Genomic DNA, 71559 nt, shown 5'->3' on the forward strand with positions numbered 1-71559 from the left:
AGGAGATCGTTTTAGTCTCTGCACTTTAGCCTTTTCCTTACCGGTGAGTGGGCTTTTCTACTGGAACTGGCCTTGGGGTTTCATTAAGTGATGTATAGTGATTAGGGAAAATTAGAGAGACTGTGTTATGGAAAGCAACAGCCTAACACACTTACAGGAAGATGCAAGTGGAAGTGTCCCACTAATCTACTGTGAGGTGACGCGTACCAGCAATTCCACCTACTTACAAGAGCGCTGGTGAGGGAGCCTTAGGACCCATCTAGCATCAGCTAGTTGGTTTCAGCAGTGGATGTAGTTTCTGATCTTACATACATAGATGTAACTATTGACTTTCACGGAATTACTCATACTTCATCAGTACAAATGAGAGCAGACTCAGGCTCTGTGAGTTCCCTTGGGGTCCAGATACCACAAACAGGCAGAATTGTACTTATTAGGCTTAGGGCAATCTCTGACTATTAGAGAGCAGGATGAGGTGGTGGGTATATTATCTCACATCTGTCTTCCATGGAGTGCTCACATCTTCCTCTGAAGCATCTGACACAAGATTCTGGATTAGATAGACCTCAAGGCAGATCCTGTGGCAATACCTATATTCCTACTGTTTAGAGGATGGTCATGGCAGGAATTGTGCTTGGAATATGGAACTCTAGTTCAGTCCACAGCTCACAAGAGCAGGTCCATGATCTGACACTCAGCCTACGTGCTACTTAACTATACAGCATAACTGCTCTGTTCTATCACAAAAATGCAAGGCTGGATGACTTATTCCTACATAAAAACACTGAAATTTAATTTTTTCCCTTCAAAAAGGACATAACCAAGCAAATACATAGGAGACAGTGCTTGAGATTAAATGATATAAAATGTACTAGTCCACTTATATGAACATTAAAGTATAAAACAAATATATTAATCTGTCCTCACAAGACTATGTGTCTGGCTATCTGCCCCACTAAAACAATGTCAAGCTTTTGAACTGCATTATACCTCTGATATTCTTTTGAATGCTAATACTTTCTCTGGACTTCAAACAGCTGTTAAAAATACTTCTGAGGTTGTACTACAGATATTAATGACATACGCCATAATCAAACTGATACACAAATAGAAAGATGAGCTACATTAATTTTATTCAAAACCAATAAAGTATTACATCCTGAGATTATACAAAGAAATGAGATTTATCCTAGTATAGATATTTAGGAGGCCTTCCTGCTCATTCCTTTCTAGTATAATAAACCACAGGTGAGCAGTTTCTGGTATTGACCAAACAACAAGTGAAATCTCTTGGTAATGCCAGAAAGAGAAAGGCAGTGGAAACCTAAAAACATATTCTAAAGCAACAGCAAGGTTTTACTAAAAGAGTATGTATCTATTTTATTGTCCCCACCATCAGTGACAATGCTGTAGTCTGTTGGGCATTCCATTCCATTTACATTACACTTGTCTAATGTTCCTAACACCTTATTTGCACTTTAAAAATATATTTTACCGTGTTCAGCCAATTGAGTGAATGCTGCAATTAGCTGAACAGTCTCCAGCCCTATTCTTACAAACTCACACAAGTAACTTATTAAAAAAAAAAACAAAAAAAAAAACTTTACTCAGAAGAAAGTCCCACTGTTGGGCCTGCTCATGTGAATAAAATTATGCATATGCATAGGTGTTTCAACTATCTAGTGCTGTGTAATATATAGTATATTTTTTCATTATTTTTAATTCTTTGACACAATGGGACTTTCTGAAACAAATTTATTTGGCATGCTTTATGACTTTACTGCAAAGTCTTGAATACAGGCACTCAACATGGTTTATTAAAGTCACAAAACAAAAACAAAACAGTTGTGTTCTCCTTTATACATAGAATACTGATTAGCATGCAGCTCTGAGCTCTCTATGCAGAGGTTTCCTTCCATTGGTGACCCATCACAAACTAACTTCAGAGATCACTTATGTGTCTATTGTAAAATTTATATTAATTTAGTTTTTCACCTTAAGTCTTCCTTTTAGAAATTGTTGAAGGCTTGCACTTTGAACAATAAATAGCTCTCTTAGTAGTGACTTGCCATCTTGTTAGATGTTGGGGAAATGGTAGTTTAATTTTCTTGCGTTGCCATAGTACTTCTTGTTATCCAAAGCTGGTAAAATGTTACTGCTGGTTAACTGAGGCAGGTACTGTAACTAAAGCAGAAATCACAGTTTATACTTTCATAGGAATTTGAAGTAATTTTATGCATTTCATTTTCTAAATGATACTGTAAGCCATTCGAAAACATTTGCACTACATAAAACAGCTATGCACTTTGCACACTTAGCGACCCAGAGAAGATATGCATTTGTTCATGTGATTATACAACTTCCCTTGGAACAGCTCTTCAAAATTTTACTCAGCCCATTTATCTTGGGCAAATAATTTATTTGACAGGCAGGTAAAAGACTCGTGTTATCAGTCAGTCACATGGCAAAAGGCAAGGGAGTTGATTTGATCCATGAATTGTTTCCATTGGTCTTAACTTCAGCAGATCTGAGGGAGATTCCCACATCTGAGCCATTCTTTTTGAGGTGACAAATCTGAGGAACTATCCCAGATTGAAGTGTCAGTAGAAGAGGTTTTGGAACAAACAGATAAATTAAACAGTAATTAGTAGGGCTGTCAACAGGGCCGGTGCTTCCATTAGGCGACCCTAGGCAGTCGCCTAGGGCGCCAGGATTCGGGGGGCGGCATTTTGTGTGCTCCCCATGGGGCGCACGGGAGCTTCCGGTTCCACTCCCGTCACGCCGCCGAAGGAGAACCTTCTGCTGACGTGCCGCGGAAAACAGCGGCAGGCAATTGAGCAGCTCAATGACTGCCGCTGTCGCCTGCGGCATTTCAGTGGAGGGTCTTTCTTCGGCGGCGCGATGGGAGTGGAACCGGAAGCTCCCGCGCACCCCATGGGGAACGCACAAAATGCCGCCCCCCGAATTCTGCCTAGGGCACCAGAAACTCTGGTGCCGCTCCTGGCTGTCAAGTGATTAAAAAAATTAATTGTGATTAATCGCACTGTTAAACAATAATAGAATACCATTTATGTAAATGTTTTTGTAAGTTTTCTATGTTTTCAAATATATTGATTTCTATTACAACATGGAATACAAAGTGTACAGTGCTCACTTTATTTTTGATTTCAAGTATTTGCACGGTAAAAAAAACAAAAAATCGTATTTTTCAAGTCATCTAATAGAAGTACTGTAGTGCTCTCTCTTTATCATGAACGTTGAATTTACAAATGTAGAATAATGTACAAAAAAACAGCATTCAAAAATAAAAGAATGTAAAATTTTAGAGCCTTCAAGTCCACTCAGTCCTACTTCTTGTTCAGCCAATTGCTCAAACAAGTTTGTTTACATTTGCAGGAGATAATGCTGCCCGCTTCTTGTTTACAATGTCACCTGAAAGTGAGAACAGGCATTCTCATGGCACTGTTGTAGCCGGCTGCAGTGGGGGTGGCTGCCCCACTCCTGAGGAACAGGGGTTAAAAGCAGCCCTGGGGAGGTCTGTGGCTGGGAGAAAGCAGCTACTAAGCTGATTGGGGAAGCAGCTGCAGGTGGGACATGCCCTAATCAGGCCACAGCTGGCCCTATAAAAGGCCAGTGAACCAGGTGCTGGCACAGAGACTCTCTCTCACTCCCTACCCCCCCTTTAGAGGGAGAAGGGCCTGGCTGCTGGGGAATGTACCTGGGTACCTAAGGTGGAGCAGGGCTGGGGGAAGGCAGAAGGTGCTGGGGAGGTCTAGCCTGGAAACCCCCCAGGCTGCTGGCCTAGTGCAAGGCCAAAAGGGACTGGGGTTGCAGAGGGCAGCCCAAAACAGGTAGGCAGAGGCAGCAGGTCCAAACCCCCCCTTGCCTATGAGTGGCTGATACCGCAGTCTGCCCCAGGGCGTGGGGGCTAGATGGTGATTGGCAGTAGCCCATGACTGAGGCAAGGTGGGGATAGAGGGTTGGAGTTTTCCCCTGGGTGGGGAGACCCTGAGACTGTGGGGATATTGCCAGGGGACAGCACCCCAAAGACAAATGGCACAGGGTCCTGGGAGGGACACGGGGGCCAGTGGCACCAGGACACCGGCCTGCAGAGGGCGCTTCAGAGGCTGGAAGGGCTAATTCCTGAGACGACCAGAAGGAGGCGCTGCAGGGATGAGTCGTGCACTGCGACACTGACATCTAAAGATCTTTTTGTGCCAGATGTGCTGAAGATTCATATGTCCCTTTATGCTTCAACCCCATTCCAGGGGACATGCGTCCATGCTGATTACAGGTTCTGCTCGATAACAATCCAAAGCAGTACGAACCAAGGCATGTTCATTTTCATTATCTGAGTCAGATGCCACCAGCAGAAGGTTGATTTTCCTTTTTTGGTGATTTGGGTTCTGTAGTTTCCGCATCGGAGTGCTGCTCTTTTAAGACTTCTGAAGGCATTCTCCACACCTTGTCCCTCTTGGATTTTGGAAGGCACTTCAGATTCTTAAACCTTGGGTTGAGTGCTGTAGCCATCTTTAGAAATCTCACATTGGTACCTTCTTTGCATTTTGTCAAATCTGCAGTGACAGTGTTCTTAAAAACGAATGTGTGCTGGGTCACCATCCAAGACTGCTATAACATTAAGTACATGGCAGAATGCGGGTAAAACAGAGGAGGAGACATGCTATTCTCCCCCCATGGAGTTCAGTCACAAATTTAATTAATGCATTATTTTTTTAAACGACCATCATCAGCATGGAAGCATGTCCTCTGGAATGGTGGTCAAAGCATGAAGGGCATACAAATGTTTAGCATAGCTGGCATGTAAATACCTTGTAATGCTGGCTACAGAAGTGCCATGCAAATGCCTGTTCTCACTTTCTGGTAACATTGTAAATAAGGAGAGGGCAACATTATCTCCTATAAATGTAAAAAAAAAAAACCCACTTGTTTTTCTTAGTGATTGACTGAACAAGAAGTAGGACTGAGTGGACTTGTAGGCTCTAAAGTTTGTTGTTTTGTTACTGAGAGCAGTTATGAAACAGAAAAATCTACATTTGTAAGTTGCACTTTCACAACAAAGACTGCACTACAGTACTTGTATGAGGTGAACTGAAAAATACTATATAGCATTTTTACTGTGCAAATATCTGTAATAAAAAATATACACTTTGATTTCAATTACAACACAGAATACACTATATATGAAAATGTAGAAAAAAATCCAAAATATGTAATAAATTTCAATGGGTATTCTACTGTTTAACAGTGCAATTAAAACTGCAATGAATTGCGATAACAAAATTTTTAGTTAATCACGTGAGTTAACTGCAATTAATTGACAGCCCTAGTAATAAGTCACCAGGATTAGATGGTATTCACCCAAGAATTCTGAAGGACTCCAATATGAAATTGAAGAACTACTAAGAGTGATATATAACCTAGCACTTAAATCAGATTCTGTACCAGAGGACTGGAGGATAGCTAATATGACACCAGTTTTTAAAAAAATGCTCCAGAGGTGATCCTGCCAATTACAGGCCAGTAAGCCTGACTTTAGTACCAGACAAATGGGTTGAAACTGTAGTAAAGAACAGAACAATCAGACACATAGATGAACATGATTTGTTGGGGGAAGAGTCAACACGGTTTTGTAAAGGGAAATCATGCTTCACCAATCTACTAGAATTCTTTGAGGGAGTCAACAAACATGTCCACAAGAGTGATCCAGTGGATATAGCGTGTTTGGACTTTAAGAAGGTCCCTCACCAAATGCTCTAGACTTAAGCAAAGTAAGCAAGTCATGGGATAAGAGGGAGAATCCTCTTATGGATCAGTAACTGGTTAAAAGACAGGAAATAAAGGGTTGGAATAAATGGTCAGTTCTCAGAATGGAAAGAGGTAAATAGGGGTATCCCCCAGGGATCTGTACTGAGACCAGTGCTGTTCAACATATTCACAAGTGATCTGAAAAAGTGGTAAACAGTGAGGAAGAAAAATTTCCAGACTATACAAAAATAATCAAGATAGTTAATTCCAAAGAAGACTGAATAGTTACACCGGGATCTCACAAAACTGGGTGACTGGGCAACAAATTGTTGATAAATGCAAAATAATGCACATTAGAAAAAATAATCCCAACTATACATACAAAATGATGGGATCTAAGTTAGCCGTAACCACTCAAGAAAGATCTTAAAGTCACTGTGAATCGTTCTCTGAAAACATCTGCTCACTGGGCAGCCGCAGTCAAAAAAGCGACTAGAATGTTAGGCACCATAAGGAAAGGAATAGGTAACAAAACAGAAAATATCATAATGCCGTGCTATAAATCCATGGTACATCCACACCTTGAATAGCGCATGCAGATCTGGTTGCCCCATCTCAAAAAAATACAGTACAAATGGAAGAGATACTGAGAAGGGCAACAAAAATGTTTAAAGGTGTGGAACAGCTGTGATATGAGGAGAGATTAGGAAGACTGGGACTTTTCAATTTGGAAAAGAGGTGACTAAGGGGGGATATGACAGACGTCTACAAAATCATGACTGGTGTAGTGAAAGTAAATAAGGAAGTTTATTTACTCCTTCACATAACACAAGAATCAGGTGTCACCTAATGAAATGAATAGGCAGCAAGTTAAAAACAAACAAAAGCAGGTACTTCGTCACACAATTCACAGTCAACCTGTGACACTAGTTGCCAGGGGATGTTGTGAAGGCCAAAACTATAATGGAGTTCAAAAGAGAATTAGATACATAAATGAAGGATCGGTCTATCAATGGCTATTAGCCAAAATGGTCAGGGATGCAACCCTATGCTCTGAGTGTCCCTAGCCTCTGACTGCCAGAAGCTGGAAGTGGATGACAGAATTATTCGATGATTGCACTGTTCTGTTCATTCCTTCTGGATCATCTGGCATTGGCCACTGTCGGAAGACAGGCGACTGGGCCAGGTGGACCATTGGCGTGACCCAGTCTGGCTGTTTCAGTGTTCCAGTGGAATGCAGCTGTTGTGGAAGGTCAGAAGGAAAGATGAACTCACAGGTGGCTAGTGCAAATCCCTTGGAGGACTGAGAGCATCAATTTTAGAGACTTTGGGCTGGACTGTGTTTCAATAGGAAGCCAGTGTAGAGATCAGAACCCCTGGGTGATGTGTTCATGGCACCCTGTCTTGCCAAGCAGAGAGGTGGCTGCATTTGGTACATCAGAGCTTATTCAGGGTGTGCAGTTTTATTGGCCAAGTAAAGCAAAGATCCCGACATTTGGCGTGACAGCATTTCTCTTTGTGTGTGTCTATTGCAAGACCTTTTGAATTCCAAAATGTCAGCGAATGGTCTAGGCACCAAGGGGCAGAACACTAGTGATTTTGGTAAAAATCAGAAACTGGAAGGAGGAAAGGGAAGGGGGGTGGGTGGACGCAGAGCCCGGCACCTGGTTGGTAGAGCCAGCAGTTTCAATCATCTCTGCAATTGTCTATAGAGTGACAAGCCCAGCTGATGGCAGCTCTTACACCTACCAGCATTACCACCATCCCCATCTCAGCTCTGCCTGTCCTCCCAGTACAGTTTAAAATGCTGACACCGTGAATGACTTATCTCCCAGGCAGAAAGAAAAGAAATGAGTATGATGGTTGGGAGGGCACAGAGCCTCTGTTCCAGGGGTGGGAATAGTTTCAGGGAGTCCCTGAAATAGAGGGGGGTGGGAGGGTGGCACACAGGGAGCTTGTGGAGGAGGGATGCAAGGAGTCCCTGAGTTGTGCAAAGAGTGTAGCCTACAGAAGCAAGAGAGCATGAGCTAGTCCAAATCGAATAACTAATCATGACAGCGTTCTGTCAGGCATCTTCATTTCTAACTGGCTCTGGCTAATTACACTTGTCTCCTGGTCACCCCCAGTGTCTCAATGAAGATTTGGCCTAAAGTTCAGATTGCATTGGGCCGGCTTGTTAGCAAGGCAGTTAATTGTCGTCTTGGGTTACAAGTCAGCCACCCATTTCTGCAGCCCACTGCTGGTCTGATCTGGGGATCCTCATCTCCCTGAAAACTGCAGGTGTAAGAACTCCAACTCCCTGCGGGAAGCTACAAAAGGGAAACAGGCTCCTACACGAGGCTATGGGACATTGAAGTAAGTCTTACCCCTGGCACGTGCTTTCGAGTTGTCCGGGTTGGTTTCCGAGCGGCTTTTTCATGCTCCCTTCCCAAGTCTGCTTCTCTCATGCTGTCAAAGTATGGATGTTGCAGTAACTGTTCACATGTGAGCCTCTCAGCAGGGTCCATATGAAGGCAGCCCTAGGAAAACGTCATACAGTTAAGGATGACACAGGTAGTCTTTTTGTGTACAGTGGCATTAAAACATTACAGATGTTAAAAGCAGCTGGTTTTAATGAACATCTGTGGGCTCTGGGTTTTTTTAAATGGATCCTTGGAGTCTGGGTTTTCCAGAGTTAAGAGTCAACACAGAATTCCCCAAGCCATGTCACACACGCAGGTGACTAATAGTGAATTATCCTTCTCTTGGATAACCTACATAGAGTTTAAGTGTGAACTCTGTACTTCGCCACAGACAGTGCTTCGCTTACCTTCATTAGTCCTAGCGCAGTATATGAAGTGTTAGGGAATTTCAATTCTAGTGGCTCCTGGGGGAAAAAAAAGTATATTTATATTAGTAACTGTTTCAGTTATCAGGGTGTTATCACGAACATGCTGTCCACACCACATGATTAGGACCCTACCAAATCCATGGTCCATTTCAGTCAATTTCATGGTCATAGGATTTTAAAAATCATTAAATGTCATGATTTCAGCTATTTAAATCTGAAATTTCACAGTGTTGTAACTGTAGGGGTCCTGACCCACAAAGGAGTTGGGGGGTCATCACTGCTAACCTTACTTCTACACTGCTGCTGGTGATGGCGCTGCCTTCAGAGCTGGGCAGCTGGAGAGTGGCAGCGGTTGGCCCCGGGAGCCCAGCTCTGAAGGCAGAGCCGCGGCCAGCAGAAGTACGGAGGGCACAGTACGGTATTGTCACCCTTACTTTCGCATTGCTGCCTGCGGAGCTGGGCCCTTAGTCAGCAGCCACCCCTCTCCGGCCACCCAGCTCTGAAGGGAGACCAGATTTCATGGCCTGTAATGCATTTTTTATGGCCATGAATTCGGTAGGGCCCTACACGTGACGCATTCATCATCTCTTTTCACTTCCAACTCAGCCTATTTCACAATCAACAGCATTTTAAAGCTACTTGAGCACACAGTTACTGAATGAACACACAGTGATTGAATAATGATTTGCTTAGTGTTCTGTTTGCTCCCGGCACCCACATTTTTCTGCAGTCATGGCTCATGGTGATTTGAGTCCAGTATATCAAGTGTTAGATAAACCGAAAGGAATTTTATAGAGGATTAAAGACAAGGAACAACAAAATAACAAAGGACTGTGAGGTTTAAGCCATGAGGAAATATTAAAGTAATTCTACACGTATTGATCATACAACAATAACTAAGGTGGAATAAGAACCATCTGCAAGTATCAGATGCAAGTAAACACCAAGAAGAGGAATTGTTCAGAGGTCTGAGTGAGTCAGATTAGGGGTGAGAGGATAAAAATGATCAGAGGAAAGTTTAAACTGATCAACCAAACAAGCCATGACTGAGGTAAAGTCTCCCAGTGGATATGGCAAGAGGCTTCTTTGGGTCATTTAACACTGGACTGGACAGACTTTCAAGTACACACCACAGGGAATGATCCCAAACAAGCAGAGAGAGGGGCAAGCAGAGCTGGTAACAGGGGCTTTTCCATCTCTGGTTTCTGTTGGCCTGACCCTACAAAGTAGAGTTCTGCAACCCAACCCAACCCAACCCTGACGGGACCCGACTGCAAGCACCAGGTTGGGTTCGGGTTGTGTCAGAAAACAACCTGATGCTCTCAGGCTTGGGCCAGGTCAGCTTCCCTCCTCCTGCCCGTGGAGTCGGCAGAGTAGCGGCTGCATAGCCTGCTCCCGCCAGCCTCCGCCACCTCACCATACTGCGCACCCGGCAAGGTGAGCGTGCCAAGGAGTCGGGGCACCTCTTGCTTGGCAATGCGCACACAGCGCAGCAGCTGGCAGGAGCGGGGCACACAGCTAGGGGTGCCGCCAACCCCATGGGCAGGACGTGGCAGCAACACTGACTCAAGTTTGGGGGAAGAGCCAGAGCTGGGTCAGACAATGACTTGGCCCTCTTGGGCCCACGTGGTCCGGTCGGGCTTAAAAATTAAGCCCACGCCGACCTCTCCTACAAAGAGTCATGCTCAGGAGTTGAATGGCACTGCTCACATGCTTAAAGTGAAGCAAGTGCCTCAGTTTTTGCAGGATCGGGGCCTACGATGTGTCTGCGTTTGGCGTTTGCTGTGTCCAACAGCAATGACTGCCTCGGTGTAGCGCTTTTCATGCAGAATACCGACTGGCCAGGATGAATGGCTTTTAGCTGTGCCGCAGGCCAGCGATTCCTTCCATCAGGTCATTAATCCCTAGGAAATGCCTTGAATCTCAATCAGTTATCACTTAATTGTAGCCCTACACGCAGCTCTGTGAGCAACAGCCTAACTATACGCCCCAGGAGAGTCAAAGCAAGAACACTTCTCTGTCCAGAACACAACCACCTCATTTGCATAGCATACAAATTGCTGATTAGCGTTGGACTCAAGTAAGTTTGTAGGGCACTTACCTTGTTCTCTGGATCTGGAATTTGCACCCCACTGAAGAACTGATTAGTGCTGAATACTTGCTGATGCCTGGGAATAAGATCCCCTTTAATCAAAAATAAAAAGCCAAGTCAAGTGAATTAGATGTTTTACTAGCCCACGTCTTACAAGCTTATCCTGTAGCAAGGCTGAAACTACACTAGAGAAGATTTTTAAATAGATATCCTGGCATCAAGAGAACTAATACAATATTCACTTACAAAAACTAATCATCTTGACTTTACTTATTAAAAGTCCTGATCACTTTTAAAACGATCACTGTGTTGCAATAAATTGGCTAGTTCATGCTACTCTACTAGATGGAATTAGAACTGTTCAACTGTGTGTCCTTGGCCCTATACTACTAATAGCTAATGGTGATTCTCTTGTAGCAGAAGTAATAGGAGCCTGTACTTTTGGAGCAGGAGATCCAACTTCAATCTCCACTGCTACCACCAGGGTCTGAATTTCCATGCTTTGTGCCTAGCGACAATCATGCAATGGTTATATTTCTAATATTTATTTCTCAATATTAACGCCCAGTTAGTTTTCCTTCACTGTTTGGCAATTTACATCATGCTGGCAAATTGTGAGTCCCACCGCAGCCTAAAAGACACCTCACTACAGCAGCAAGGAGCATACCGTGTAAGAGCAAAGGCATGTCCACTTTTCACAGAAATAACACTGTTCCAGTTCAGCATCATTACTGGTATCACTGGCCTGGTAGTATTCTAAAGGACAATTCTTTGGTTGGTTGAATAGAAACACAGCTGCGTGTCCAAGTGTGAGAGCTAGAGGGTGCTGCATGAACAGCTGTGAGATCAGGCTGCAGGACTCGAAAGCCAAGCCATGCTATCCCGATGTGATTACGGTGTACGGGGCACTGTAACACAAGGGGACACCAGAGGTGCTGCATATACATTTATTAAGAAAACAAATCAACAAGTAGCTCCCCTGCTCAAATCTAAGCAGATGGAACAGCCCACTGCTGTAATGAATGACTGGCAAGAGCTACTGTTTGTTTTGGGCTTTACTGCAGCGTTGGCGTAGGCCTGGCTTTGTTCACCACGGGGGCTAGAAAGGTTCTGCCAGCCCAGTGCTCAGATGAATGCTGTGTTTCAACACTTTCAAAGACAGGGGCTTTGCTCATGCTGTTCCTGACAATGGGCCCTTCCTTTGTGAACATTGGAAGGGGGACAGGCTAGGGAAGATGGCCACTCTCTTATTCAGATTTGATTGTATATTTATAACCTTCCTCTTGGATAGCCCTGAGCAGACAGTCATTGGGCAAGAATGGGCTGAAATGCAGTAACAGGCATATGTTAAGGCCACGCTCTCCCCAAGCGGGTTTCATAAGCCCTGTCTGCAGCCCTTGGGCTTATGAAAGAGCAGCTGGGATTGATGACGTTCAAATCAAATCACTAACCCAGGGTTAACGTAGTAGTGAAACCACCGTGAGAACATAGCTTTGATCAAGTAGCTCTCACTGCAAATCATTCCTTACCCTGTCTTCTTTCCATAGCCTAGATCAAAAGGAAAATCTTTCCGAGCCGAAAGCCCATTCTTACAATACATTGTAACTTCCCTAAAGCTTAAGGGGGAGCGTTCCAGAGACTGTAGCAATCAAACCACGACCATGATTGGTTTCACCTATATTGCAGAACACATATTTTATCTATAAAAGGAATGAATGGACTTTTACATGATTTTCTAAGTTACTCATGAAGAAAATATGAATCTTGAGCTATCTAAGAATCACATATGAAAAAGCAGATTTGTTTTCCCCCGGAGCTGAGAATCTACTCCATCGATTACACACCAATGTGAAACAAAAGCAGTAAGAGCTGGTTAATTCCCACCTAAAAGTTTTAGATTCCCCCCATGACACACTCTGATCTAGTAAAATCCCCAATTCTAAATCCAAACCAGACTAACGATGCCTTTGTTGCTAAGCAATCGACAGCTGGGAGACTCTCAATCATCCACTGCTTGCAGTGTCTTCCGCTGGATATTCTGACCCCTCTAAAAATACGTTTTACTGAGACTTCTCCCTAACTGTAATTAGCCAAGTCCAATTAGTCCTTACACAGAGGCACAGAGCTTGCCATGGCTGCTGGGAAATACTGTAGCTGTTTCAGATCTTCATGCAGTCTGGACGGGATGATGAAAACAAGGGAGAGATTCACATTTTCCAGAAAATTTGTAGTGCAGAAGGAATACGTTTTTTTTTTAAATATAAATTTGAAAAGGCTTCTATAAAAAAGGCTGTCCCTGGATAAAAATAAAGAATCGGAAGGATGGCAAAGGTTATGGCTACCGCAGACGCAGCTCAAGGGGAGAGCAGGGGGGGTCCAGGGAACAGACACCAAAATAACTATGGCTCACATCAAACTGCAGCAACACCCACTTGTCACAGGGTCTGCACAGGTTTCAGCCTTCTCGCCCTGTGCTGATAAAATAAGAGTTCTCACGCCTTTTTCTGGTGTTTCACCCTTGTGGTTTACTTTACTGTGCAGTCCCCCACCAGTTATCCGCTTTCCAGGGTCTCCTGGCCCTTGAGGTGTCCTTCCTGTGGTGAGGAGACAGAGCCGTAGCCTCCCCTCCCCTCCCCTCCCAGGCTAGCCTCCTGACTGAGTTTGGTTCAAGGCTTTTATAGCCCTCCCAGCCTTCAGCCCAGCTGTCGCTGCTTAGCTCAGTCTATTGCAGTGAGCCAGCCCTCGTTAGGGCCCGCAGCCGGGCTCCCTGCTGCTGCTTTGCACCCCTGCCCCTGGCCTCTCTGCCTGAAAGCAGGGCTTAGCCAGCATTTTAGCAGGGCAGTCAAGGGGTTTCACCCCTGCCCTGCCCTGCCCCACCATCAAAGGAAATCCTCCCCGTGGACTCTCAGTCAGGTCCACGGTGCTCAGATACCATGGTGAAGGGCACGCTTACAAATCTACATGGACTAGAACAAAGGGAGTCTTCCCAGGGGCGCTGGACGAGACAAGACACAGTGGCATGAAGCCTGTTCTAAACTTGGGGGAATGGCAGTGTGAGGGGTCCTTGGAAGTCCAAGAGACTAGAGAGGAGAGAGGGAGATAAGGCCTTAAGCAAATAATTCACAACAAATAATCTGCCTCATTTCACCTTTTTATTCCTGTTTGGGAACAGATGGCGAAATTCTCAGCTCTACTCGTTCCAAGTCAGGCCCAAGTTTCGCCCGAAAATACGGTTCTGTGGATGGCTAGTGAAGCGCTCCCTGCAGGCTGCAGCACTAGTCATTTACATAAATCGCTCAGTACTGTTCCTGTCCCCAAAACCAGACCACGTAGCTAACTGAACGTCGCACTCTAAGGGGCAGATCCTGCAGCAGGCTCCACACAGGATGTTGAAGCCCTCTACACCAACATTCCACACAAAGATGGACTACGAGCCATCAGGAACAGTATCCCCGATAACGTCACGGCAAACCTGGAGGCTGGACTTTGTGACTTTGTCCTCACCCACAACTATTTCACATTTGGTGACAATATATGCCTTCAAGTCAGCGGCACTGCTACGGGTACCCGCATGGCCCCACAGTATGCCAACATTTTTATGGCTGACTTAGAACAATGCTTCCTTAGCTCTCGTCCCCCAACGCCCCTACTCTACTTGCACGACATTGACGACATCATCATCATCTGAACCCACGGAAAAGAAGCCCTTGAGGAATTCCACCATGATTTCAACAATTTCCATCCCACCATCAGCCTGGACCAGTCCACACAAGCGGTCCATTTCCTTGACACTACTGTGTAATAAGCTATGATCACATAAATACCACCCTATACCAGAAACCTACTGACCGCAATACTTACCTACATGCCTCCAGCTTCCATCCAGGACACATCACACGATCCATTGTCTACAGCCAAGCTCTAAGATACAACCGCATTTGCACCAATCCCTCAGACATAGACAAACGCCTACAAGATCTCTATCAAGTATTCTTAAAACTACAATACCCACCATCTGAAGTGAAAAACCAGATTGACAGAGCCAGATGAGTACCCAGAAGCCACCTACTATCGGACAGGCCCAACAAAGAAAATAACAGAATGCCACTAGCCATCACCTTCAGCTCCCAACTAAAACCTCTCTAGCGCATCAGAGATCTACAATCTATCCTGAAAAATTCTCTCTCCTCTCACAGATCTTGGGTGACAGACCAGTCCTCACTTACAGACAGCCCCCAACCTGAAGCAAATACGCACCAGCAACCACACATCACACAACAAAAACACTGACCCAGGATCCTATCCTTGCAACAAAGCCCAATGCCAACTCTGTCCACATATTGTGGCTACAAGAGAGTGGCTACAAGAGAGTGGTCGAAGGTAGATACATTAGCTCCAGGTTAAGCAGGTCCCTTTTCCTTGGGTAAGATAACAGGGACTATTCCAGAACACTCAGGAACTTTCTAGAATTAATTAAGGCTAATCAGGACACCTAAAATTAATTAAGGCTAATCAGGACACCTGGTATAAAAAGGCTCTCACTCCAGTTCGTGAAGTGTGCGTAAGGAGCTGGGAGTGAGAAGGTGTGCTGCTGGAGGACTGAGGAGTACAAGAGTTAGCAGACATCAGGAGAAAGGTCCTGTGGTGAGGACAAAGAAGGTATTTGGAGGAGGCCATGGGGAAGTAGCCCAGGGAGTTGTAGCTGTTGTGTAGCTGTTACAGGAGGCACTCTAGACAGCTGCAATCCACAGGGCCCTGGGCTGGAACCTAGGACAGAGGGTGGGCCCGGGTTCCCCCCCAAACCTCCCAACTCCTGATCCAACACAGGAAGATCTCTGAGGCTAGCAAAATCCGCCAATAAGCGCAGGACCCACCAAGGTAGAGGAGGAACTTTATCACAATATCTGTTCAAGTGACACCATCATAGGACCTAATCACATCAGCCACGCCATCAGGGGCTCGTTCACCTGCACATGTGATATATGCCATCATGTGCCAGCAATGCCCCTCTGCCATGTACATTGGCCAAACTGGACAGTCTCTACGCACAAGAATAAATGGACACAAATCAGACATCAGGAATCATAACGTTCAAAAACCAGTAGGAGAACACTGCAACCTCTCTGGTCACTCAGTAACAGACTTAAAGGTGGCAATTTTGCAACAGAAAAGCTTCAAAAACAGACTCCAATGAGAAACTGCTGAACTTGAATTAATATGCAAACTAGATACCATCGATTTAGGCTTGAATAGAGACTGAGGCTGAGCCATTACACACATTGAATCTATTTCCCCATGTTAAGTATCCTCACACCTTCTTGTCAAACTGTCTGAAATTGGCCATCTTGATTATCACTACAAACGTTTTTTCTCTCCTGCTGATAACAGCTCATCTTACTTAACTAGCCTCTTAGAGTTGGTAGGGAAACTTCCACCTTTTCATGTTCTCTGTATGTGTATATATCTTCTTACTATATGTTCCAGTCTATGCATCCAATGAAGTGGGCTGTAGCCCACGAAAGCTTATGCTCAAATAAATGTGTTAGTCTCTAAGGTGCCACAAGTCCTCCTGTTCTTTTTGAGTCAGAATTGGCTTTCTTCCGGTTTTTCCACTAGTCACTTAACTCATTAAAAACCACCATCACCTCCGTATCCCCAGCCAATGGAAGTGTCCTAGAACAACTTAGCAATTGGGTGACCAACTTAAATCCTGGAGAGAGACTGCAGGAGCCCCTGGGCAACACCTGCTGCCTTGAGTGTATGTTCTTGCAAACACACGCATGGGGACAGGGCCCGTTCCCAAGGAATGCTGGGTAAACCTCACTGCCACTGAAGTCAACAGGAATACAAGGGACCCCAGTAACATTCTTCTTCTTCTGAGGGTCACCCGTGCTCCCATTCACTCCAGTGGGAGTTGTGGGGATCAGGCCCATCGTGATCAAGGCAGAGCTAGACAGCTGAAAAGTTATTTACATTCTCTTTATTGCATACGCATTGCTGCTGTTCGGTTGGGACTCTAAAGTGCAATTTACTGCCAAAGCTTGGGACGTCTAAGTGTGTTTGCACAGTGATTATTGTGCTGTACTCCGATATAACATTTCCTGCTGTGACTCAAAACAAACCAGTAACCATTGCATTAAGGTGAAATAAAGCAGCACAACGGGAGAAGGAGTCTGATCTGGGCTCTGGACTGATAATCGTAGGCTTTCCTAATATACAAGTGTTGGTCAGATTCTGATTTGCATAATAATGAGGTATGTCCGATACTTGCACTGTTTCCATTATTGGTTAAACAGGATGATTAGAGAGGAACATGGCTGAAACCTCAGTTCATGGGGACAACTTACCCAAGGTTCTCCTGATTAGGTACAGCTGGTCCACATCTGATTTTCCAGGCCACAAGGGGACGCCTGACAACAACTCTGCAAAGACGCAGCCTATTGCCCAGACATCCACAGGAGGGCCATATTGAGTATCTCCTACAAGTAACTCAGGAGAACGGTACCATCTGGTAGCCACATAGTCTGTGTAATAATCACTAGGTCCAGCTAGATTGTGGTCAGGAAGGATAGAAATAAATAGAAATCTGGAATCAGAATTATTAAAGGAAGGGTAACAAGCATGTTGCTTACCATCTCTCTCAGACATTGCTACAGTACTGAAAGTCATCCTTGCAGCACAGCGAGGTAGAAACCAACATGGGTTACTGCACTTATTCAGAACCCAACTTTGCAATGCTCATGAGCTGGTGCAATCAAAACAATAGTGTCCTGAAATCAGGCTACGCACCACTCCTCCGAGAGGGCGCTGCCAGTTCTCAGCTCTCAAACCCCAGGTCGCTTGTCTGGAGAAACGGGCAAACCAAAGGGTCACAAGATTTTTTAAATTATTATTATTGTGGGACAATCAAAGCCACCGTTCCCAGGGCGAGACCCTTTTGCAAACCAGGCCCCTCCTGCGATAACAAGACTCTGCCTTAAGTGGAGGTTCTCTGTGGAAACAAACACCGCAAGAGGGTTTTCATGTGTGTGTGGGTATCCCGAAGACAAAACGTGCCTGTCACAAGGCAGCACTGGCTCGTCGGGAGGAAAAGGCTAGTTCCCTTGCGACTCAACAGCTGACCCCAACTGGGCCCCAAAGAGGACACTGGCTCCAGGCAAGAGGTCCCGGAAGGAAGTCAGGAGGGGCAGGTGAGTGCTGCCTGAGGAGGACAGGAGACCCAGGGAGAAACTGTACCAGCTCTTCACTGCTGCTCCCGAGAGCCATTGGGAAGAGCCAGAAGTTGGTGGTGGGGCCTGGCCAGAGCTGGGGATCCCCTGCCGTGTTACAGGACAGCTCGTGCAAAGGCCTGTGGGAAGAAAGGGAAGAACCAGCCTGACTAGGAAAAGCTGAGCCGAAAACAAGAGGGCTGGTGCTGGAGAGTGGATACCGGGAGCCAGGGCAGAGAGGCCTGGGTGAGTGTAGCCTTGTTTTGCTGGGGGAGGTTTGAGAGGAATTGCTTTTACTATGAGGGATCTGTGGATCTTGGAACTTTATATGAATGAAACGGCTTGAATTTTCTGCATGAGAGAAAAAAGAACAGAAGTACTTGTGGCACCTTAGAGACTAACAAATTTATTTGAGCATAAGCTTTCGTGGGCTACAGCCCACTTCATCAGATGCATGCAGTGGAAAATACAGTAGGAAGATTATATATATATATATATATATATATATATACACACACACACACACACACACAGAGAACATGAAACAATGGGGGTTACCATACATACTCTAAGGAGAGTGATCAGTTAAGGTGAGCTATTATCAGCAGGAGAGAAAAACTTTTTCTAGTGGTAATGAAAATGGTCCATTTCTAGCAATTGACATGAAGGTGTGAGGAACTGGGGGGCGGGGATAAACATGGGGAAATAGTTTTAATTTGTGCAATCACCCATCCACTCCCAGTCTTTATTCAAACCTAATTTAATGGTGTCCAGTTTGCAAATTAATTCCAGTTCAGCAATCTCTCATTGGCGTCTGTTTTTGACGTTTTTTTCCATTTTCCACTGCATGCATCCAAGGAAGTGGGCTGTAGCCCATGAAAGCTCATGCTGAAATAAATGTGTTAGTCTCTAAGGTGCCACAAGTCCTCCTGTTCTTTTTGCGGATACAGACTAACACGGCTGCCACTCTGAAACCTGCATGAGAGAATATTCCTTTGCATGGGTTGTCTCGAGGGGAACGGAGGCAAGTGCACTTGTTGTGCCACAGCCTGCCACCGGAGGGCGTTCCAGGCAGGACTGCCCTCAGACAGAGTCCTTAACAGAATGTAAATAGCAGGTCAAACACTTTGTGTTTTAAACACACACACTACATGGAAGAAGTTACCTGCACTTACTTAGTATGCGAGCAAATCCAAAGTCACAAAGTTTAATGACCGCATGCTTAGTTATTAGGATGTTTTCTGGCTTCACATCCCGATGTATGCACTGGAAACACAAACAAGTCAATTAGGAGCAAGTATCTAAATCTGGAACAGGTTAATTCTGCCACATTCCCATTGCTGAGCGCTTCATAGGCTTTAACTTGACACGTATCATTAACAGAAGACGAAGAGACTCCTTAACTGTTAAAGCAGCATCCTGCCGGGTCCTACAATAACCTGGTCTGTTACTTCACACTTGGGATAAGACACTACGCATGTCCCCAATTTCAGCAGCATAGTCCTGCATCGCTCCGACAACCCCCAATCGACTCAAGTGGCCCGGTGTGAAATAATGGAGCGGCGTGATGGGCATTCACAGAGCTCTTTACATGTGCAGGGTTTACTGTGCCGACTAGCACCAAATACAACCCATCAGTTTAATGGTGGAGGGATGAAAGCAAGAGAGAGAAAGAGACTACACAACAAATTCTGCAAGCCAGCTGGGCAGGCTGCCAGGTTCCTGTGGCTTGATCTTACGTGGCTCTACTAGTGGAAACAAAATGCTTGCTCCAAAGAGGTCTCTCTCCCACCTTTTAAACCAGCCCTCGGCAGATCAAGAAAAAAGAAGACGCTACCAGCTACGCTCACAATAAGAAGCACCTCTGATAAGCAACTCTCCCACTTTACCTCCTCATACGCAGCCTGGTTAAAGCATGGCTTAGGTTTCCCGTACAATTTTTATTCAGCCTAACACTACGATCCACCTCCCGAAAGCAGAGGTTAGCTGGTCCCTTAGCACATGTCACTTTTGTAACTTTTCACTAGGGAGGCCCTAGAAAGACTTTCACTGAATCCAGTAGGTGCTGAATCAGGCCTTGAACTACTAGCTATCGGGTCTGTTCTCGGCACTTGGCTGCGATTGGTGACAGTTCTCACAGAAGGACACGCTGCTACAAGCGATTGTTTAGGCAGGAAGCTCACCTGAAGTTGTTAGTATAAAATCACTCTGACAACGAACCTCAGGAATCTAAATCATGAACAAAATATTCAGGAGCTTGTAGCAACGCTAAAGGTGGGTGTTTTCTAGAGAAAGATGACAACAATCTTGATGACTCTCCAGCACAGAGAACAGCAGACCTGGGAGACTGTAACAGAATCTGAACCTGCTTCAAAGCCAACACTCTGAGATACGGCGCCAGTGTTTATGGGACTTACATTGTGTTTATGGCAAAAGTTGACAGCTTGGAGGGTCTGCCAAGTTATGCTCTTCACGAGATGCTCTGGGACCCTGTTTTAAAAAAGCACAAGGAGTAAATTTATTTTTAAATGAAACTAGGAGAAAGGAGTTAAACTTAAACACCAGGAAATTGAATGCCATCTACTGCCAAAGCGATCAGGAAGAACAGATCCCCCAACGCAACACTTTGGGACCATTTACACTACAGACTTTACTTAATAGAGACAAGTTACAAGAAATACAGATTTAATCCTCAGCCTACCCACCCTATAATTACAGGAACCCGGAGAAACGTCCACCCACCTTACTGACAATGGAGGCTTTTTCTATCTGTTGCCTGTCTGCTCTCCCCACATTTTTATGCTGCAGCCAGAAACTCTATATGAAACCCTTTCTAGCATGTAAACCTCTTTTCTAAGGTGATGTTTCAAATACAGGTGCTAAGTCTGTAGCAGCTTTGAGGTCTGTCCTGAAGGGCACTATGTACTTTCCAGCGCTATTCCAAGCGCCGAACAGATTCAGACGAGCGCTGAGGGGCCTGGCGATTTCAGTTTACAATGAAAAGACACAAAGATTTACACCGGCTGAGCCCGATCCAAGGTTTTTGGTGCCATTCACATCTAGCCGACATTGCGTCTGCCCCCTGGCAACCAAACACTGATGCGGGCTGGCTACTGGCGCCTCCTGTCCTGTGGCTAATCTCATCATTCACATGTCCTGCACCATTAACTCTTCTGACATCCTATGAACAATGCCAACGGCCGGTCTACACCGGCTCTCCCCTGCCAGTGCCGGAGACAGCGAGACAGATCACAACACTGAGGCCACCTCTGACTTGTGATACCGTCAGCTCACTAGGTCACCAACGCCAAGAGAGTGAAAGTTGAGCAAATGAGAGAGGAAGGGTTTGCTCTGTTCCCTCCCATCTGTTTAACTTCAATGGCTAACCAACATTTTAGAAAGGGGACATCTTTGTTAAAGATTCAGCTCCCGCCTCCCCACAGTTATGGGGTGCGACAGTTCGTAATACGCATCCTCAGACATTCACGAGGTCCCCCAGCCACACCAGGCAGGGCAGAGCTGACAGTCCTGAGGTTTCAAAGGCCCAACGCAAGCGTTTTACGCCTTTCAAGCCTTTTTCATCCATCCTAAAGAAGCCAAAAAAAGAGGGGGAACATGCCCAATTTTGCACAAATCCTTTGCATGTCACCTTTCCGGCTCTCCTGCCAATGCTGCTGTATCAGGGCTAGAGTCGTGCTCAGGAAACGGTCTCAGAATGACATTACATAGAGTGCTGCCCTCCGACTGCACTACGAGCTGACATCACGTTAACATTTGGCAGAGTTATAATTAACGAAAAACAGGGTCTTAACAGGTAATGCCAGGCAGCTTCAGTGAGAGGCAGTGCCACCAGCCCTGCCTGCAACGGCAATGGGACATGCAAGTGTGAGATGTCGTTTGTTAATTCTTGTTTCCTTCTGCATAAACCCTTCGCTATTACAAATAACTGTTCCCTTTATATTCCTGCTCTAGGTCAACTGAAGCTTCAGCTCAGATTCCTGGAAACGTCCATAAAAAGTATTTTCTAGTGAACAAACACTAAGGAACTCAGCAGTGACAAATCATCTCATTATTTTCAGTGCTGGCTATTTTGAAAAGCGTTACATTGTTCTGGATGATTCACGGCCTTAGAGAGTTTAAGGGCAGAAGGGACCAATAAATCATCTAGTCTCACCTCCTGGATACCACACAGCCCTTAAATGTCACCCTGTTACCCTGTGTATTGAGCCCACTCACTTGTGTTTGGCTAATGCAGGTCATCCAGAAAGGCATCAAGCCTTGACTTCGAGACACCGGGGGATGGAGAATCCACCACCTCCCTTGGTAGCTTGTTCCAGGGGTTAATCGCCCCCATGGTTAAAAAGTTGTGCCTTATTTCAGACTTGAATGTGTCTGGATTTAATGTCCAGCCACTGGTTCCTGTGCTGCCATGCTCCGCTAGAATAAAGAGCCCTTAGTATGAGGTATTTCCCCCTGTGAAGGTACGGATACATTCTAATCAAGTCACCTCCCAACCTCCTTTTGGTAAACTAGACAGACTGGACTCTCAGTCCGTCACTGCGAGGCGTTTGCTCCCGCTTTCAAATAGTGTCTGTGGCTCTTCTCGGCGTCCTCTCCAATTTTTCAATATCCTTTCAAAACCGAGGACACTGTTTTCCTAGTGTCGGTCTCACCGATGCCACGTGCAGAGGTAACGTCATCTCCCCCACCCCTTTGTACACCCCAGGATCACATGAGCCCTTTTTGCCACATTACCACGCGGGGAGCTCACCAGGAGCTGCCCGTCTGCTATGACCCCGAAATCCTTTCCAGAGTCACTGCTTCCCACGACAGTCCCCCATGCTGTAGGCTGGTTGGATCATTAGCTTTCCCGGCCTGACTCGGGTACTGACGGGCAGTGTGACGTGAAGGCTGATCCATGCCCCCTAATTTATTTAAAATATTAGCACTATCCAATATCGAAGCACATGTTAATCCATTTAACCTGTGCTTTATTGATAGTGGATAGTGCTAATTTTTTAATCAGAACAGTGCGTGGTCCTAAGTCGAGTCTATTACATGGATGTATTTACTTTTATCTATCAAACCTGTAATCTCCTCAAAGAAGGAAATCAGGTTCGACAAGACCAATTTCCAATAAAACCACATTGACTGGCATTAATTATATTCCCATCCTTGAATCCTTTACTAATGAGATGTGTATTAGTGTTGATTTGTATTGCGGCATGAGTCCCAATCAGAGAGCCGGGCTCCACTGTGCGAGGCCCTGAACGCACAGAGAACAGTTTCGATTAGCTCCAGTCAGGATCCAGGCTCCATTGTGCTAAGCGTGGTCCGAACACATACCTGCGTTCTGTACAAACCCAGCCCCCGTTCTCAGGAGAACTGTCCGTTCAGAGTAACGAGACCAAGATTATTCTAATTAGAGCAGCCGATCTATTTAGTCCAAATTGGAGTTGTTGGAATGAAGAGACATTGAACGTCAGGTGTGTTCCCTGACGGGGGCTGCGCATCCCATTTCCTGACTCCAAGTTCACAGACTCTAGCCAGCGAGCTAGGGAAGCTGCTGCCTAGCTTACAAACCTTATCTCCCATCAGCACGTCCAATTCTTCTGATGAAGCTACTCGCCCAGGAGAACAACGGCTCTTGTTCCGCCAACCCCTCAATCAATTAGCTTCCCACCGACCAGTCATCTAACGTAAGGCCTGCCAAGTGATTTCTAAACTTACGCTGAGCATTTCCATAGCACCAAATCGCCAGGAGTAACTCACGGTCATACATCGTTTATAGCACGTCACAAACCAGACAGACACCAGAACGGAGAATGTTTTCTTCCCTCTGTACACACCGCTCCTGTTTTGCACAAATGGCTGCTTGAAGGGAAGTGCTGAGAGCTCTGGGGGCAGGAACGTAAACACAGTGGTGCATGCATGGTACATGCCAGGGTAACTCTCTGCCAAAGCCGTGCCTGATTCTGTTTGTCCGGAGAGCGAGCCAGACCGCAGAAAGCCATGAGTTCTGCCTGACCGACCATGCCTGTCACATTATTAATGACCGTGCATGGGTTGGGTAACTGGCCTCACAGGCTACAGATTGAGCCGAGTCCACGTGTCCTGTTCAGTAGGGAAGTTAGGAGAAGAGACAATAGCGAAACTGCTGCAAGTTCTCACAGTCCAGTCTAAGCAATCAACAAGAGCCCAGCAGGGACAGGCTAGAGGGAGGTTTTATGGGACCCAGCGAAAGTAAAGTTGAGCGCAATCACCTGGGCCAGAGATTATTTTAATCTCTAAACAGGAAATGGATGCTGGGTTTATCACAGGAGCTGGAGTGAATATAGCCCCGGACAGCAAAACCCCCTAGACTCTCTAGTCAACCACAGACAGGCAGCAGTGCAGGCTTCCCTCCCCCGAGCTCAAACCCAGACCCAGAGCGTCCACCTTGGTGAGGGATGGGAGAGAGCATTTCAGGCCGATGCTCACTCAGCATCAGACTGGCTGGCAATCCAGGCCAGCCTGGGCCATTATTTCTTCTCATCTAAACGGTGTGGCTGCAGGCCAAACTCTTCTCCCCATAGCGGGACACACACGAAATAATGCCGACAGGCAGCCGGAAAGGTGGGCTTTGCAGGGTGGCTGATCGACACCTGTCTGGTAGGAAGCCAGCAGCCATTGCACTTCGTGAACCACCCACAGCTCATCACAAGCGATCCTGGAGATGGACGTGGACTGCGACTACGGCTGCGGGCTCTCGGGCTGCCTGCTGCTCTCCGGGCCTGGGGGCTGTTTGCAGCGTTAGGATTTCAGAGGTCTCTCAAGCCCTTCTCTCAGCTGCAGTTTGCTCCTGTCAAGCAGACGAGCTATTACTCTGAATGCTCCGGCTGAGCGACATTATCTCCTTGGTGAGCAGCTCTGTGGAGCAGCACTCCCAGGCTCTTTGGGCAATTCTTTCGGACAGCATCGCTAAACCACAGTAACCGAGAGGGTCAAGTGCACTGTGCCGGGCAGCCTTCACGTCGCCCCGACGGTTATTAATGAGACTCTCCCAAGAGCGCTCTGGGGCCTTAAGCGATTCCCACAGACTCTCCCTCACTCTCTCCCAAACCTCCCTGCAGCCCAGGAGCCAGCTACTCACCCCCGCGGGTACTTGTCCAGCTCATGGAGAACCGTGTGGTCACAGTATTCAAAGACCAAGTGGAGCTTCCGTTTCCTCCTGAAGACTTCCAGCAGGTTGACCAGGTTGGGGTGCTTCAGTTGCTGTGAACACACAATGGAGCAGTCTACTTAGTAACGCAGCCCGGATGGCTCACCACCCCGTCCTGCAGCTTGGAGCTGAAAAGTGGGGCGGGGGACGGGGGGAGGAGAGAACACTTCTTGAACGAGCCAGCCTGTGCAGTAGGGGGACCAACCTGCCACAACCAGGGCCGGAAGAGGCTAGTGGTTAGTTATTTTCGGAGACATCTGGGGCCACAGATAAACTTGGCTTAAACAGCCACCGACTAGAGAAGATGCTGTCAGGCAAAAAATAATTTCTATCCATTACAGGTATTTCTGTATCATCCATCACATAGTATCTAGCCTCTGACTGTACCAGTGGAAGAAGAGAGTCTTCTTAGACAATGGCTTGGAAACACACACAATAAGACTTTATAGCTGCTGCAAAAAGCTTTTATATAAATGTTAGAAGCCTTTTTGGGACTAAGCCATTGAGAATCTCCCTCAATGACACAGTGAAACCTCCCGCTCCTTGCTTTGCTAATTCACTGTCTCAACTTTTGAGGGTTCCTTCAGAAGTGATTTTTTTGTTTTAGCTGTGCTTGGTATCAGGGGCTTCCTTACCAAAGAACTTCAGACCAAGATTCTTAATGTGTGTATGAAGATCTGGCATGTCTGGATCTTTTAGGTTGTCTGTTGCAATATGAGATTGTTATTCCACTTCCTGGAATTGTTAACGTGGGTTTTGTTTTTTTTAAATAAGGTGCATGGACGAATAACTGGTAAAGGAATAGAAAACAGAGCTGGACCCCGGTCCAGTAGAGCACTTAGGCACATGGGTAATTTTAATCAGATGAGTAGTCCCATTGACTCCAAGGGAATTACTCACATGCTTACAAAGACAGACATCCTAACATTTGCGCTGGATTGAGTTTTAGAATAAACAATGAGTTTTCAACATAGGAAACTGACAACAAGGCATCTCCAAGGTTCTGTACGGGGCCATCTTTTAAGATGTGAACCAACGATTCGGAAAAGGGAATGAGCAGCAAAATAGCAGAGAAAAATGACTGAAATTAGCCAGCACTGGAGACGACTGTCAGGAGGGTCTAGGCTGGCCGGACAAATCAATCGTGGATTACGTAGAGAAGTGCAAGGTAAATACGAGTGTGACTAGTTCTTTCCAATGTGATGGATTCGATATAACCACGCCGGTTAAAAGCCGCACTGCAGACAGCTCAGTAAAAACATCTGCTCAGAGCACAACAGCAGCTAGAAAAGAGGCTAGATTATGTTCAGAAAGGACACAGAATGATACTGAAATTATAACACCATTAGCGACGTCAGTGACTTGCCCTCCCCTTGAACACCGTGGTGAGTTTGCTCATCTCCTCTCACAAAGGATGGAGCCTGGTTAGAAAAGGGCCGCAGGGAAAGCGACGAAAGGCCTGAGAAGACGCGTGTGTGAGGAGAGGTTGGGAAGATCGGGGCTGTTTAGGTTACAGGCAGGGGCAGAGGGAGACAAGGTAGACGTATCGGAGATAATGAGCGATGTAGCAAAGCTCCTATTCACCTACGTCTCAAATGTCATTGCACCGCGACCCTCTTCTGACGACCAAAATTACGACCCGAGTCCAGGATGGGGGACCGAAGCCTGAGCCCGCCCGAGCGCTGCTGCCCCGGGTCGGGGGGTCAAAGCCAAGGCCTGAGCCGAACCACCCCTGGTGGCCGAGGTCGAAGCCCAGGCAGAGGCCCTGGGACCTGAGCCCTGCCGCCCTCGGGCTTCGGTTTCAGCCCCGGGCAGTGGGGCTTGGGCCCGGGGCCCCAGTAATCTAACACCAGCCCTGGCGACCCACTTTGGGGTCCCAACCCACAGTCTGAGAACCTCTGACCTACAGCAGAATACACGAGCCAGGGGCCACCCAAATGAATGACAGAGGTGACAGATGAAACTCAGGAGCTTGGACGAGAGCTTCCAGTTATAACCACCCCCACGCGAATGAACACACGTCCTTTATCAAAACCGAGGCACACACCTACTGCCCCCCCGTCCCCCATATCTAGTTATATTTCTGTCCCTGGGGCAGAAGATGGAAATCTGGCTGGCTGAAATCAAGAGAACTGAAACACACACGCACCCCCGCCTGGCAGGCTGGGAGTTCTTACGGAGAAGAGCAGAGGTGAGCTCCAGCCTATTCGAATCATTACGGTCTGTGTGCTCCCTAGGCAAGACGTAGCGCAGCAGAGGGCAGCGGAAGGTACTATTCGTCTTTCGGGCCTTGAAACAGCTTCGCTTACAATGCCATACAGACAGCTGCCCTGCAAGAGCCACAGACGGGGTCCCTGCACGATGCAGACGGCAGCACACGACGCTGAAATGCGATCAGAGCGCAGGGTTGCAGGGTAATGGACACCGCTGATTCCGGTTATGCAAAACTGCTGCGCTCTGAGTGCCTGTGGAGAGCCAGTTTGCCTAATGATTACCCTGGGAAGTTGCAAGTCTCTCTCACTGGTCCCTCTGCTGTGACCGGGGCGCCTGTAACACACGCTCTGGCCACCCTCAGATTATTAGTCCTTCCAGCTGAAGTACCACCACCTAAAATGTACAGGAGAGAGAAAGGATCACAGTGCGGCTGTCAAACCACAGGAAGAACACACATGTATATCCCAAGGGAAATCCATCCACTCTCCCTCCCCCACCTCACAGCTTCCACCAGCATCCCTATTCTTGTCCCTAAAATAACTTCCCCACGGACCATGATGCCGCTGGGCGGGTTGTCAGCAGTGAGCCCTGAACTCATTACCCTGGGATCTAAGAGCACAAACCTTTATTGCTGGAGCTCTGTGGGCAGGTGGAGGTTTCTGGGGTAGCCCAGCCACCGGAGGGAGCCAGAGAGCCCTGAGCGTAGCCTAGATGGCAAGAACTGCAGACCCTCGGCCCAGCTTGGTTCTGAAACCCAGTTTAAACAAAACCATATCACAGCCCTTCCAACAGCAAGATCCTTGCTGACCAGTGGGTGGGAAGGGGAATACAGTGGGGAAGGGAATGAAAGGGGCAGGCAGGGTGACTGGAGGGAGCACAGAATGGCCCAGCGTTGAAAAATATGTATTCACCTTTCAGGAATTTTGCTTCCCAGTCATGTGAACATTAGCCTGGGCTCATATTTCAGGGGTTCATTACTACCAACAGGAAACACCCTCAAAATAGCCGGGAGGTTTAAATTCAATAACCCAGCCTCTGGATGCTAGGGTTGCACAGACAGATAACAACCCGCGTGATTGCTGGAATAAGTCCAGGTCTTGCCCAGCGATTAGAAGTCTTCCCATAAGACTAACTGGCCAGTATTTCTCCCAATCGTAAGGTCAGATCATTGAAATGCAGCAGGCTTTAAAAACCCGAGCAGCCTGCATGCGTCAGACTGGTCTGTGCTCACACATCCAACGTCACAGTAAAACACAGACTCAAGGGGAGACTCTCCCAGAGATTTTTTTTTTTTTTTATAATTGACAATGGTGGCAACGCAACACACACAGGAGAAAACAAACAGGCCGTGGTCACCACTGTTTAGAAAGCGAGACTTAAACTCAAACCTGTTTAAAGTTTCAAAGGCGCTTATCCGTACACTGTCCTTAATGCGGAACAGTCACTGTGTGTGTGAGAACTGGAGTTTGAAATAAAAGTTGAGATATTTTTAATATCATGTATCCAGATTTACTTTTCCCGTTGAAAGCACCACGAGAACAATGCTCTGAAACCCGGCGCTGCAGATATTTGATTACTCTCCTAAGCTCTACAGACTCCAGCAGGAGACTGAGGACAGGGCTGAGCGGTCAAACTTGGCTAGTAAATTACAGCTTATGTGCAGAATTTTAGCAGGCTGCAGCTAAGATCATTAATTTCTAGTTGAACAATGCGGCTCTGGGCAAAGAACGTTCAGATCTTTAATGCATCAGTCAGTCCCCAGCCATAATTGTGCACTCAAAGGCCCCATAAATCTGCCATTGCCTCTCACGGTGCCTTTGTGAGTTGCAGTAGATGGGGTCTAGCTAAAGAAAGCTGTGTTCAGTTTTTTAGTGCCACCACTGGGTGTTGTCAGGCAGCAGCAGAGGAGACTTTCCCCTCCTAATCCCAGCCCACTCAGTACTGAACATGAACCTGTTGCAGCTACATATGCTATAGATAGTCAGTTGGTGGCATGAATGACAGCTTTCAGTTCTAGCTACACAGTCCTCTACTAACCTGACAGGGAAAAGATCTTATTTTTCCTTCTTTTTCTGAGAAATAGTTGCACAGAATTTTTTTCCCCTCACTCCCTTTGCAATGCCAGAGCTGAGGTACCCGGCGGCTTCAGTAATTGTTCTCTAGGGAAAGGAGTAATGTTAATGCAACTGCATTGCTGTGTGGTTCATAAACTGGAACTCTATTCTTCACCTTACGCTGCGGGTCGGACCCTATATCAGGACATTTCTGAACACTGTAGTGGTTTGTAGCCGGCGTTACAGGGCACAAGTTCTAAAGTAGGTGACGTTAGCCTCACAAGAGGTGCACTGCCCGGAGGGTGCTGTCCATCACCAACATAGATCAAACCCCCTTAAGCAAATAAAGCCCAAACATGGGGACACACAAAACAACAGGATAAGCACCTTGAAGCAATATGCAAATTAGGGCTCGTCTTCACTGCACAGTTAACCCCAGTGTTTCCCCTGGCTTGAGTCCCATCCACACACGAAAGCGTTCAACTCAAGTGTGGTGATGCTCTTAGCGCAAATTGCCTGGTCCAAGAAGCATCAGAATCTCAAGCTCAAATGAGCACAGTTTATCGCGTGCTAACCCAAGCTCTCTGCAGTGTGGACGCGGCTGGTGCCGTTCGAGCGCCGCTAGCTCTCCAATGCCATCCCATGTTTGCCCCTGTGCACCCAGGAAGCGAGAGAACTTGCCTGCCCAATTCACTGGGAGACGACTCTGAGCGGCTCAGCTCACTGCAATGCTATGGACCAGACGATGTGCCGGCCCCCAGAAGCCTTAGCCCTCCACGTGAGTGGCTGCAGGACCAGTGTGGCCACTCCCACCCAAGCTGGGCTAGCTAGCTTGAGTGTAGATAACTTGCTTTATCCCTGCAGTGCAGACATCCCCTTGATCACACTTGGGAAGGGCTCAGATCCGTAGGTGACGGGCACCAGAGAAAACTCCCAAGACCGCGTTGACTATAAAGTTCAGGGTTTCTGGGGTGGGTCACTTACCCCAGGTGGGATACACAGGCCCATCGGGGGGTGAAGATGAGGACTATCGTTCCTAATAAGGGCCAGTTACTACACAACTGGAAGGAAACAGTCAGCAGCGGGCAAAGACAGTAGCGTGATATCAGTTGCAGCCAATCACTTCCGCTTGGTTCAGTGGTACAGTCATTTCACACACAAACCCAACTCATCCCAGTAGAACCCTGCAGAGGTCCATGCGTCAAGATTATTTTCAGTCACAACGTAGCACTAACGAGACATGACTGTGAGAATCGCCAACAATAGATGGGTCTTTTGGCCTCCACCCCAGCACCTGCTGCATCACCTCCTCCACAGAGCAAACTGGGATTCATCAGTCTCCCCAGATCATTGGCAATGGGGGAAATCCAGCCTTCCTGCCAGCGGGGACAAACCTGGCAGCTGCTTGCAGTCATGGTTTTCCCTTGCCACTTGGCCAGATCAACAGATTAGAAGCGGGTCGGCTCTCACTGCCGTATCGATGTCAGAGCAGGAAACAAGGTGCCAGGCTGGGTGCCAGGCCCTCTGTCGGAGCTCCTAACAGGCTGCAACTAGGCAGCTCAGACTGTCTATGCAGTGCCGGAGATGGGGGTGCCGAAGGGCCACTGCCCCCCACTTTTGAGAACCTGAACTTGGCAAGGGAGCAACGAGAGGGGGCCCCTTCTCCACAGCCCTGCTCTGGAGCTGGGTGGCCTAACAGCTGGAGGGGCAGCCAGGCCAAATCCGAGCGGCGCCACCAACCTGTGCGTCAGGTCACGATGCTGTGACGGGGCAGCAGGAGGATCCTGATGGAGATGGGGCCGGGCCAAATCTGAGTGAGCGGCGTCACGACCTGCTGCATGGGATCTCACCACCACCCAAGTGGGGCCTGTATTGGTCACTCCCCCTCCAGTTTTGCAGCCCTAGGATTGTCTCCGGGCCATGGGGAAGGGCTCTGTTCACTGCTGACAGAAGATGTCAGGGGTTGTCTCCTAGCGCCCAGGGTCCTGGCCTGCATTTACAGGTGTGGGGGAAGGGACAGGGAGAGTTCACGCTTTACCCTTCAGCCTAGGCTCCACTGTTCCCTTGCTGGGAAGGAGTCGGGCTGCAGAATTAATCCTTCCTGAAACTCTGGCATCTCTCTCGGGGAAGTCAGACCAGTTCACGACCTGACCAGTGTGAATCACATGAGGAACTTGGTTCGTACTAATGATTTAGAGCTGTCAGCAGTTCTTGGGAGCCGACTGGCACTGGGGGGCTGGTGCGTGGCCCCTGGTGGAACTGTCCTTAGGCAACTGAGTTCACTCAGTGAAGGGGATGCGTCAAAGCCAGTTCCTGCATGCCCTGGTCAGCCCTTAGCAGGGAATTTGGTGTTTCACTTTCCAAGGGAAGAGCGAACAGGAGACACGCTAGCACCGAATTCACCTCAAGTTTGTATATTCAAGTTCTCAGAGGGCTGGTTGTTCTGCTGCTTTCTCTGATCTGATAACAGCGCATTCAAAAGGGTTAGACCTCTCCCCCATGTACATACCTCGTTGCTCCTTAGCATACCAAACAAACACAGCCCAGGAGTGGAGAAACAGAATACACTTGTTCTTAACTCTAACAGAAAAGGCTGTCAGCAGCTCACAGGGGAGAAACTAAAACAAGAGATGAGCCGTAAAACAAAATGCAAAAACTTTGTTCAGGACAATTTTTCAGCAATTCCACACAAATAGATCATGAACTAGGGGTCACCCAATGAAATTGATAGGCAGTAGGTTTAAAACAAACAAAAGGAAGTATTTCTTCACACATTGAACAGTCAACCTGTGGAACTCCTTGCCAGAGGATGTTGTGAAGGCCAAGACCATAAGGGTTCAAAAAAGAACTAGATAAATTCATGGAGGATAGGCCCATCAGTGGCTATTAGCCAGGATGGGCAGAGATGGTGTCCCTAGCCCCTGTTTGCCAGAAGCTGGGAATGGGTGACAGGGGATGGATCACTTGATGATTCCCTGTTCTGATCATTCCTTCTGGGGCACCTGGCATTGGTCACTGTCGGTAGACAGGATACTGGACTAGATGGACCTTTGGTCTGACCCCGTACGGCCGTTCTTATGTTAGCTACACCTGCTGCTCCAGGAAAGACCATCAGCCTCTTGCCAAAGCTTAGTTCACCCAAGAGACCTTCTCTTGGGGGAAGTTCTTCACCCCTTTAAACTCTCAGCCAATTCTTCCGATGCAGTGGGGAGAGGGTGAGCTCAAGGCTGGAGGCCCCAGCTTTTCCCTCTTTACCTGACTGCTGCCTCCGTGAGTCTGAGCAGCCTTCCCCGCCCCCGCTCCAACGTGGTTTCCAGTTCCCAGCTGAACTCTTGAAGCAGCTGGCACCTTTCCACTGGAACCTTAAACTGTCCATCCCTGGGCTGCTTTGGAGACACCACGCAAACATCTCTCCAGATGTTTTCAATGCACCAGCACGGCATTCTTCTAGCAGAGATCGCAACAGAGGGCGGCACTTGCCCATCATTGGCCAAGAATCTTTCACAGAACACAGCCGGGTTCGAACGCACCTCAAGGCTGATGCATCCTTTCAGCCGGCTGTGGGTTTGAATGAGATACAAGTGGCTTATGCCCAGCCCGAAGAAGGGTCCCTGAACCAAGACAGCCCAGACCATGAGCATTTTCACAAATTCACCGAGTGGCACGACTACCATTAGCCAAACGGAGAAGATTTAGGGTCATCCCTGAATTTGTCCTTCTGCATGGAAGGCCATGTTGCAGCAGTATACGAGTGGCTAATCCCATCTCCCGATCTCTGGAAAATTGGCACTTTTCTTCAGTGGGAACCGTGCTTTGGTCATTCCTGTCTCCAACACCAAGGCTCAACTACCATAATTCACTTTTACTTGGGCTTCCTTTAAGATAGCCAGCTTCTGCCAAGCTGTCTGTCTGCAACTTGGTACAGGAACACGGGGCCTGGTGCCAGCCTCTCTCCACGAACTGCACCACTTGCCCGAAAGCGAAGTGAGTCAGCTGAAGGCTTTTTCTCCTGAAGGGTCCAATCCTGCAGGCAGCCTCCACTTGCATTAGGCAAGCTCTCACCTCTCAGCACCTCTGAGGATAAGGTCCAAAGTCTTCAGTGACCCTTTCTTCCTATGTCCACCCAAGGCAAATGAAATCAGCAGAGCATCCCACTGTTCTGGCCAGGGCAGGGTCTTCTTGACTCAAGTGACTTTCCAATGGAACTCCCCATCCCCGACTAAGTTTAACCAAGGGGACACCGAGTACCACACGAGCTCATATTGCTTGGTCAATTCATTGCTGTGTTTTCCCACCCTGCTTTCACACAGCTCTTCCTTCAGGCATTATTTAAAGCTCTGCTTGGCTTCGCCTGAGTACAGTACTATTGGGAATGAGCGGCAGGGCTGGGTTCCCCGGGATCAAGGTTTTCCAGCAGACTAAGTCCCACACACCTGCTACAGGCACTTTCCCAAGCAAGCAAACACCATTTCCCAGGCAGCCCCGTCGCTGTGCGAAGACTCGGGAAAGGTTCTGGAGCCGTTAGAACCGCACACAACTCTCTGTGGAATCAGCAGCAGTGCGTACATGATCAGATGACAGCTGCCCTGCTGTTTGACCTTTGGCAAATCCCAATCCCACTAATCCCTCATCTGTCTTGACTACTTTGGGGCAGAGACTGTCTCAGACTATGTATTTTTACAGTGCTTAGTGCAAACAGGTCCTGATCCCCACCAGGGCCTTTGTAATGCAGAATAATAATAATTCATGTGTTTGTTTGCAATCTGCTAGTAGCTCTGTGTCAAAGGCCCGTTCTCCATCTGAAGCCTGCTCCTCCAGAAGCCATACACCCTACGGAGCTGGATTTAGTCTTAAAGCCACGCCCACCTTTTATGGTTTTGTAATATTTGCCTGTGAGCTTTTTGTGAACGGAGGCCCTATGCACAGCACTCTACTAGCTAGCAACATTTAAAATTCATCCTTCTAGAAACAGTAAGTATCGGGTTTCTATTGTCGGGGATACGGTTTATACAAAGACTGACCCTGTTTTCACAGCAGTACCTTTTGTATATTTCAAAGCCATCACACACAATGGTATTCCTTTAAAAACTCTGCATACTCTGGCTATCTTTCTGAGCCAGCTACCAGAGCTTGTTCGTTACACAAGCCTTTGTCCACAAAATATTTACTCTGCAGAACAACTATTTATCAGGGGGCTACATTTTTCACTGAGGAAATATAATCTCATTTGATCTTGGGCAAACAGTGTGTTGCCTAAGCCAAGAAATATCTTAATTAATAAACAAACAAACAAAGAATCTGTTACTATTTACAAAGAAAATGTTTAAAAGATAGTGGAGCAGGTCTCCACTTGTTAAATCAACATCACTCCAAACACAGATCTTTTGGTGATGACCTGCAGTTTGTTGGGTTCTTTATTATTCTGGGTGTGGGGAAGACGCATTTATCATCCATGCTTCTGACAAGTAGCTTCAGTAACTATTATGTTTGTTTGCAAATCTTTAATATTGACATAAAGCTTAATGCAGTTTGTTAGGAAGAATTATGCATCTAAACAGACAGAACTACAGTTTCCCGGTTTGTTCCTGGCAGGGCAACAGACCTATATTCCCTATCAAGCCTGACCCTGCACCAATGGTGCTTTTTTCCTAAAATGGTTCTGGAGTCACTACCATGACTATACACAGGGATCCGATCCCGCTGCAGCTGAAACAAATGGGTCTTCTACCACTGACTGTGATGGAAGCAGGAATAAGCCTCGGCAGCCTTATCACAACCTCTCTCGCATCAGGACCTCATAGATTTATATAAACACATGTAATAAAATAGCAAACGGGATCATGGTTTATAACAAGAGCAGCTTTGGGGAGATTTTCAGAACTATTGTGACACACTGAAATCTCATACTTACAGCAACAGAAACGTTACTTGGTTCCCAACAAGCAAATTAAGATAATGGAAAAGAACATTGATAGCAGATAATGGTCTCCTACTGCTCCATAAATGCCAAGCAGAAAGTGGAGTCTGGGAAAAATGCCAGATAGAAACCAGAGACGGGGGAAATGCTAATACTGGGAAAGAAATCTCTAAACATTGATCTTTAAATAAAGTTAATTTTTAAAAAGACCCTTCACTGGATATTTCCATGTTTTCTGTCAGGCTTTTTGGGCTAAAGCATCCTAAATTCTTGACTTACAGCTTATATAAATGACAATGTTCCATAATGTCTATTTTCAGTCTTAGATGTCTGAATAGGAACGGCTTTGGTTGTCTGGGAGTTTCCCTAGGGTTTTTCTGGTTAATATGGGTCACTAACAAGCACCGTTTCTGATGGTTCCTTTCACTGTTTTAAAGTATTTATTGTATTTTATTGTGAAACATACAGAGATAAATAAACCTTATTAATTTACAAACATGAATTTAACATGTGCGCACGGGCAGCTGAGAGCAGGATCGACAGAGCAACGAGATTCTCCCCAAGAGACCTGAGGAGCAGAAGCTACAAGGCCTCCTCTCACTCCCTAGTTGACTAGTGAACAGGAGTCACTGGGTGTCTCCCAACTAAGGGCTCCACGCCGCAGGCCCTTATGCAAACAAGCAATTTAAAACAGGAGATGAAGCTGAACATTACTCACATGGGCAGGTCTGCAGGATCAAGGCCCAAGACTTGGTCCTTCCACAACTGAAGTGGTGGTGGTCTGCACATGCTCCACAGCCCAGCTTTGCCACCTGCCACGATCATTGCTACTCTAGGAAGAGACAACCTGGACGGGGAAAAGAAGGCTGCTCCTTGGGCTGCTGCTGGCCAATCTATGCAATTCTGGTGGGCTTGTAGGGAGATATCTTGTACACACATGCTCAGGGCCAAAAGTCTGGCTTCCCTACCAACGCGGCCACTCGCAGAATAAGGTCCTACTCCCCACAAGTAAGCACAGCAGCATCTGGCCTCGTAGCTAGATTTGAGAAACCAGTGATGTCCGTACAATGCCAGTGCGATGACATCACTAATCTATTCCTCTTTGGGCCACACTGGTTGTTACAAGAAGTTCAATTTACATTTTAAGCGAGACACATGTATTCGCGTTGGATTGAGACTACACATTCTCCCTATCACACGTGAATGTCAAGTTCCTCCAAGTCTTAACTCTCAGACCTCTCTTAACATCAGCAAGACTGTGCGTTTCCCTACTACACACGGTTGCTAGTAAGGACGACCCAGCAGCAGGGTACCACTATCGCTGCATCAACCAAATGGCTGTTTAGCAAATCTTACTACCAAAGGTACTCACTGAAATCGACCACGCAACCTCCATGTAACTATCTCCGCTCTTTCAGCGGGGGCTTTGTTGGCTCCCCCAGTTGATTTACCCACTTTAAAGACGGTTTAGGGAAAATGAATGTCTGGAACATTAAGCCATTTTATACTCAAGAGCAATGCAACCATCATCTAAAGCCACAAGAATTATATAGGTTTCCGCCCTCTAAAAAAAGCAACTGATAAAGGAATATATTGTTCTTGCACTTTTCTCCCCAGAATTAAAAGCTCTGTTGGGATATTTATGCAGAACAGTTATAACCTCCCCCCGCCATGGTTGATAATAGAGATACCAGACAGCTCAGAGAGCTGTGATTACAGGCGCTGTCACCACTCGGCACAACAGCTAGCATGATAAAGAGCGGTTGCTGCTCAGGACACAAGTAGTTTGTAAGCAGGGAAGATTTATTCCATCACTGGAAAGCCACGGGGAGACTCGGTTCGTGTCCCAGTCCTTCTGTGCACAGAAGTGAAAATAGCTGCTAGATTTTCAAAATCCCGCAGGCTGCTGTCATTTTCAGAGAGCAGAGGGTGGAATTAGCCCCGGGAAGCCCGCTGAAAGCCAATGGGATTCCCTGGGCTGCTCTGGGAAATACCAGGCTAAAGCCAGAGCCAGCTGAGAGCTGTATCTGGGCTAGCGAGGTCTGGGGAAATTACCGCCGCGACACGTTATTGGACCCAGAATAAGCAAAACCTCCGAGAGTTTAAACCCAGCCCAAGCTACGCGCAGTCACAGCGTGGCAGTGGCAGGTCCTGCGGCGAACAGCAGCCGGGCAGTTACCTTCAGCATCCGGATCTCTCGCAGGGCGATTTTCTTTATCACCGGATCATCTTCCGATTCTAGGAACTTCTTAATCGCCACGATCTGGCCGGTGTCCCGGCTCCGGCATTTGAACACCACCCCGTAGGAGCCTTCGCCGATCTTGCCAATTTTTTCATACTTCTCCATGGCCCGGGGAGCAGGTTCTCCGGGGCCGGCGGCGAGCTCGGGCGAGCCTGGGCACCTGTCAAGGCACCAGATCCAAGAGCCGGAGCCGCCGGGGCAGGGAAGCAGCCACTCGCCCTGAGCCCGGCCCGGCTCGGAGCAGAGCCCGCAGCTCGCCCGGTTCGCGTCCTGCCCCAGCTCGCCGGGCGCCCGGGAATTAAACTTTAATTCCCCGCTGGCCGGGGCGCGGGTTGCCAGGGGATCTGCCTCTGCCAGGGGAGGCGCGGCCGCGCTGGGAGGAGCCGACACGGGAGCCGCCCCGCGCAGGGCCGGGAGCGCCGCGGGTCTCCAGCCGGTGGGTGGCGGCTCCCGCTCCCGGTCCTGCTCCGCAGCGAGATCCGGGCCCCGGGGCAGGCGCGTTTCGCTCCCCGCTGCCCCAGCGTGGCCAGGCGGGTGGGGCTCAGGTCGGAGTCCGGCGCTGCTGAACTCTTGGCTTCCGTGACATCTTGTAGCCGGGAGTTCCGCAGGCCAATGGGGCCGGGCGGGGGGGGAAGTACCGTATTTCCTTGTGTCCTTTAAACCTCGCCCCCTTTTATGGTCATGAAAACTCCACTTGCTGGGGTGTTGGAGGGAGAGCAGCCAGCCCTGGCCTGCCCTGCACATGCTCACCCTGGGGTGCTAAAGCCAACAGACCCCTGCCCTGCCCGAGTCATTGCTCTGCCAAGCCCAGATCCAGCCCCCGGCCCCATTAGACCTCCTGCCCCATCCAACCACCCCCACTCCCTCACCACCCCCTGCCACCCCATCCAACCCCTCCTCTCCTTCCTGACCGTCCCCCCATTCAACACCCCTGGTCCCCACACTCTGACCACCCCAACCCCTACCCACCCCCCTGCCCTGACCACCCCCCGGAACTCCTCTACCCCCTTACCGCACTGCCTGCAGCACCGGCGGCTGGCAACGCTACAGCTGCGTCGCCCAGAGCACAGGACAGGCAGCCGCAGCGCCCGGCTGGAGCCAGCCACGCCACCGCGCAGCACAGAGACTGGGGCAGGCCGGGCTCTACAGCTGCGACGCCCAGAGCACAGGACAGGCAGCCGCACTGCCCGGCTGGAGCCAGCCACGCCACCGCGCAGCACAGAGACTGGGGCAGGCCGGGCTCTGCAGCCGCGTCGCCCAGAGCACAGGACAGGCAGCCGCACCGCCCGGCTGGAGCCAGCCACGCCACCGCGCAGCACAGAGACTGGGGCAGGCCGGGCTCTGCAGCCGCGTCGCCCAGAGCACAGGACAGGCAGCCGCACTGCCCGGCTGGAGCCAGCCACGCCACCGCGCAGCACAGAGACTGGGGCAGGCCGGGCTCTGCAGCCGCGTCGCCCAGAGCACAGGACAGGCAGCCGCACTGCCCGGCTGGAGCCAGCCACGCCACCGCGCAGCACAGAGACTGGGGCAGGCCGGGCTCTGCAGCCGCGTCGCCCAGAGCACCGGACAGGCAGCCGCACCGCCCGGCTGGAGCCAGCCACGCCACCGCGCAGCACAGAGACTGGGGCAGGCCGGGCTCTACAGCCGCGTCGCCCAGAGCACCAGGACAGGCAGCCGCACCGCCCGGCTGGAGCCAGCCACGCCACCGCGCAGCACAGAGACTGGGGCAGGCTGGGCTCTGCAGCCGCGTCGCCCAGAGGATTGTGCCAGCGGCGCAGTGAGCTGAGGCTGCAGAGGACGGGGGACAGCAGGGCAGGAGCGAGGGGCTGGCTAGGCTCCTGGGCCAGGAGCTCAGGGGTCAGGCAGGTGGGTCCCACGGACCATACGTGGCCCCTGCAGGCTGCAGTTTGCCTACCTCTGCGCAGCACTTTGGAGCAAGGCCCCCAGCCCAGTTGACAGATGGGTTAATGCTCTAAAATAGCAGTGTAGACAGGGCTTTGAAGGTGCAGCTGGGACTCTAAAGCATAGGGAGGGGGAGGGGAGCTTTAACCTCAAAATGCTGCCCACCCAGCTATTTCTAGAGGCCCCAGGCTGGCTCTGAAAGGCAGGTGAGAGGTACCATTAGAGACCCATGTTCAAAAAGCAGCCTGCTGGCCCTTAAAAGCAGCAGCTCCTGCATGCTGTGTGGGGCGGTGGGAGCAGTACATGAGCCTGACAAGTGGCTCCAGGTACAAGGCAGAGGCTGGTCCTGCTCTCCTTGCACCTGCATCAGCCTACATCTCTCTGTAAGACTCCTTTGCTGAGAGGCCTCCACTCCCGCGCCTTCAGCCAAGAAAGCAAGCCCCTACTCGTGCCTTCCCTACAGGCAGGTATCAATTTACCTCCCACTGTTCCCAACCAACCTAGAACAGGGCTTCTAGATATCAAATAAAGTGCATGTGGCAGGGAGGCTGAAAACAAGGAATATAAATGGAGTGGTGTTGTAGCCCTGTTGGTCTCAGGATGTTAGAGACACAAGGTGGGTGAGAGAGACACAAGCTTTCAAACGTACACAGAGCTCTTCAGAGCAGCTCTGCATAAGCTGGAAAGCTCGTCGGTCTCTCCCCAGCACAAGCTGGTCCAATAAAGATATTACCTCCCCCACCGTTCTCTAACAAACGAACACGCAGGAAAGTCTAGCTAAACAGTCTGCACGTCCAGCCTCAGCTACAACCTAGTGGAAATGCAAGAGTTTAAAAACCAGCGTCCACATCAGAAAGTTTCCTCTCAGCAGCAAGCTGCCATCCTCCCAGGGCTCACGTCTCTGCTTGGAATCACTTTTGGGCTTCGTTGCTGGGTTGCACCTTTCCTCCTCAGCTAACTCAGATGTCACTACCACCACTATGGCTGTTTCTCAGTTTACAATAGATTTGATCACGTTCATTAACCCCTTTTGCTTTCCTAATCTGCTGTTTGCATTTCAAAGAACTCGAGGAGCCTGTTTTAGTCTTAAATTGAATACAAAACTTGTTCACAGAATAATTAATACTTTGGCACCTTTCAAAGGGCCTGAGCTAACCTTGTATTTAGTGCTAATAATTGCACGCTGGGGTATTTTATCCTGGTTGAAATGTTACAGAACATACAAGGTATAAACAATATTAGACAGACTTCAAATGTCGATAGCAGCTACAAGTCATGTGGGAAGAGACCATTTATGTCAAAGTGATGTTTGCTGTACGGCAGTTTTATAGCTGTACCTTTTCTTCTGTTGTTTTAAAGCATGCCAGACTAACAGATGTGTCCTACTTCTAATACGGTTAGAATAAGACTACACTAAAGCCACTGAAGCTGTGCCACTACAGAAGAATTCTTCTGACAACCTAGCCATGTTGACATTAGAGGTTAGGTTCACCTGACTACAGCACTCAGGATATGAATTTTTGCACAGTTCTGAGTGCTGTAGCTTGGTAGATCTCATTTTTAAGTGTAGCCCAAGCCTTAGTAATAAATATGGCAAAAGTCATTTCTATACTAGAAAATATAGCTAACTACCATTGAAAGTTTGTGACTTATTTTACCGCAACAAGCCAAGTGATAATACAAGGACATTCTGATACCACCCTGTTAAAACTTTTCATTTGAAAAGTCAGCTCGAAAGTATCTTAAATGAATCCTCTCTCGCTCAAATACATACACAGCTGAAAAAATATTTGCAGAAACAAAATATTTTTATCTAGTTTGCTTTGCCATTTGGGATTCTGTTAAAAATCTTAATAGCCACGGACTTTTTGTACATTCAGTTATTGGATGACTGGAGAACCTCCCACTCCTAGAGAAGACTACTTTAGAACAGTGTTTCTCAACGACCAGTCCATGGACTGGCACCAGTCCTTGCGATTTCCCTGACACATTTTAGGAAGAAATCAGCTGGGCCCTACTATCCAAAACACTGCTTTAGAAAACAAAATAATGGGACTTTTATAATGACACAAACTCATTTCCAATTCTTCAAAAATACAAAACTTGTGTGCTACTCTTGTAAAATTTCTGATACAATTTATAATTAGCCACATTATTTCAACATTATCTTATCTTCAGTGTACTGTTTGGGAATATTTGTAAGGTCTTTATAAACTTCAATACAATTTCTGAACTAAAAACACTAACTTTAACTGTCAAATCAATACTACAAAACTAGGTTTGAATGACAACTTAAGTGGACAAAGCGTTTACATTTATGTAGTTCAATCTTCCCAACAAGAGATCAGAATATGAACAGGGGGAGGAATAGCTCAGTGGTTTGAGCATTGGCCTATTAAACCCAAGGTTGTGAGTTCAATCCTTGAGGGGGCCATTTAGGGATCTGGAGCAAAAATCTGTCCAGGGATTGGTCCTGCTTTGAGCAGGGGGTTGGACTAGATGACTTCCCTTCCAACCCTGATATTCTATGATATGATTCTAGATGCACCAAACAAGACATGACCCTCCTGATTCCTCACATGCACCAACTACCCATTGTTAATTTCAGCAATATTAATTATGAATCAAGCCATTTGATTTCCAAAAGGACAACGAGGCTCTTCATTCTCTCAGCAGATCAGAGGACATCAAACCACTCATGTCTGCCTCAGAATCTGTCACCACAGCTTAGCAACAAAGCCTTTTGGTATTGTTACATTTACTCTGTTCTGTTATTGAAATGAATTGTGAAAGTTCTAACATATTTCCCCCCTATTAATTTAGCAGGTATTGAGATTGAATGGGACACCCCAGTATACACTAGAATTAAGTGTTAAAATAAACCCTAACTTTAAATAACTGCTACAGCGTCAGCCTCTAGACTGATGCTGCTTACATCACGGCTAGAGTGTTATTGTGGGGTAATAACACCCCGTATATAGGGTATGAACAGCAGTCTATCTGGTAGCGTTTAAGTGTCCAGGGTACCATCAAAATGTTAATTAATGAGCACAGACAATAGGAAGCAATGTGACTCTTTAATGGAGGAATAAGGTGATAAAGTACGGATGACAAACTAAAAAGGGGGGAAGGGGTAACAGGAGATGTGACCCAAAGCTTTATTATAGAATACGGCTTCTTATCACAGATATTTATACTCTAGAGCTGGGAAACAACCATCACTAAATGACAGTCTGACAAACAATGTGAGCAACTATACATACCAAAAGCTTAGAAGCATAGTTACCCTACAGACTCCCCTCTGGAATAGTATAAATAAAATACATGTTGTGGGCAGTGGGATACGTTATTCTCATTCCTTAAGGATGACCAGGCACAATCCTCTTATGCGTCCGTTTAATTTCACACAGGTTATCCCTAATTTATGAAAATAAAGCATGTATATATTACATATACACTGCCTGTCAATGACACACACACACTCACACATATACTGTACACACCCACCCGCGAATAACATTTCAGGTGTCAATATTACCTTTTGTATATACTCTACACCTGTTATTTCAGTAAATATGAAACTCCCTTTTATGGCAACTCCGTAGGCAAAATGAATACAAAATACTTTGTTGTACAAAATTGCATTTATACAGGAACAACCAACATTGTACTATAACCCCCTTCAACAATGCGCTACATCTCTACAAGGACCAAGAATAATCAAATCTTTATACAACTGTAAAAAAATGCTAAGCTGCTCTGCAACCTTCTTTTGCTAAAAGTTAGATACATTACACCACTCTAGCAGCAGATTAATAAATAACGATTAAATAGTCTATTTTACAAAGCCATACAGAATGGCAGATTTAAAAATGAAAAGCATTGCTGATCCTTTCACTTCCTGCGCAAATCATCTTTATTAAGAATAAGACTCAGTATAAAGGGAATTGGCCAGCACTATATTTATATCTACAGGATATAAGGACAACCCAGAGGAAGTAAATATCTAACTTTTTATGGCACCTTTATTGCATTTTTTTTTTAAAGGCTGTGTTTCCCTAGGATTAACAAATAAAGGACTATTTATCTCAAAGCTTTTATTAAGCAAACTTGATATAACCAGCCACACAGTGGCAAGAGACAGAACTAGCTGTTTCCAGCTGCGAAAAGTACAATATTGATTTCTACCCTACAGACCAGATAATTAAGATCTCAAGAAGAGAAGAAGTAAGTTACAGTCCAGCTTGTATTTGAGTTTCCTTAATGGTTCTTTTTTCCTTATGTGATGGATTCATTCTCTTGTTATTTGCATTGGGTTACTGTTGCTTAGTAACTATTTTCATGTCCAGCCAAGATGTAGAGATTGCTGTGTGCAGTTGGGTTTTCTGTCGGCCTACTTTCTAGCACTACAACCCTGCAAGTAAACACAAGCACAAAACAGAATGGGGTTAGCTGGAAAACAGAGATCCCACGGTTTCAATACTAACATCAAAGAGGAACAACGCCCATTGTTCACAGGCTCATAAAGGTGACAGAGGTATGTTGATATTCCTTTAATGCCTGTTTAACTTATGGCTACAACAATGCTGTTTACATGTTAGTCCCAGGATATAAGACACACAAGGTGGGTGAGATAACATCTGTTACTGGACCAACTTCTGTTGGGGAGAGAGAGAAGCTTTCGAGCTTACACAGAGCTCTTCTTCAGGGCTGGGAAATTAAGGCCACATCTAGATGTACAGCTGTGCCTCTGCAACACGTGTGGTGAAGACAAGCTTTCCCATCGGCATAATAAAACCCACCTCCGTGAGCGGCATAAGCTATGTCGGCAGGCCTAGAACACAATATCTTGACTCGTAAGAACCACATGACTACACAGCACAAAGCAGCCTCGGCTAAAGTGACAAATCTGGATTCAAAGAGCATCTCCCTTAAGCTGGTGGCTCCAATCAGACTGTACCTGTTCACTGCTTGCTTTTGCTGAAGCGACTCAGCCGGATGTTTCAGGGACTGAGATTAAAACGAAGCTTCGTGTGTTAAACGAAACAAGTCGCTTAGGTTTGTTGCTATCTTATTCCAGATCTCATGTCCCACAGAAGGAAAGAACATTTACAAGCTGGTTGTCTAGGTGATTCATGAATATAATTTTTCCCTCAAAATCCAAACCTGATTGCTAGAACCAGGACTTTCCTCAAGGGCATGGAGCAACATGACTACCATCTGTTACATGTGGTTCGTTCTCTCCCCACAGGTCTATTGCATGGGGATTTATATATTCTAGGTACACTGTGTTCATATTACTAAAAGCAATGTCAAAGGACGCCTGGCACTTGGACTGGAAGATGGCGCCAAACTTACTTTGGTTCTAATCACAATCACTTCTTAAAATCAACCAAAGGTGGCAGTGTTGAGCAACAAGCTGTGTTGCCATCCATCTTTCTCCCGCCCCACACAAGGATCATAGGCTATGGCTACACTTGCACTTCAAAGCGCTGCCGCGGCAGCGCTTTGAAGCGCTAAGTGTAGTCAAAGCGCCAGCGCTGGGAGAGAGCTCTCCTAGCGCTGTCCATACTCCACCTCCCTGTGGGGACTAACGTATGACCACACTGGCGCTTTGCAGCGCCGCAATTTGCAGCGCTGGAGAGGGTGTGTTTTCACACCCTGCTGCAGCGCTGCAAATTTGCAAGTGTAGCCATGGCCTGAGAGAACCATTCTGGACTGCAGTTGAATTTCAACTAGTTTTCAGCTAACATTTAAATTAATACAAGATTTAAGTTTCTTAAATATAACTACCTGTCTGATCCCAATAAGCGGAAAACCCTGGTTTCATCCGAAATCTCTTGGGTAACCTGCAAAAGAAAAGGATTAGTGGAAAGCTCCTTTGTATTGATAAAGTAAAATGCATTAATCTGATTTAGAAGAGAAAATAGCCAGCCAATTTCTTCAAATTACACTTTTAAATAAGATTTAGTGCAAAATATAGAACCTTATACAGGCACTAAGTACAGCTCAGTGATTAGCCCTCACAAGATTAATCTTAAATAGCTTGTAATAGTGATGATTAGCACATTGCAGGATTAGATGGTGGATTTGAGGGTACTCTGCTTAAATCTCAGCAGAGAGATTGAATTTCATCCACCACTGTGCAGAGTTAAAGGGACACTTGATTTTTACAAGATGAATTTTCATTAGAATTAAATTTTCTGAGCCAGCCCTTCAAATGGTCTGTCCTGGATTTGTATCAAGGTTTAAAGGCTCAAATGTATAAAGGTTTTGCTGAACCTTTGATGATGTTTAGGGTGGGCCCAAGAGCAACATGCCTCATAGCGACAAACTCAAAGAGCTCAAACGATTTAGCTTAAAGGAACCGTTCCGTAGTGACTTCATCACAGGCTGTAAGTACCTACGTGGGGAACAAATATTTGACAGGGGCTCTTCAGTCTAGCAGAGAAAGATACAACACAGTCCAGTGGCTGGAAGTTGAAGCTAGACAAGTTTAGGCTGGAAATAAAGGTGCACACTGAACGGTGACAGTAATTAACCACTGGAACAATTTACCAAGGGTCATGGTGGATTCGCCATTGCTGACCATTTTAAAATCAAGATTGGCTGTTTTTGCAACATGATCTGCTCTAGGAATGGTTCTGGGGGAGGTCTCTGGCCTATGTTACACAGGAGGGCAGACTAGCTGATCACAATGGTCCCTTCCAGCCTTGGAATCTATGAACAGCAACATGCTTGGGCCCAGCCCTCTCCATTCTCTGGACACACCTGCCTGATGCCTCTGTAGTTTCAGCTTGGTGCTGTGCTACTAGTAGATGCCTCTTGTGCGGGCTGGGAAAAAGCCTGCATGCCATTTCCCCCAGAGCAGCACAGGAGGGCAATGTCAGAACACGCATCTGACCATCCAAACAGCGACACTGACTAGCCACGCACTATTACAGTAACACCTCACTTAAAGTCGTGCCGGTTCATGTTGCTTTGTTGCTGATCTATTAGAGAACATGCTCGTTTAAAGTTGCCCAATGCCCCCTGTTTGGCAGCCGCCTGCTTTGTCCGCTGCTTGCAGGAAGAGCAGCCTGTTGGAGGGGGCTTGGAACCAGGGTGGGCCGGCAGCCCCTCTATCAGCTCCCCGCTCCCTTAAGTTCCTTGCGCGGCAGCCACCCAGCAGGCTATCAATTACCAGCAGTTCAGCTGTCCTCCCCCGCACACCCCATCACCCCTGTGCTGTTCTTGCCCTCTGCCTTGGAGCTGCTCCTGGGAGCCTCCTGCTTGCTGTGCAAAGGGCGGGGAGAAGAGGGGAGCTAATGTCAGGGTGTCCCCTCCACCCTGCTCCTTTACCCCGACCTCCACAGAGCGGGGGGACGACACGACACGACACGGCTCAGGACAGAGGGAGCTTGCTGGCAGCAGCTGCTGTCTCAACTTGCTGATCTACTTAAAAAGGCAATGTACTTAGAGTGGCGTCAATGTACTTGAAGGGGCAATGCATGTCTCTCTGTCTCTCTCTGCCATGCTGCCTCCCCTCCCTCCATCTGTGCTGCCTTGTAGAGTGTGAGGCTACATTAACAACAATGGGTTAACCCTTGAGGACTCAGCCGAGTGCTAGTTCATCATTTAGCAGTAAGACATTCCCTGGGAAATATCCCACCCGCTTCCACCCTCTGACTCCACCACCTCAACCAAGCTTCACAATCAGCATTGCTGTGTACAGTATTAAACTGTTTGTTTAAAACTTATTGTGTGTGTGTGTGTGTGTGTGCACGCGCACGCGCACGCGTGCGTGGTGAAAATAATTTCCCTGGAACCTAACCCCCCCAATTACATTAATTCTTATGGGGAAATTGGATTCGCTTAACATCGTTTCACTTAAAGTCGCATTTTTCAGGAACATAACTACAATGTCAAGCGAGGAGTTACTGTATTATGGTAACAATTTAGGTCTCCAATCAGAATCAGCAACCTGGAAGCAGGTGCGAAGGGAAGACGAGTTAAAATTAAATTAAATATGGAAAGACCAGGTGAGTACTTACTTCATCTGACTTAAAGCTTTTGCCCTGCATGCCGTGTTTCCAGAAAGCCAGTACACTGTCTTGAAGGCACACTACAAGAAGAAAAACAAAATTAGACCAATGGGTTGAAAGGAGTTCTATTGTCTCTGATCAAAGACAGCATTGCTGGGTCCAGTGCAGGAAGTGTGGCGCCAAGTGAATATTACACATTTTACAGCCATGCTATTTTTCTAGGTCCTGCTTGCAGGGCTGGCTTTATGAACTGTGGGCCCCGATTCGAATATCCGGTGGCAGTCTGGAGCTTCGGTGGCACTTCGGTGGCGGGGGATCTGCTCCGGGTCTTCCACGGCACCGAAGGACCCCCCTCCACCGCCAAAAAGCCGCCAAAGACCCGGCGCGGACCAGATGAGTAAAAAAAAAAATTTAAAAGGTGCCTAAGGCGTGGGGCCCTCCTAGGCGCGGGGCCTGATTCCAGGGATTTGGAGGAATCTGCCTAAAGCCGGCCCTGCCTGCTTGTTTCCCATGTGATCTCTCAGAGACTACCGGGGCATGCTGTTCAGTAGCTGATGCATCTGGCATTCAATTAAGTCAATTGAAACTTATAAACTAGTGATTGGGCTTTTCAAACATATCAACAAACTGTACCTTTTTCTACATAAAAGGTATGTCTGCACTGCAGCCGGCGGGGTGACTGTAGCTCGTGGAGGCATGCCTGTGCTAGCTATCATTTGGCTAGTGCAGCTAGCAACAGCAGCAAGCACATGGCTGCATGTGTTTCAGCATCAGCTGCACAAGCCCACCTGGAACCCTGGGTATGTATTCACACCCCTAGCCCATGCCAGGATCCATGTGGCTGTGTTTTCACTGCTATTTTGAGTCGTGCTAGCTGGATTAAAGTTGGCACGAGTATGTCTACCCAAGCAGCAATCTCACCTCCGACTGCAATACAGACACGCCCTTAGATTCATGTGCACTTGCTGCTCACCTTCTCCGGTCATAAACCAGGAAGAGGTACTTATTCCTATTGCCATCCCTGCATTACAAAACCAAGGCTCCCCAGCGCCGAGTGTAATAAATTCCAGAAACCATTCACTGAACAGCCATCTGCAAAGTGAGCTAGACAATTAGCGCAAGAGTCCTCAATACATCTTTCCATCTATTCATCCCTTCAGAGTGTCAAAGGGAAGCTGTTTACGCAGTGTGGTTGCATTATAGTATAAACAACAGTGTATGTTGATTGCTCGGAATGGAGGGAAAGTTCTCTCACTGAGAATTCAACTGGGTAATTATAACATTTCATGATTTAGGAAAGGACCACGTGTCAAATTAAAAAAAAAAAATACTGCAGTGTCCTTTCACAGCCTGACCAGTTCTGAGATTCTGTTACACAAGACCCTGCACTGCCTGGACAGATGACCATGTGACATTCACTCTTTAAAAAGCTACCTCAAAAATCGGTTGCCAACGGGAAGATGCCTAAGGAACCCAGTGCTCCAAACTGCAAGGAACTGCTGGGTAAGAGTGAGTTGATCTTGAAGCTGGGATTTTTATTAAAGGCTTTTCACCACTGACTCTGGTTCCACAACAAGTTTAAAGAATTCCAGTTCTGCAACAATTAACGTATACTAAATACCCACAGTTTGGGACAATTGATCATGGCAGGAACACTCAGCATAACAGTGCGCAAAGCTGTAGAGATTATGGCACACCTTTCAAAAACAAGACCGCTATACACCGGGTAAGAGCTATGTATTATTATGAAGGTACGGGTGAGCTAAACTGCTATCTGCAGGGTTTCCTTAAGTAAAATCTCACCTTTGTTAAAAATTGCTCCAACCTAATTTATTACTACAATAAAAACCCTTTGATAAAAATGTTTCTTACTGCTCTAGAAATGAGGAGGAACAGATGAGAACAATTTCTTTGTTTTTAGTCAAGACAGGATACATCTTATTGAAAAACAGCAGGAATGACACTAGAACGGAATTTCCAAACATCAGGCTGAGCTCGCAAACACAACCTGGCATATAGCCTATTCCCCTAAGTAGTCAATGCAGTCAAGGAGACAATTCATTGCAATAAGTACCACACCAAGGAGTAAGCTTTTGCAGTGGCAGGCAATAAAAACTAACCGTGGCTAGGAAGAGCCATGCAATTTGAAGATAAAATCTTCTCTGCTCAAGGCTCAGTACTTGAGAACCAGTCGGGAGATTTTTACTTACCTACAGATTCAATGCAGAAATCAAAACTTAGCTCAGAGGCCAGCTTCTTGCTCGATTTCAGCTTCCCTTGTAAATTCACAATTTTCACAAATTCTCAGGGGAAAAGAAGTACAAAATCAAGCTCAAAACCCGTTGCTGAAAAGGATTACAGACAGCTTTACATATAAAATGCTAACTACAACCTTCAGGTTTAAGAATATTTTATTCCTATGTCTGGCTTTTATAGTCTGTACAGAACGAATCAAAGAGCATGTTTCTATTAATGCACAAGTAGATAAGACCGTATGTGTATCTGTACGTTTGAGACTTTACTAAAAGTCTTCCTAAAGAAATACAAAATATGACTATTCAAAGAAAAAAAACAAACCCAACCACCCTAACATGAAGGTTTGTATATTTAAATACACAAAAGTCACAACTGGGTTGCTACTGAAACCATTAACTTTTCAGCCACGCTTCAGTGCATACAGATTCTTGTACAAGTTAAATTTGTGGTAAAAAATGAAGCTCTGAACATTTCTGATTTTTGAGTATTCTATTCTCAATCATAACACTGCATTAAGTTTAAACGATGAAAACAAAAGACAAAATACAGGATATATGTATTTTTTTAAGAGGGTTGCACACCTGAAGGCTGAATGTATCTAAACCTTAACTGAAGCCCTGATATTGCACTGCAAGTATAAAAGAAAACCAAAGAGCTGACATCTAACAAAGTAGCAATTGTGTCAAAGCAAAGGTTTCTATCACACAGCTCCAGCCATATAGACAATACTTACTGTCCAAGCAGACTAGAACAGTGTCTCTTTCCAGCTGTGTTACATGAATCGCATCTAACTGCTGATTGCCTTGTTAAAGGAAAACAAAACCAGTTTACATTACACCTTTAAAAACTGATCTTAGCTCCCCAAACCCTAGAGTCTACTTTGTGCATTTGCTGCTCTGCCTACAACCTTTACAGTTAGGGATTTCTATTCTTGTAGAGTCATTTTTATTTCTTTTAGTGGTGGCAATGTTAAAGAAACCAATTCTCCAGCTGAGGTGAGTCAGCTGCTTTCTGACCCCTTTGTGTTATGGGAAAGGAGCTCTGGATTGATTCCTGCCTCTCAAAAAATTGGGCTTTTAAAACAGAAACCATAACTCTGAAGGGCCTACTGTCTGCTTGTGCCAGCCTGCCAAGAACATATCAAATCTGCTTTAGAGGCATAAATGGGCAACAAATTACAAAAACAGTCTATGTGGGGCCACAAGAGAGAGGCACACACTTCGCTGAGAGTGTCCAGAGAGGAAAAGGGGGAACAGCACAGAGACCAGTCCCATGGAGGGACATGGACCAAGTAACCACACACAGAGCTCCTAGCTGAGTGGGGCATGTTCTGTTTTTCAAACATGCACTTTAATACATGGTGCTTTTAAAATGAAGCCTTTTAAAAGGTAAATTAAATTGTAGTTGGGCAGAAAACGGACTTGGAAAGGTCTGCAGGACCAGCCTCCTATATGATGATTAAGTAGAGGGAATGAAGTAATTTTAAACACCAGAAGGGTTCCCCCAACTTTTCTCAGGAAGTGATTTTATATCTTACTACAAAACAGTTATGCTCAGAAGGCCAGAGCACAGAGAGGAAGATGCAATCCAGGCTGGCATCCCACTGCAAGGCCTATATCTAGATATGTATGCGTGCCTCAAAAATTAACTAAGATGAAGGAATCAAGCTGGGAGAGAAAGTGTTTCTACGTTACTTAGAATGCAAGGTTCACACACTAGACCTCCAAAACCTTACCTGCACCAATTTCTGTAAACCATGAAGAAGCAGAGTTCAAGTTGATTGTCTCAAACTGAACTACTTGACTTGGGTCTGTGCCCTTACTAATAGCCACACAAACCATGGGGTATTCCTGCTCCGGTATCACGAGCATTTCAAACACATTCAGGGGGGTTGGCAAAGGAAAATCAAAGTGCTGAAAAAAATGAAGATACATCAAGTTTAGAAGTTACTTTTACCGAGCGTGTAGATAGGCAGCCTAAAAACTGACATGCACAGATCATGAGAGATGCTAATGAACACCAGAACATAAGAAGGGACATGCTGGGTCACACCAAAGGTCCATCTAGCCCAGTATCCTGTCTTTCAATAGTGGCCAATGCCAGGTGCTTCAGAGGGAATGAACAGAACAGGCAATCATCACGTGATCCATCCCATTGCCCGTTCCCAGGTTCTGGTAAATAGAGGCTAGGGACACCATCCCTGCCCATCCTGGCTAATAGCCACTGACAGACCTATTCTCCATGAATTTATCTGGTTCTTTTTTGAATATTATTATAGTCTTGGCCTCACAACATCCTCTGGCAAGGAGTTCCACAGGCTGACTGTGCGTTGTGTGAAGAAATACTTCCTTTTGTTTTAAACCTGCTGCCTATTAATTTCATTTGGTGACCCCCAATTCTTGTGTTATGAGAAGGAGCAAATAACACTTCCTTATTCCCTTTCTCCACACTATCACGATTTTATTGACCTCTATCATATCCCACTTTAGTCGTCTCTTTTCCAAGCTGAAAAGTACATAAAAGGTTGTTACAAGGAGGAGGGAAAAAAATTGTTCTTCTTAGCCGCTGAGGATAGAAGAAACAACAAAGGGCTTAAATTGCAGCAAGGGAGGTTTAGGTTGGACATTAGGAAAAACTTCCTAACTGTCAGAGTGGTTAAGCACTGGAATAAATCGCCTAGGGAGGTTGTGGAATCTCCATCATTGGAGATTTTTAAGAGCAGGTTGGACAAACACCTGGCAGGGATGATCTAGATAATACTTAGTGCTGCCTCAGTGCAGGGGACTGGACTAGATGACCTCTCGAGGTCCCTTCCAATTGTATGATTCTAAGTCTCAGTCCTTTTAGTGAGAGTTATTCTCCTCTCAATTGCCTACGTAATTCAAACTACTACTCACAACCAAGGAGAGTATATGCCCAAAAGAATGAAACATTTCACTTAATTCATGCTCTTAGTGTTTGGAGGTCTGCTACTGCTAGCAGTGGGTTTGATCCAACATCTTGTGAATCAATGCAAAGACTTTCATTCATTTCCTCCAGCACTGGATCAGCCCTAGAGCTAGTAAAAGCTTGCAGGGCCAGATTTTCAAGTGCTTAGCATCCACAAACAGGACTAGAAAGGGATGCACTTTCCATCTTAACAATATGGAATGGTTAACACACTTTCAGAGAGCCTTGTTTATTTCTAATAATAGTTGAATGATTAACATTGTGCAACAGGAAAAAGACATATCTTGTAACTGGGTAAAGCTTACCTTTATTAACATGAATTTCTGCATTGGTTCATACCACTGAAGTAAAACAATTCCAGACTGCAATGCTCCACAAAGGTATTTATGTCCTGTGTATGGATTTCTTACTATTAAACAAAAAAACCCAGAACAATCCACACATCAATCATGTTTCAAGTAAAACTGAAAATTACAGCTATTTTTACAGAGGATTCAAAATTTAAAAAACTAACCTTTTTGACCTTAGGTTTATTATTTGGTGCTGTATTAAAACGTTTGTTCCATTTATTATTGTGTTAACTTCCACATGAACTAGACACAAAATTATCTATTTCGCTACATATGAACATAACCTAACCTGTGGACTAACTCATGAAATGTTACCGAAGCAAACAGCACACCTGTGCTAGACAAAGATTTGTTTCTAGAGGAGCAAGAGAGAGTCAGGGGCCTGTTGAAATAGAGGGTAGATGGGAACAGCAAATTATAAAAGAGCCAACAATCTCAACCAAATCACTTCTTCCTCTTGCAAAATTCCTCATTGCCCCAGCGTTATTCTTTGTTTGTGTTATTGCAGCACCTTAGAGGCCCCACCTAAGACCAGGGCCCATTGTGTTATGCACTGTATGTACACAATGACAGAGAACCCTCACCACATTAGTCAGTGCTGTAATCCTGGTGCTGCTAGTCAATGTCATCCTCACAATAGCGTTCTCTATTACGGATGCTTTTCCTGGTGCTTAGCAACCTCCTTCATCATGGTGACATCAGCAACGGCCACAGCTCCTTTCTTTTCTTTGATCACACAGTCCCACTGTTCAGGAACCGGGGACTGATGACCTTAGCTAGTCTGTGCCTCAGATCCCCATCTGTACAATGGGAATAACAGCCCTTCCCCACCTCACAGGGTGCTGTGAGGATAAATACATTAGAGACTGAAATGCACTGAGAGCTCCTCATGAAAAATGCTACACAAGAGCTAGTGCAGTGGCTCTCAAACTTTTTTTTTTACTGGTGACCCCTTTCACATAGCAAGTCTCTGAGTCCGACCCCCCCTTATAATTTAAAAACACTTTTTAATATCTTTAACACCATTACAAATGCTGGCGGCAAAGCATGGTTTGAGGTGGAGGTTGACAGCTCGCGAACCCCCATGTAATAACCTCGCGACCCCCTGAGGGGTCCCGACCCCCCGTTTGAGAACCCCTGAGATATGTAACCCACACACCTCCTGGGTGTGGTGTTTTGTCCCATCTAGTGGCACCAAGACCACTTAGAGAGAGATATAAAATGAGTCTGCTCTGCAGCCTTAGCTAACAGCCAGTTGGCTTTTAGCTAATGCTGTAGAGCAGGGATCGGCAACCTTTGGCATGCGGCCCGTCAGGGAAAGCCCCTGGCGGGCCGGGCCGGTCTGTTTATCTGCCGCGTCCGCAGGTTCGGCCGATTGCAGCTCCCACTGGCCGCGGTTCGCCGTCCCAGGCCAATGGGGGCTGCGGAAAGGGTGGCCAGCACATCCCTCAGCCCACACCGCTTCCCGCAGCCCCCATTGGCCTGGGACGGCGAACCACAGCCAGTGGGAGCTGCAATCGGCTGAACCTGAGGACGTGGCAGGTAAACAAACCGTCCCAGCCCACCAAGGGCTTACCCTGACGGGCGGGTGCCAAAGATTGCCGATCCCTGTTGTAAGGCTCATGCACTGAGATCCCAGGTTCGATCCTGCTCGCTGATGACCAGGGTCTGTCGGTGTTACAAGTGGGGGCTCATCCGGGATTTCAACTGGGAAGTATCTGAAGCCCGGCATGCACTTCCTCAGCTAGGGGACGTGTGCAATCCACACACCTTCTGGGTGTGGTGTTCTGTCCCATCTAGTGGCACTGAGACCACTGAGAGAGAGAGAGAGAAATGAGTCTGCTCTATAGCATTAGCTAACAGCCAATTGGCTTTTCGCTCATGCAATAGAGGCTCATGCACTAAGCTCCAGAGGTCCCCAGTTCGATCCTGCCCGCCGACAACAGGGGTCTGCTGGCGTTACACTAGGTATTACAGCAGAACCCTGTTTATCTGATTTAAATGGGATCGGGGCCAGATCGGATAATCAAAAATCCAGATATTCCAGAGAATGGGAACATGCAAGGTGGCAGCGCCATCTAGCGTCCACAGGAGAGATCACCCGCTTCTGGCCCTGGAGTCGTTAGGTTAATGTGGAGAGCAGGATACGGGAGGGTCAGATAAATGGGGTCCCGCTATATTAATACTTGTTTACTAGATGACTCTTCTCTTCCTGCTGATGAAGGCCATTTCCTTGGACAATTACTTATCAAGTACAATCAGAGTATGCATGTGGTTTTAAAGCACTTTCAAATAATGGCTCTTAAACCAGAAACTTTGCTCTCAGGGTAAAAATCTTCCCGCAGGAGCCCTTGCAGAAGCAGGGAGAGAGCAATGAATGTTCACAACACACATTCTCAGAAAGCTGCTGAGAGTGGCACTCAAACTCTCAGTCATATTTGGGTTCAATGGCCACAACATGTCACCTTGAGTCAGCCAGTTACTGAGAGATCAGGCTGCCTGCAAACACCGGATTGCCCCAGTCCACCTGGACACGTAAAGGTGAGTTTGGCTTGTCACCTTGGCTTGAGCCACGTTGTAAAGCCAAGTTCCCCCCTAAATACATTTTAAAACACTGCTTCCCCAGAAAGGGCAGAGGGTGCCCATCAGTAGGTGAAATCAATCCCTAGCAGGCAGTATCAATCTGAGGAAGATCAGACCCATAGTTTGAACTCCACATGTCTGCATGAGGGAGGTGACATTTTAAGACAACAACATTTTTACAATTCTTAAGTTCCACTGATTTTCCATGACACAAGCTCTTAAGTGCACAAGTCTCTTTGGAAAAATTTACTCCAAGATTAAAAAATATGTGTGTGTGTTTACATACCACACACCAGGGTTGTAAGCTTGCATGTCAGATACAGCTCAAAGTGATTTTTAATCAGCTGAACTACACCTCCCCCCACCGCATACACCTACAAATAATAACTGGTCCTTTACCATCATGTTTGCTAGTTTTCCATCTTCAACTTATGGTGCCCTCTATGCCACAACCTTACCCTGAATGCGCCACCCTCCTAGGGTCAGAGGATATTTCAACTTCACGACCAGTCTTTGGCCTCTTTAGTGAGGCTTAACAAGAAGTGTCAGTCAGTGACAGTGGTTACTGACAGGGACACTTGTCCACTTGGAACTGGACTGAGACTGACCACCACATTTTTTGATATAGGCCTCTGCCCAATCCACAGGTAGTAGTGACCGTGGTACCACTGATCTGGGCCACACTGACTGGTGATTTGGGGTGAAATACTGGCCCCACTGAAATCAACAGCAAAGCTTCTCTTGACTGCACTGGGGACAGTATTTCACGTGTGGTAAGGTAAAGCTAGATTTTCAAGGTACATTTTAAGGGGTTCAGAGGGTGATGCATGTTTACGGGCACTGGACGAGAAAGCTGATGGTAGAAGAACAGCAGGAAGAAAAAGAAGATCTTGGATGGATGTTGTTGTATTTTGGGTGGATCAAAAGAACTATTCATCCACAAAGAGATTAGCAGAGGATTGTACCGAATGGACTACCAGGTTGCAAACTTCCAGTCATGAGAGGTCACATAAGAAGGTAAAGCTCAGTAATTCATTACCAATCTCCTGAGCTATCCAGGACCCACATTTTTATTATGTTTATGATGATTAAAAATAAATCTGAGTGGAAACCACTCTGTTCCAGCAATAAAAACCAAGGACAAAAAAATCAGTAGACTGACTGTTCACTCACCTATGCAGCATTTGTGGCATCCTTTTGTATCAGGAATCTTTGTTGTTAAGGCAAACTTCCTGGAATAACAGAGTAAGTTTAACACCGCACATCAGTGACCAATATTGAAAGCCTTTTATGTTACTGATTCATACAGACATACATCAGAAGAATAAAGGATAAAGTAGTTTAGAACTTGTGTTCATTTTTCAGAATTGTCTAGAAAATAAAGATATTTTTGTACCTTGGTAATATTTTGTCAGGGAACCTATGAGTCTGCATATGAGCAGCAAATCCTGTTTTTTTGGCTTGTTCAAACAAAGCTATTAGGTTATGGGAGTAGAGCTGGAACGTTTTTCCTGTAAGACAGAAAATTGATGTGTATCATACATACGCACATCAGACAGACGCAATTCATGGTAAAAATACATAGTGGTAATTACCTTCTAAAAAGGCGATCCAAAAGCATGTCAAAAATAGAAGCCAAGCCAAAATGTAAAGAAACAAATCATGATTAAAATGATAGCACATCAAGTGGGGACATAATTCCACTATTACAGTTAAGGTTTAATAAGAACATTTAAGAAAATGTGTAAAACAAATGCACACACTAAATTCTAGGTTGTTCTTTGATACCACATCAAGGCACTGATGTGACTATCAGGCCAGTACACTTTCATTAAATTGATATAAATATATTTAAATATAAATTATTAATATTGAAATAGAAAATTGATATTGAGCTATGTACAGATACCTGCAATCACTCAAACACAATGCATACAGCTAAACAATCTTGAAAAAACTTTTATGGCCTATATAAACACCCTCCCGTGCCTGGCAGTAGAAGCATTAATTCACATGGGGAACAAATATTTAACAATGGGCTCTTCAATCTAGCAGAGAAAGGTATAACATGATCCAATGGCTGGAAGTTGAAGCTAGACAAATTTAGACTGGAAATAAGGTGTACATTTTTAACAGTGAAGGTAATTAACCATCGGAACAATTTACGAAGGGTCATGGTGGATTCTGTGTCACTGACCATTTTAAAATCAAGATGGGATGTTTTCCTAAAAGATCTGCTCTAGGAATTTTTTGGGGAAGTGCTATGAACTCTGTCACAAAGGAGGTCAGACTAGATGATCAGAGTGGTCCTTTCTGGCCCTTGGAACCTATGTGCCACCAGCCTTCAGGAAACCCATCCCGGACTATCTTCATATTATCATGTGACTTGAATTACACACAGAATCCTATGTCTAAAGGCCTGATCCTGCAATCCGTCTGCACTCAAAATTAAGATCCACCTTGGGCTGCTGTTCTGGATGCAGAATTCTCTTTTGTCAGGACAGGAGGGAAAACCCCTTGTTTCAAATCATCTACAGTTAGGACAAATATAACAGATAAGAATGACAAATTCATTATTATTTACATGCGCACATTAACGTACGTCATTCCTCCTTAACTAAGGACTCTTCTTGTCCTCAATCATACCTATTTTCTGAGTCAGTGGGGTGTATGCTGAGCATGACTGGGAAGTTCAGAGCCATTAAAGATGGCACCAAACTGCAATGCACCAGGGGAATGATTAGACATTGCAGCTCAATTCTTAGAAGCCCTTTCCACCTCTCCCCAATAGAGCTGAATGTTGGCTTGATAGTTATTTTAATAGCGGAACTCTGTCCTGAACTTGGAACTGCAATCTCAGAGGCCAAAAGCAGGAAAAATTCAATATCCTTCTCCCGCTCAAACTGGGCCCTTGGCATTACTCAGAACAAGACTTGTATTGTGTGGTCTAATCATCAAACTCCTAACCTTTCAGGGAAGAAACAGTGGGAGGCCTCAGATGCATTTAACCTAGTGTTTACAAACTTGATTTTATAAGCTTCCAGCCTTACAATCTATGAAAATTTCTTGTGTAAAGCATGTTCAAAGTAAAATTTCCTATATGGAAAAGGAAAACAGAAATACAGGAAACAGCACATGATTCTCTTATTCAGTATAATGTTGCTGATCTACATGGCGCACATAGGAAAATATCCTTTAACAAGTGAATGCTTTGTCTATTTTCCCATTATTTACAGGGGCTTTTTTCTTAACAGATACATACCTGACAACGACATTAAAGTATTATTGATAACATACAGCCAGGTACACTTTCGGGGAAATAACTAAAGGAAGAAGCAGAAGATATTTCCATGTAACAGAGAGAAACTGAATTAAAAAAGAAATATACATGGGTTAATAATGCAGGGTCCCCTGATCCATTTCCTCAGGCCCTGTTCATGCCCTACTAATTGCCTCTTGATGAAGTCTTATGATGACGCTGACATTCTCCATGTCAGGTTCATTCTTCTGTATCCCAGCTGTACTCCCTCCCGTTTCTTTCTAAAACAGCTTCCCCCACCGTTACACCACCAGCATCCAAAGAGGTGCTTCCATCTTTAATTCTCCACCTTTAATGTGGCGGATTCAGAGATCCCACTTCCACTACCTGCCTCTATTCCTGTGGCTCACCTCCACCCTTCCATGTTTCTGTTCATTCTCAGTTCCTTCTCCAATACCTACTTGGTCTTACCTTCCCCTGTGCTTTCAAGCATGTTCTTGTATCCACTAACCCGAGAAAGCCTTCTCTCTTGTGACTGTATCAACTTCGAGTTCCTCATTCTTACCATGAGATCTATCCTATCTCATAGAACTGGAAGGGACCCTGAAGGGTTATCGAGTCCAGCCCCCTGCCTTCACTAGCAGGACCAAGTACTGATTTTGCCCCAGATCCCTAAATGGCCCCCTCAAGGATTGAACTCACAACCCTGGGTTTAGCAGGCCAATGCTCAAACCACTGAGCTATCATATCCTTCTGCTTGCCCAGCGCCCCCAGATCATCTGGCCAGGCTGCCACTTTGTCTTTCACCCACACTTCGCTTTGTGTCTTCTATCATGCTGCGCCCACGGAACAGCCTCTCTTTTCCAGTCTGCTGAATACCCTCTCTACTGTACCTCCTTCTGACCCACTCAGTGCTAGGATCCTGCCCGTGCTCTCCTCCTCAAAGCCCCACATTCTCCTTTTCCTCTAATATCAGCCTGTGTTGTGTTTTGTGTCTCTGGGGCAGAGACTGGGTCCTTGCTAGGTTTGGAAAGTGCTGTACAAACGTACAGCTCCGTAGGACAACAGCACTAGCACCATCTAGACCAACTCTACTCCAGCCAGAGGCTTCTTACCTTTTCCTCCCTCTTCGGGCAGTAACAGTAGCAAAGCATAAAAATACCTTACAGTAAGTCTGGCAAAAACTGTCTCCCTCTTAAAGCCTGGAGGCTATTCCCCACTAGATAACTTCAGATTAGCCTCATATGGGGCCTGAACGTGTAACTCCATGAGGCCCAGGCTGAGGGTACAGCAAATAAAAAGGACTATTAAAAACAACCAGGAAGGAAGATGTTAAGTTAGAGGTGACGAGTGAACTAGGGATGCTTGCGTGAGCAATGGGGTGCTTAGCGACAGTAAGCAGTGGGCCAAAGCCAAAGCACAAAAGGAGATGGGGTTTGGAAGGAGAGAGGCAGGCAAGCAGAGGAGAAGCAACAAGGAGACTAGGAGGAGGAGCAGCTGGCCAGCCCATAAATATTTACCAGCTGCACTAACCAGCAGCGGGGCTGCAACTGCCTCCGGGTCATGCACAGTGGAGGAGAGGTGTGCCATCTAGTGGAATCAAGATGGAGAAGGAAGAGGCAGGCTGGGTAGCAAAGGAGAGGAGGCAGGCCAGAGCAGGGGAATGCAGAGCCAGTTCTGAGAGAGCTCCATGCTATCCTTTGATCTGAGCATCTCATCAACAGGTGTCAAAAATATTGCCCTGAAAGTCAGGGCTTTCTAATGTTAGGACCAATGGGATTTGACTTGATGTGGCCCTGCTTATACAACAAAGCAGAGCATCTCTATTCACCCCCACTAAAAATTACACAGTTTTGGTGTTTCGTAGTATCTGTCAATTATATTCTGCCTGTACAAGACACTGATAATTACCTGTTCCATTGTTGCTTCATGAAGTTCATTCAGATTCAACGTATAAATACCATCTTCAGTTCCAAAGATAATATACTGATCTAAAAAAGGAGAGAAATTGGCTTAATCCAGAAGTACAATACTGGTTTTGTAGCAGGATTTAAAATACAAAGGGGAAAGCTAGCCTACCTTTAGTATCAGGATGTATCCATGACGTTGCACAGTTAATCTTCAAAGGGCAGCCATCAAAAACTTTTGAAAAACATGCTCCCATCTAAAAGAAACCCAAATTTAAACCGGAAACAAGTTTGCAATGTAAAGAGTTTATTATTAGTCACCTATTTAATTAAATGTCAGACACATTCCTTTCTTCAATCACACAAACCTATTTTTAACATCTCTTGATGCAAAAAAACCCTTCATCTTCCCCAAGAACACAACAATACATCCTATGAAACGTCTTTGTTTGGCTGAATTTCTACAGAACACCATAGATACAAATCCGGAATAACATGAAAGCTTTTTAGTGGCTGTTACGCTGACAGCAACACTAAATTCTTTTGGTAATAAACTAATTACTAACAGTATAAAGGCAAAGTAAGCAGATGGATGAATAAAACTGTGCTCACAGTTACTCCTATTTTAAATGAGATTTCTTACCAGCACCTTTGGTGTCGGCGGTAGACCATTGATGGCTGGCTTCTGTGGGGAAAGAGATGAATTGTCAAATGATTCACACTAGCTTAAAATTCTATACCAGACATTCATGTGCGTGTAATCTATACAAATGAAGTCACGTCACTGACCAATATTTAACAGCCACAGTACCAAATACTTACTGGAAAGTCTCTTTTGTCTTTTTTACGTGGCAGCTGGGGGACCTGTCCAGAACCTTCTGCATTTTCCTCAATGAGTTTCAGCATACTATCCCCATTTCCTAAAACAAATCCCACATGCATTTTAAAACATATCTGATAACCAAATTAAGTACAAATAATTTTGCTGCCTACATGCCTTGTTCTCTTCTCTGCAACATATATAATTAACCCTAAAGAAGAGGGAGGCACAGTTCTGAAGTTACCATACATTAATCTCAGCCAGCTGAACCTTTTCAGAGGGAGTTGCGGAAAAGGGGCCAGTCCAGCTGCCCAGTGGCTAGGGCTCTTAACTATCAAGAGAAGCCCATGTTTGTTGTCATTGGAACTCGCTCAGACCAGCGGGCCAACGTAGGGATGGTACTGATTGGCTGCAAAAGAGATTTCATTCAGCATCCCTGTGCCAGCAGGAAGTTCCCTGACCTAGGCCTTTAGGATATGAACCTCCAGGGCATAGAGAAAGCCCAGCACACGAGAAGGAAAGTCACACTTCAGGAACTACTTCTATTACAATAATGTTTTGCTTAAAATCAAGTTGGCTCCAAAACATATTTCTTTTTATGGGAAACAAGTCACTTTCTGAAAATGTAATTTAGGGAGACAAGGTGCATGAGTTAGTATCTTTTATTGGACCAACTTCTCTTGGCAGAAGGTACAAGCTTCAAGCTACAGGCACCTGAAGAGTAACTCAAAAGCTTGCATCTTCCATCAACAGAAGTTGGTCCAGTAAAAGATATTACCTCACTCACCATGTCTCTCTCATGTCCTGGGACCGACATGGTTACAACAATACTGCAAACAATATAAATTAGGTTATTTACCCACGTCACTGTATCTAGCTGTAAGCAGTCCAGGGCTGCTGAGACTGCTAGTCATACCAATGGGGGACGGCTCAGCTTGAGAACCACAAGTTGGAATACTCTGTCTCCTATGAGCCGGCAGCGCTCTACTCTGTGAATCTGGAAAGTGTTTTATTGTCTGAGACTTCTCATCATCCGCAAGGCTTTCCTCAGGGTAATTGTTTATCCTTGGCTGTAATAAATAAAATAGGTGGGGCTTTATAAAATAAGGTTCATAGATTCAGACTTTAATGCCAGAAGAGACCATTCAGATAATCATATCTGACCTCCTGCATACTGCAGGCCACAGACCCTCACCCACCCACTCCTGTAATCGACTCCTAACTTCTGGCTGAGTTACTGAAGTCCTCAAATCATGGTTTAAAGACTTATGATGATTTTTTGGAGGCATAAAATTATTACATGCTAGCTTTTATGTAGAAAATATATCACCATTCTAACAAAGAACATTGACAGCAGGATAATCTATTATCAGAATTATTCTTTTCTTGATAGATTTTGAAAAATAATGACATAGTGGCAGAAAGAATAATGGTCAACAGGACATATCACACATATACCACATCCTTTCAAAAGGGAAACTACCTAAAAGCCACTTTTACAAACATATAGAGGGCCCAGCGACACCCAGTATAATCACAAAGTTTAACAGGACAGCACAGGGTGTAAGTCACTGCAAATATGGCCCATCATGTGAAGTCCAATAGGTATGTTTCCCTCCAACTGTTAGTAAATTAGCTTCTGAACTTACGAGCAATTAGAAAGCATCAGACTGAAGTATTTTATAGAGTGTCATTTAACAGTAAACCCTTCTTTAAAACACAGCAGAAACTTACCTTAGGAGGCAGTGGTGGTGGCCCTGCTCGCTTTAGGGTTGACCTAAAACAGAAAGGTGCAGTAGCATCTTGGTTATTTATACAAGCACAAAACACACAGACAGGTTTGGCTGAAAATATGAAATCTGTGGAAATAAGATGAGCTATGTGCATAGAATAGATTGTCTTTTCATAGCTTGACACAAAAGGGTTAAAGCAGACGGACAATAAAAGGAGGATCAGAAAAGTAGGTTAATACTTGTTAGTGGGTTTTTTTTTACTTAAATTATGTTCTTTCATAACGTAATGTTAGAGACAATTGTGCAGTGAAGACGACTTGAAATTAGAAGGATTAAACAGATGTTAAGGTAGCTATTCCTTTGGGGTGATTACCCCCACTCCCTTAATTCTAACTCTCTTGGTTACTCAAGAAAATCCCTCTTGACAATGAAAATGTTACAGTGCTGGATCAGCCAGTAGGTTAGGACACAGAGCAGAGTCCTCCCAAATTCCTTGAAGTGACAAAAGAAACTGATAGTTGTCTTCTAATAATCATCCTAACACCTAATGAATGTTTGGTTCAAACCACAAAAAACCCATAGCTATCGGACATGGCTTGCAGTTTTTGCTCAAGAATGATTAAGTACTGGAATAGCAGGGGTGTCGTAGGGCAGGGGGAGGTGCATTGGCAGAGCTCTTGTACATCAGCTGTCTGTAGTAGGCCCAGCTCATCATAGTAATATTATCCTCTCATTCTCAATACACAAAATCCCCTTTAAAAAAAAAATCTGAAGCGTCCTTGCACACCGCATAATATTTTATTGAAGGAGGGGAGAGAAGAGGGGATAGTTCTATTTCTACAGGGCTTTCATATGTTCTCTTGATGCTTCTATACACAGTGAAGGGGGCATTACATTTATGAGAGCCACTAGCCCCTCACCGTCATGTGGGATAAATACAACATTTTCCGAAAAGGGATTTTGCCAGAACCGTAACCGCTTAAAGAAAGAGCTATAGAGAATACAAGTGAAAATGAAGGAGGTTCACTCACTCTTCAACATCTTCACTGCCATCGCCAAATTTTGTGAACGGTCCCCTAGGTAAAATGTTCATAAAAATAAGAGCCCCACTCTTAAGTTGTATGAAGATCAATGCAGTAAAAATCTGATTACTGATGCACTTCACTTTGACATTATAGTATCTACCAGCCCATCACAAACACAAAAGTACCTTGCTCTTATTGTGTTAAGCTCTTTTTTTTTTCTCCCCTCCATTTTGCACTTCCTTTCCCCCCTAAACTAAGGAATAGTTATTTATGTTCTCTTATGCTTGGGTATCATAAACTAGTCTCACACCTCCATCTACTAAGGCGATTAAGGCACTGTTGCAATGTCTAATTATGTGCATAAAACAACACAAAATGGAGAAAGTTAGTGAAAAATGCAGGAATATAGTAAAGATTCTCACAGACTGTTTTCTTGTTACACCATTAAATAGTTTTCTCTGTCAAACCTACTGCAGGATCAACAGAAAAGTCAGATTTTTTAACCAAACTTTTAGATTTCTGAAAATCACCAACTTTCTAGCTAATTTTACAGAGTAGTAACTTCAGTTTATTTCACAGATATGGTTCTAAATAACAGTACATTGTAAACATTCAGTTGCTCAAAATCCATCAACACTAATGCTGCTCATGCACACAGAGAGAGAACTATTTTGGTGATGGCCTGTTATGATTAGTTAATCTCAATTATGCCAGTGAGCTCAGGGAAGGACAGGCCTTTTTCCTGGAGGTGGAGGTGAGAGTCACAACTTGCCTGTCACAATTCTATTTTTTTTAATAATCAGATGCAGATTTCTGCAAGGCTAGGGAAACAGGCTGGCAATCAGAATCCATTGGAAAGATACAGTTAGCACAGGGAAAGGCTACAGGTTTGTTTGTTTGTTTTTGATAAACATGGTGGCATCTAAAATTCCGAACAATAGTGGACAGACTCCAATACCACAGGATCCATCTTTCTGTGTGCCTAGCTCTCTCATGTCCCCACTAATGAGTACGTTCTGGAAGGTTCCATGAAATGCCATGTCAACAGGAAAAGAAGATTACAGGATCCATTTACATAACTACTGAAGAACAAAAGCATATTAATAAAAACATAGCACTCTGTATACTAATCAATTTCCCTTTGAGCTGCTTCTTCTGAGGGGGTCTCAGAACAGCTGCTAAAGAAACTATGACTGCTGCCCCATACACTACCGGGGGAGTGGGGCAGGAGGGAATCAATTACCCCCAAGTCATTACCAGATGTGTGCACTAAAAAGTTACTCATGCGTAATGCAGAAAACAGTGCACAAAATACTGATTTTTAAATAAACTATAGATTGAGAAAGTATCAAACCAGTTCAATCTTCCATAAGCACAAATGGCATTTGTCTTGTTTACATAAAACTAACCCGAGTCAGCGTATAAATCAGTGTTATCTCTGGCATGGGCCAAACCACAGAAAAGCAGCCCACCCCCGCTCTCAAGCCAGCCTTTTCTTTACCATTATGGCACTATCCAGAACTCCCTGGCTCAGAAGGGCTAAGCATTTCCTGTTTACCCTTCTGAGAAGGAACTGAATTCCAAGAGAATGCCAGAGAAACTCACTGTCCTGGGACTTTATGACTGTCCCCCTTCCAGTCAGAAGCATCACTTCAAAAACATGTATACTGATTTATAGTCTCTGTTACAGCTGTTCATAGCTGCTTTTGATGCAGTTTTATATATACAGCCTACATTATACAAAAAGCCACAGCATTAAGGAATCAAATTCATATCCACGGGTAGTTTTGAAGAGGACACAGAACTCCGAGCTTTCTGGAGTGTGGTCCCACCCCCCAATCCTGGAGATTCCAGCTGCCCACAGAACTGCCTCGTCAGTAACATGTAAGGCTTTCCAGCTCTAGCTAGCCAGCGTCACAAAAGCAAAACAAGAAAAAGGGGAGGAAAAGGAGTTGTTCCTGTTTCTGGGGAGAGGATGACTAGCCAGGCCTACAAAACCACCTTGAATTTTCACTATTGAAGGAGCAAAGATGAGAAGAAAACCGAAAATAAATGGCAGGATAAACTGTCACACATTTAAAAACAATGGATTTATTATACTTTGCATGACATGACCAGTTGGATTGTGGAACTGCAATGCTGGAAATGAGCTATATGCTAAAGGTTATCTGCAAAAGTTAAAAACAAAAGCATATTGTGCACTGACTGCCTCCAAATAAAGAAGGGAGCGAGGGATTTTTCAGCCTAGCAGTAATTTAAACTTGCAGAAGAGACCATTTCTAAAATACTCTTTCCTGTTTAGCTGGATCATTCAGCTGGTAATACCAAGCCTGCTTGCTTTTTCTTGTAACTTCAAAGATCAGCTTTAAAGCAGTTTAGCAGTGTGCAGTAAAAGGAAGCCCTGTGCAACTATGTGGTCAAATTCAGCCCTAGCTTCAACAGAGTTGTGCTCACTAATTTCAGGGTTATCGTTGACCTACAGTAAGTTGGGATTTAAAATGTTGGGGAGGTAAAAGTTAAATTGTTAACTGACTGTCCTGTACAATACACTGCACCTATAATGGACACATATCACAAACACTTAAGTAAACATATTTGCAATTTTTAAAAGCCACATTTTTGGAAGCCAGTTCCTCCTTTACTTACTTGCAAAGACCGCTCGTCAGCATTCTGCATGAGCCTTGCACATGGTGACATCACAACCACTCACCAGTGCAGGGAGTGTTGCAAGGCCAATGCAGAATCCTGAACTGAACCCTTTGACAGGCAAGTAAAACAAAACCTGATTTTAGTTATTTTGTTTTAATACATACACGACATGTTCCCATAACCGAGCCCCCCAAAAAAACACTGTTCATCTTTCACAGGGATCAAAACTGCACAGAAGTGATTATCCTGGCCCAGATCAGCTGACCAACCGGATCACAAGAACGGCACTGTAATACTGTATATAACGTGAAGTCCAAATCATTTTTACTTAATCTTTGGCCTGTCTTACTTTATCAAAGGACATAAACATTAGAATTAATCAGTTCATGGTTTTGAGGTTTTTTTAAGCACAATTCTGTTTTTCTTTTCACACAATCAAAATTCTGAAAATGCTATTAAACTATGTACGTACTTGCTGCTGCTTCCACCATCAACAAAAGGATTCCAGTGTGAAGCAAAGTCTGTGCCTGCTGCCACAATCTGAAGATGCAGAAATGTCAGTTCAACAATTTGTATTTCATTAAAAGAAAATATTCTCTAAACATATTTCGATAACATCATGGGGGGCTTGGGAGGTAGAGAACTGCAGAAGATAATCACCCATAAACAGTGGAACTTTAGTTCCAAAGTCCAAATGTTTTTTACAGTCTGATTATTAGGGGGTGGGGGGGTTAATTTCCAACCTTCCTTTAATTTGGGCTTGAAAGCAACACCTGGAAATGGCGAAGAGCCCAGGTTCAACAGATGACAAATGACTTCATTAAAGTGTTCTGCTACAATCTTGATAAGGAGAAAGCTTTTCTCCGTGGGTACTGGTATAACAGACCACTGCTACTCTTGGGGACTGCGATCCCAGAATGAGATCACATTGAGACTCACAGAACTACAGCTGTTTGAGGGTGGTCACCCCCAACAGCAGGCATTACACAGCACTCTTGCTGAACTCCCAGTCCCATCAATGCCTTTTCACCAGTGACTGGTGAAGGAGCTCCTGGTGAATGCTGTTAGTGCAGCACTCATTAAAGTAACTTTAGACTTGTTAAAAAATTAAAATTTTCCTCGGGAATCAAATCAACCCGCCTCCAATTCTGCTGTTCTTTAAAAAAACTACTGCGAGCTGTTGCTGCTTTATGTCATCGGCTTGGGTCAGTTGCTTCCCCGCTAACTTCCCCTTCACAGACGCAGTTAACATGATGGGCGTAGAGGTTTTTTTGTTCAGTGATTAAGCCCCAAAGAGACCAAGCTGGGAAATGGTGCAAATTTTTGCCATGAAAAAGGCCCAGCTGGCCAACAGGAACATGGCTTTAAACACCCGGATCCTGATTTTCGTAATGCTGAGCACCTGTGTTTCCAACTGAAGTCAGTGGGAGCTACTGGGACTCAACACACATGAAAAATCAGGCCCATTGCATCCACAGCGGTACTTTACTCCAGACGAAGGTGTGTTGGCTAGTGGCATTCAATTAATCTGAAGTAAACAGATAACTGCTGAGAGTTAAAACAACAGCAAGAGGCACACAATGGAGCAACATGGGTGGGCTCTGAGTAACAAAGAGTAGAAAAAATAATATTGGCTGGTAGAGAGATCTAAGGGAATCAAATTCAGAATCTCTTTTCACATTCCTACGTTAATTGGTGCATTTCAATTTGCACATGAGGAAGACCCTCCGCATGAACCACAGAGAGCAATTCATTTTCTTCCGAATGTGGCGACTGTCTGAAAACTGATAGTTGCCTTCTCGTGACTCTTTTTATACTCTGAATACATATTACTTAACAGAGTTAAAGCATAAAACAATGAGGACATTGTGATTATAATAAACGATGGAAAACCAAGTCCTACCATTTCATCCCGAGCTTCTGTTTCTTTCCGTAAGGGAGGCTCAAATTGCAGCTTGTCAACTGCAAAACATCATATTTTCAACTTTAAAACATGTAACATTCTACTGACACTCTCTTATGGACAGTCTATTAAAGCAAGCAGCATGCTGTAGCATATAAAAAACCCAAGTGCACACTGCAGTGTTACATAACGCTTCATTTTAACTTGCCTATAAAATTCTAAACTCTTTGAATCATGAACATTTGTTTTTATGGAAGTCTTCAATGTCTAAATGTTTGCACTTGCAATGCATTTGTTATGAAACAACCCACAGAAAAGAAAACTCAGAGGATAGCAGTAAGAATCCCCATTTAAAGTAGTCTAAATGCTAATTATTTCGTTTGCGTGGGCACTTCTTCAAACACAGAGAAAGCTGGTTCCTACTTCAAAGGGCTCCAAAATTTCAGCACTTTTCCCCCGCTCCAGCTGAAAGTGACTGAATAGCATGTCACTATTTAACATATACCATAGTCAGTACAGTACATGTGACCATAATATTTATGGTCACACATCTAACAATAATTTAGTTTCCATGGGTACTTTATGGTCACATATCTAATAATACCTACTAATTATTTAGTTTGCAAGAGCACTTTTTCAAACACAGAGCAAGCCAGTTTCTGCTTCAACAGGAACCAAAATTTCAGTATTTTCCCCTCACCCATTTGAAAGTGACCCAGTAGCGTACGAATGCTGCATGGAGTGTAAGGACTTGCACTCCTTTTGAGTTTAACATACACCATATAGTCTGTATAGCAGATGTGACCATAACAAGTGGAGCACTCTCAAGTGATTAGGATGAGGTTTAGCTGACCATCAGTGTGAAAACCAGCACGAAATCAGAGTGGCATCAAATTGCCATCTACTTTTCTATATTTCCCCTCGCCAGTGAGGGCCAAGACATCTATGTGTAAGAACATGCTCGCCCCACTATAATAATCAACTTGGTCTTCCTGTTTAATGCTTCTATTAAATTATTAATTTTTATGATGCCAGTAGGCATTCAAAGTTTGGCACCATGCCATGGCAGAGAGAGGCTGACTACAGAAGAAACAATACCCTGATTTTATAGAAACGTTTGCATCCTGAAATGACATGAAATGAACTAACAGAAAAGTTTGCAAGTTTTAATTTTGGAAAAATACTGTGGGGGAAGGATAGCTCAGTGGTTTGAGCATTGGCCTGCTAAACCCAGGGTTGTGAGTTCAATCCTTGAGGGGGCCACTTAGGGATCTGGGGCAAAATCAGTACTTGGTCCTGCTAGTGAAGGCAGGGGGCCGGACTCGATGACCTTTCGGGGTCCCTTCCAGTTCTATGAGATAGGTATATCTCCATATATTTATTATTATTAATACTGTGGAGATTTTTTTGTTTGTGTTTAAGTGTTCCAATAGTAAAAGTCAAGTATCAGAGGGGTAGCTGTGTTAGTCTGGATCTGTAAAAAGCGACAGAGTCCTATGGCAGACTAACAGATGTATTGGAGAATAAGCTTTCGTGGGTAACAATGGTAAAAGTGGCTCTCTAAGATTTGCTATAAAAGAGTGACACAGACACCCTCCATCAGGAAAAATAAACCAGCACCACAAAATGGGAAAAAGCACATTTGAGACTTACAATTTATCTCTGATGCTGTTCTTTCTGCTCTAGCATTTCTGTTTGTAGAGCGAATGGTGTGACGAATAACAGAGTGAGGCTGTTAGAAACAGGAACATTACAATTCAGTTATTGCCTTCACCTTAGATCTCATACCATAATTAAAGGGAAAGAAGAGCTATTACAATGGGGGACACGCTCTGTTTCCTACCCATGATACTTTCATTGCCTGCACACAAGCCCCCTGTACTTGACAGCAAGCTTAACCTCAACTCTGTGGCAAGGCCTCCTGGTTTCTACGGCACTGCTGTGCAGCAGAGCAGAATAATTTTTCAACCTCTCTTTGAAGTGAGAATCTAGGTTTACAGAGTGAAAACAGGAGAAGATTTTTAAACATGAGCTTTTCAAAACAGGAAAAATACAAGTATGTTCTCACCTCAAAATCATCGTCATCAGCTTCACCGTAATGTGTATGGTTTTCAGGATTATTTACTTTGTCCAACAGCTCAACTGCTAGAGATCTCGAGAGACCGGGTTGTCCTACAAAACTATGCTAAAAAAAAAAATCACAAAAAAAATAACGTTACAGTAGGTTTAATAGGAGGCAGATATTTAAACCTCCAAAAGGCTTCAAAAGATTAGCCTTCTTGTTTTGCAAAACTTTATAACGGACACTCTTCAGTAAATCTTTTTAACATCTCCTGAGCAAGTAGACCTCAAAAGCATGCATCTGTTTTAGCCTGATTGCATTGTGCGTCAGTTGCAATTAGTAATTAAGACCCTAGTTGTGCAAACATTGATGCATTTGCTTAACTTTATGTATGTAAGTGGCTCCACGGAGTTTAATGGGACTACTCTTTAGGTGAGTAGAATTAAGCATTTGAGTACGTGTTTTCTGAATCAAGGCCTAACTTTGCCCTATGAGGTGATTAATAACCAATCTATACAGTTAATTCTACCAAACAGAGGCATACTGTTACAAAATGCCAGTCTTTGGACAATTAAAACTGGACTTATCTTGCAGTATAGACAGGTATCTTTAT

General features: G+C 45.4%; 2 protein-coding genes across 6 annotated transcripts in view; both read right to left on the reverse strand.

Annotated features, from left to right (window-relative positions):
- Positions 1 to 1125: 1125 nt before the first annotated feature.
- Positions 1126 to 37873, reverse strand: CDKL1 (cyclin dependent kinase like 1). Its single transcript, XM_045013700.1, has 9 exons — positions 37462 to 37873; positions 25029 to 25150; positions 20314 to 20386; positions 19072 to 19162; positions 17036 to 17236; positions 10698 to 10780; positions 8576 to 8632; positions 8133 to 8285; positions 1126 to 2184 (listed from the first exon to the last, which is right to left on the reverse strand). The coding sequence occupies exons 1-9, from the start codon at positions 37627 to 37629 to the stop codon at positions 2077 to 2079; spliced, it is 1056 nt and encodes a 351-aa protein (XP_044869635.1). The 5' UTR covers positions 37630 to 37873; the 3' UTR covers positions 1126 to 2076.
- A 4615-nt stretch (positions 37874 to 42488) lies between these two features.
- Positions 42489 to 71559, reverse strand: part of MAP4K5 (mitogen-activated protein kinase kinase kinase kinase 5) — an 80155-nt gene continuing 51084 nt past the window's right edge. For 4 of the 5 annotated variants that reach the window (XM_045014636.1, XM_045014633.1, XM_045014635.1 and 1 more), the window contains exons 13-34: positions 70953 to 71069; positions 70538 to 70616; positions 68885 to 68943; positions 67454 to 67521; positions 64339 to 64383; positions 63309 to 63351; positions 62434 to 62644; positions 61577 to 61674; positions 61398 to 61439; positions 60927 to 61011; positions 60759 to 60838; positions 58851 to 58911; positions 57184 to 57186; positions 56985 to 57099; positions 56762 to 56820; positions 52961 to 53064; positions 51442 to 51619; positions 50440 to 50508; positions 49661 to 49753; positions 47460 to 47530; positions 45220 to 45275; positions 42489 to 43840 (exon numbers count right to left, since the gene is read on the reverse strand). In XM_045014636.1, the coding sequence (XP_044870571.1) occupies positions 43753 to 43840; positions 45220 to 45275; positions 47460 to 47530; positions 49661 to 49753; positions 50440 to 50508; positions 51442 to 51619; positions 52961 to 53064; positions 56762 to 56820; positions 56985 to 57099; positions 57184 to 57186; positions 58851 to 58911; positions 60759 to 60838; positions 60927 to 61011; positions 61398 to 61439; positions 61577 to 61674; positions 62434 to 62644; positions 63309 to 63351; positions 64339 to 64383; positions 67454 to 67521; positions 68885 to 68943; positions 70538 to 70616; positions 70953 to 71069 (1824 nt within the window). In that variant the 3' untranslated portion in view covers positions 42489 to 43752. The remainder of the gene's footprint in view (positions 43841 to 45219; positions 45276 to 47459; positions 47531 to 49660; positions 49754 to 50439; positions 50509 to 51441; positions 51620 to 52960; positions 53065 to 56761; positions 56821 to 56984; positions 57100 to 57183; positions 57187 to 58850; positions 58912 to 60758; positions 60839 to 60926; positions 61012 to 61397; positions 61440 to 61576; positions 61675 to 62433; positions 62645 to 63308; positions 63352 to 64338; positions 64384 to 67453; positions 67522 to 68884; positions 68944 to 70537; positions 70617 to 70952; positions 71070 to 71559) is intronic. The other variant, XM_045014637.1, reaches the window with a different exon arrangement.

The sequence above is a fragment of the Mauremys mutica genome, chromosome 4 (genome assembly GCF_020497125.1).
Source record: "Mauremys mutica isolate MM-2020 ecotype Southern chromosome 4, ASM2049712v1, whole genome shotgun sequence".
NCBI classification, from domain to species: Eukaryota; Metazoa; Chordata; order Testudines; family Geoemydidae; genus Mauremys; species Mauremys mutica.

Excerpts from the sequence above, each read along its gene's own strand:
- CDKL1 (XM_045013700.1), bottom strand. The coding sequence starts at position 37,629 with ATGGAGAAGTATGAAAAAATTGGCAAGATCGGCGAAGGCTCCTACGGG. Across the intron at positions 25,151-37,461 it reads GAGAGATCCGGATGCTGAAG|CAACTGAAGCACCCCAACCT; the intron begins GTAACTGCCCGG and ends GTGTGTTCACAG. Across the intron at positions 8,633-10,697 it reads TTCCAGATCCAGAGAACAAG|GAGCCACTAGAATTGAAATT; the intron begins GTAAGTGCCCTA and ends TTTTTCCCCCAG.